The sequence below is a fragment of the Schistocerca serialis genome, chromosome 10 (genome assembly GCF_023864345.2).
Source record: "Schistocerca serialis cubense isolate TAMUIC-IGC-003099 chromosome 10, iqSchSeri2.2, whole genome shotgun sequence".
Classification (NCBI taxonomy): domain Eukaryota; kingdom Metazoa; phylum Arthropoda; class Insecta; order Orthoptera; family Acrididae; genus Schistocerca; species Schistocerca serialis.
The window spans coordinates 224,744,171-224,816,259 of NC_064647.1; positions in this window are offsets into that span (position 1 = coordinate 224,744,171).

A 72,089-nucleotide genomic window follows, 5' to 3' on the forward strand; every position below is an offset into this window, starting at 1 on the left:
GGGCACGGATGTGTGTAATGTCCTTAGGTTAGTTAGGTTTAAGTAGTTCTAAGTTCTAGGGGACTGATGACCTCAGCAGTTAAGTCCCATAGTGCTCACAAGGGAACCTCCCCATCGCAGCCCCCTCAGATTTAGTTATAAGTTGGCACAATGGATAGGCATTGAAAAACTGAACACAGATTAATCGAGAAAACAGGAAGATGTTGTTTGGAACTATAACTATGAAAAAAATAAGCAAAATATACAAACTGAGTAGTCCATGCGCAAGATAGGCAACATCAAGGATAATGTGAGATCAGGAGCGCCGTGGTCCCGTGGTTAGCCTGAGCAGCTGCGGAACGAGAGGTCCTTGGTTCAAGTATTCCCTCGAATGAAAAGTGTAATTTCTTTATTTTCGCAAAAGTTATGATCTGTCCGTTCGTTCACTGTAATAAGTTTAGTGTCTGCGTTTTGCGACCGCACCGCAAAATCCGTGCGATTAGTAGACGAAAGGACGTGCCTCTCCAATGGGAACCGAAAACATTTGATCGCAAGGTCATAGGTCAACCGATTCCTCCACAGGAAAACACGTCTGATACATTCTATACGACACTGGTGACGGCATTTGCGTCACATGACAGGAATATGTTGTCGATCCACCTAACTTGTACACTTGGCGAATGGGTGAAAAGATTCTTCTACCTTGCCCGATTTAGGTTTTCTTGTGGATGTGATAATCACTCCCAAAAAAGTGATGAAAACATAAGAGTTTGTCACATAAACTGCAACAAATGAATGCAACAGTTTCACAGTCGCACAGTATTCCCTGTGCTCTGTCAAAACATATGTTTTCAACGTTTTTAAAATTTTCCGTGTTTAGACCGTCAAATCCTGCATATGTCCAAGCAAATCTGAACATGTCCAGGAATTTTGGAGAGCGAAGTTGATTATGTGTGAGTGCCTGAACTTTGATAATTGACACATGATCACGTAAACAATACTGCTCTGTGTACCTGTGCAGCTTCGCAAAATAATTATCTAAAAATAAAAAATTAAACTTTTCAACAATACTGTTCTGTGTATCTGTGCAGCTCCGCAAAATAATTGTCTGAAAATAAAAAATTACACTTTTCACTCGAGGGAAGACTTGAACCATAGACCTCTCGTTCCGCAGCTGCTCACGCTAACCGCAGGACCACATTATCCTTGATGTTGCCTGTCTTGCGCATGGACTACTCAGTTTGTATACTTTGCTTTTTTTTTTCATAGTTCCACACAACTTCTTCCTGTTTTCTCGAGTGATCTGTGTTCAGTTTTTCAAGGCCTATGCACTGTGCCAACTTATAACTAAATCTGAGGGGGGTGCGATGGGGAGGTTCCCTTGTCAGAGCCATTTCCCCATAGTGCTCACAGCCATTTGAACCATTTTTTGAAATCCCTGGACTAGGAGGACAGAGCGGGTGAGGTCACATTTGTGGAAAGGGGCCAAAATAAGTTGCTGTCAGTTACACTCAACACATAAACTTTATTAGCCGAAACACACCATAACATAAGCAAGAATTAAAAACTCTCAAGGTTTCAACCAAAGAGCTCCTTTGATTTGATTTAAATCGGCTGAAAGCCACATACGAAAATCCAGGGCCCAAGGCCTAAGCAAGGAATTGAGGTCCTGGAGTTTTTCTGGAAGTTTCAGTTCTTTCAAAAAAATTTTTTTTACTTCATAAAAAATAGGTTGAAGGCAACAAAGCAAGAACAGTGCTACGGCTTAAGGCCAAAACAAAGATTTTCAATTATAATTTTAAATGGCTGAAACCCAGCTTGAGGCCGCATATCGACCAAGCAATTAAACGGCTTAAAGCCTAGGAAGAAGGGCTTTCAATTTAACAGTCTGAGGGCCTTAGCTTAAAACATTTCTTGCAAACTCGGCTGAAGGCCTCATACTAAAGAATAACAATTTTATGACTTAAGGGCAAGACAAAAGTTTGAATTTTCAATTTAAGAAAGATTAAACTCGGCTGAAGGCCACATACTAAAGAATGCCAATCTTATGACCTAAGGACAAGACCAAAATTATGATTTTTCAATTTAAGAGAGATTAAACTCGATTGAAGGCCACACACCATGTCAAACAATTTTACGGCTTAAGGCCCAGGAAAAAGAGCTTTCAATTTCAAAAGGTTCAGGGCTTTAGTTTAAAACATTTCATGAAAACGCAGCTGAAAGCCTCATAGCTAAAAAAATAACAATGTTACGACTTAACGGCAAGAGCAAGATTTTAAATTTTCAGTTTAAGAGAGTTTAAAACTCGGCCGAAGTCCACATACCATGGAGAAAACAATTTCACGGCTTAAGGCCTAAAGTGAAAAAAACTTACAATTTTAATAAGCTAAAACTCGGCTGAAGGAAAAAGGAAATCACTATGTAAAACATGAGGAGCGGCGCTCAGAAGGTTCCTAGGATCGGCCTGGGAAGGTAACACTAACGCACGTTTAGGTGACACAGGCAGCCAGACCGAGAACCTCTTAATCGGAAGGCAACACGACCCACCAAATCGGTTCTACTCCACCCGACGAGCAAAACGACAACAAATGGCTCTGAGCACTATGCGACTTAACTTGTGAGGTCATCAGTAGCCTAGAACGTAGAACTAATTAAACCTAACTACCCTAAGGATATCACACACATCCATGCCCGAGGCAGGATTCGAACCTGCGGCCGTAGCGGTCGCTCGGCTCCAGACTGTAGCGCCCAGAGCCGCACGGCCACTCCAGCCGGCAAAACGACAACAAGACGTCAATTGCAAAACGTTGTGGATACTGGTGCCCAATCCAGCCAAGTCAGAATAAACGCCCAAAACTACCAATACACCTCAGCTGTCGAACTACATGCCGTGCTGGACACCAACAGCACGACGAGGAAGATACACTGCCAAAAACTATGTCAACGCCCAGGGCAGGTAACCGGAACGTTAAGGGGAGCCGGAGATGGTCAAATCCAAAAAATTACCATTTTTTTTGCTACCGAAAATTAATTGGAACATTCCTCTTTAATGTAAACTTTGAACTATTGTTCTACTCGCCCTAGAAGTGGAGTTATTACCAATTTCCCCCACGCCTGCAGAGGAAGTAGGCGGCCGCTGAATGCATCTTACACCCTCTCGTGACTTCCTGGCGAACTGCTTGGGATTTTCTCGGCCTGTTACGCATACAGCGCCTTATGTTACACATACAGCGAGTGTGCAAGGGTTGGCTACATTGTTTTCTGTGACAAATATTACCCGTATTTCCTTACAGCTTACTCCTATTTTCCTCAGAATTTCGAACATCTTGCTCCATTTAATATTGTCGTACACTTTTGTTCTGGTTACGATGCCACGTTTTAGTAACCGTGTATAAGAGGAAGAACGTAGGGAAAAGAAAATTAACACTAATACCAAGTTGAGATACTGCAATGAACAAGAGCGCGGAACATCGTCTCTTTGCTGTTTACCGTTTCGAATTAGTTCAGTGTTGCGCCTGTTGTTGGTAGTATTATACTTCTTGTGTAAAGCGGGTAATATGCAGTATGTACAAGAATCAGGAGGGAACAATAAAACAAATTTTTATGACTTAGCACAGCCAGAATTGTTACACAAATGTCTACACGGAAAGACGCAGAATCCTAATGAGAGCGTAAACAATTTGATTTGGAAAGTGATTCCTAAAAGGGTGTTTGTAAGCATAAAAACACTGCACTTTGGCATTTATGATGCAATAGCAACATACAACCAAGGGAACAGTGTGAAGTGTGAAGTTCTGAAGGCATTAGGATTTACAGCTGGATGAACACTGTACGAGCACTAAGAAATATTGACAGAGAAAGGATAAGAGGAGCAGAAAGAAGAGAAAGGCCAGAAAAGAAGACAGAAGAGGAAGCTTTTGGAGAATGAACAAGAAGACCCTGATAATCCATCCTATAGTGCAGGAATCTATTGAGAAACTTTGATAGCCATTTCCCGGAAATTAGAATTTTTCAAATATAAGGAACATTTTCTCAAAATCCACTCAAGCTAGAGAGATGAAATTTTTATACAGCACTCCTAGTGGTCAAACTTACATTGTAACACAGCCATTTGGCAATATGTTCAGTAGTTTCATTTCAGTTTAATTATAAAGCAATTATTTGTAAAAAAAATTTGGGTCATTAATAAAAAAAAATAATTGGAAGGAAAGTAGAAAAGATGCTCCAAAATCCCTCTGTCATAACTGCAATACCAAACCACTCTATATGTAAAAAAAATTCAAATTTTTCTATTTGGTAGTTTATTCATAAATGTTCCTCAAACTTAGTGATTTTAACATGGGCAGCATAGGCACCTCCGGCTCCCCTTAACGGCCACAAGGCAGGAGATACCCCTGGCGCACTTCACTAATGAAGGAGTGAATTAAATTAAGTCAAACCGCATCCAAGAAAACGGCTGCAATTCTAGCCGACTCCACTGCACACGCGTTGTTGCTCGCGGGAATCTCGCAGAAAGCGACAACCAGGATCAAACGAAGAGATGTGATAGCAGTTGGGGCTTGACAGTAGGCTAAGCGAGCACTCAACGTCAGAGTCCGGGATCGGTGGGCGACGAACTTCGTAACCCTCGCAAGCAACGCCTCACAACTGCATCCGCGCGTGCAGGCCGCCAGCGGCTCCGGCCCCACTCACGCAACGGCGACGTCCTCGCTGCTCTGCGCCAACCGACCGACTGCCACACACCGCACACCCGGAAAATATATCCGCCACCCCAAAGATATTGCAGCAGTAGTAATATCGATACACGCTGCTGCTGCCACTCACGGAGAGAAGACAGCAAGGTTATGGCACTAACCGAACAGGAAATAAGATACGACAGGACTGCAACCAATGATAATTTTAAATCCCGGCACGATAACAATAGAGATACTATCGAAGACAGTACTGCCAAAGCAGATTTACTAAACACAGCCTTCCGAAATGCCTTCACAAAAGAAGACGAAGTAAATATTCCAGAATTCGAATCGGAAACAGCTGCCAACATGAGTAAAGTAGAAGTAAATATCCTCGGAGCAGTGAAGCAACTCAAATCACTTAATGAAAGCAAGTCTTCTGGTCCAGACTGTATAACAATTAGGTTCCTTTCAGAGCATCCTGATGCATTAGATCCATACTTAACAATCATATACAACCGTTCGATCGACGAAAGATCTGTACCCAAAGACTGGAAAGTTGCACAGGTCACACCAATATTCAAGAAAGGTAACCAGAGTAATCCACTAAATTACAGGCCCATATCGTTAACGTCGAAATGGACTTCTGCAAGGCTTTTGACACTGTACCACACAAGCGGCTCATAGTAAAATTGCGTGCTTATGGAATATCGTCTCAGTTATGTGACTGGATTTGTGATTTCCTGTCAGAGAGGTCACAGTTCGTAGGAACTGACGGAAAGTCATCGAGTAAAACAGAAGTGATTTCAGGCGTTCTCCAAGGTAGTGTTATAGGCCCTTTGCTGTTTCTCATCTATATAAACGATTTGGGAGACAATCTGAGCAGCCGTCTTCGATTGTTTGTAGATGACGCTGTCGTTTATCGACCAATAAAGTCATCAGAAGATCAAAACAAACTGCAAAACGATTTAGAAAAAAATATCTGAGTGGTGCGAAAAGTGGCAGTTGACCCTAAATAACGAAAAGTGTGAGGTCATCCACATGAGTGCTAAAAGGAACTCGTTAATCTTCGGTTACACGATAAATCAGTCTAATCTAAAAGCCGTAAATTGAACTAAATACCTAGGTATTACAGCTACGAACAACTTAAATTGGAAAGAACTCATAGAAAATGTTGTGGGGAAGGCTAACCAAAGACTTGGTTTTATTGGCAGGACACTTGGAAAATGTAACAGACCTACTAAGGAGACTGCCTACACTACGCTTGTCCGTCCTCTTTTAGAATACTGCTGCATGGTGTGGGATCCTTACGAGATACGACTGATGGAGGACATCGGAAAAGTTCACAGAAAGGCAGCACGTTTTGTATTATCGCGAAATATGGGAGAGAGTGTCACAGGAAATCATTAAAAGAAAGGCGTTTTTCGTTGCGACGCTCACGAAATTCCAATCACCAACTTTCTCCTCCGAATGCGAAAATATTTTGTTGACACCGACCTACATAGGGCGGAAGGATCACCACGATAAAATAAGGGAAATCAGAGCTCGTACGGAAAGATATAGGTATTCATTCTCTCCTCACGCTATACGAGATTGGAAAAATAGAGAATTGTGAAGGTGGTTCGATGAACCCTCTGCCAGGCACTTAAATGTGATTTGCAGAGTATCCATGTAGATGTAGAAAGACATGAAGCTAGCCAGCCATGGCTCAGTATGTTCTGAAGGAATGATTAGCATTTCAGTCATCTCGGTTCAGCATGTGCACTGTTGCCTAGTAGTCACAGGGTCTGCCATTGGCCACGATAACTTGCTCCACGCGTGGTGTCATCGACGCGTATAAGGCGCGAACGGCGTCCTGTGGTACAGTTATCTGTGCTGCATTCACCTGGTTCCAAAATGCATCTGTGGTGGTTGGCTTTGGGTCAGAGTGCTTCACGAGTCGCTTCACCACACCCCACACATTTCCGTTTGGCTGGGGATCTGGTGATATGGCGCGCCAGAACAAAAGGCTGCCATCCTGTGACGCCGCACGTGTGTGCGCCGCAATATGTGGTCCTGCATTGTCTTGCTGAAAAATGGCGTCTGGGGTCTTGTGTAGAAATGGTACGGCTACGGGTGGCAGGATCTCATCCACGTACGTCATCCTGACCACAGTGCCCTGGACGTACACCATCTGTGATCTCCCCACACCATAATGCCTTGAGTTGGCGCTGTATGTCTGCATCACTGTGGTGCCGTTACCTCTGTTTGCGGCGAACCAAAATGGGGCCATCATTTTCAATCAAACAGAATCTGAATTAGTCTGAAAATACTATCTGATGCCTTTCCTGTCCGCAGCGAATTGCCGTCTAGGACTGAAACAGAGGATGACAGACTAAAGGCCGAAATACTAAATGTCTTTTTCCAAAGCTGTTTCACAGAGGAAGACTGCACTGTAGTTCCTTCTCTAGATTGTCGCATAGATGACAAAATGGTAGATATAGAAATAGATGACAAATGGTTCAAATGGCTCCGAGCACTATGGGACTTAACATCTGTGGTCATCAGACCCCTAGAACTCAGAACTACTTAAACCTAACTAACCTACGGACACCACACACATCCATGCCCGAGGTAGGATTCGAACCTGCGACCGTAGCGGTCACGCGGTTCCAGACTGAAGCGCCTAGAACCGCACGGCCACACCCGCCGGCGAAATAGATGACAGAGGGATAGAAAAACAATTAAAATCGCTCAAAAGAGGAAAGACCGCTGGACCTGATGGGATACCAGTTAGATTTTACACAGAGTACGCGAAGGAAGTTGCCCCCCCCCCCCCCCTCCCTTCTTGCAGCGGTGTACCGTAGGTCTCTAGGAGAGCGTAGCGCTCTAAAAGATTGGAAAAAGGCACAGGTCATCCCCGTTTTCAAGAAGGGACGTCGAACAGATGTGCAGAACTATAGACCTATATCTCTAACGTCGATCAGTTGTTGAATTTTGGAACTCGTATTATGTTCGAGTATAATGACTTTTCTGGAGACTTGAATTCTACTCTGTAGGAATCAGCATGGGTTTTGAAAAAGACGATAGTGTGAAATCCAGCTCGCGCTATTCGTCTACGAGACTCAAGAGGGCCATAGACACGGGTTCTCAAGTAGATGCTGTGTTTCTTGACTTCCGCAAGGCGTTCGATACAGTTCCCTACAGTCGTTTAAAGAACAAAGTAAGAGCATATGGACTCTCAGACCAATTGTGTGATTGGATTGAAGAGTACCTAGACAACAGAACGCAGCGTGTCATTCTCAATGGAGTGAAGTCTTCCGAAGCAAGAGTGATTTCAGGTGCGCCGCAGGGGAGTGTCGTAGGACCGTTGCTGTTCACATTATACATAAATGACCTTGTGGATGACATCGGAAGTTCACTGAGGCTTTTGCGGATGATGCTGTAGTATACCGAGAGGTCGCAACAATGGAAAATTGTACTGAAATGCAGGTGGATCTGAACGAATTGATGAATGCTGCAGGGAATGGCAACTGAATCTCAGTGTCGGCAAGTGTAATGTGCTATAAATACATAGAAAGAAAGATCCTTTATCATTTAGCTACAATATAACAGGTCAGCAACTGGAAGCAGTTAATTCCATAAATTATCTGGGAGTAGGCATTAGGATTGATTTAAAATGGAATGACCATATAAAATTAATCGTCGGTAAAACAGATGCCAGACTGAGATTCTTTGGAAGAATCGTAAGGAAATGCAATCCGAAAACAAAGGAAATAGGTTACAGTACACTTGTTCGCCCACTGCTTGAATACTGCTCACCGGTGTGGGATCCGTACCGGATAGGGTTGATAGAAGAGATAGAGAAGATCCATCGGAGAGCAGCGCGCTTCGTTACAGGATCATTTAGTAATCGCGAAAGCGTTACAGAGATGATAGATAAACTCCAGTGGAAGACTCTGCAGGAGAGACGCTCAGTAGCTCGGTACGGCTTTTGTTGAAATTTCGAGACCATACCTTCACCGAGGACTCAGGCAGTATATTGCTCCCTCCTACGTATACCTCGTGAAGAGACCATGAGGATAAAATCAGAGAGATTAGAGCCCACACAGAGGCATACCGACAATCTTTCTTTCCAGGAACAATACGAGACTGGAATAGAAGGGAGAACCGATAGAGGTACTCAGGGTACCCTCCGCCACACACTGTCAGGTGGCTTGCGGAGTATGGATGCAGATGTAGATGTAGAATGTTTCTGCCCATTCGTCAAAGGTAGGCAAAGAAGTGTACCACGCGCACGGTACCCATGCCGTAATAAACGGCGACGGTCACTCCTTACAGTGTACAGTGTGTTACGCTGTTCCAATGTTGCGCCAGAGCCAAAGGGACGCATATCTGCCCTGCAATGCCATATGGTTGAGGTGTTGATCTTCTTGGGAGGTGGTCTGGGTGGTGCGACCTGACACATCTCGTCGTCTTCTACGACCTTTCATGAACCATTCTGCACACACCCGCTGCACTGTCCAAACACTTCGTGCCACATGAGCTGCAATTTCCCGGATGGATGCATCACATTCTCTCACGCCAATAATGCGCCCCCATTCAAACTCAGTGATTTGACGGTACGGTTTGTGCATGCGTCTGCGACGCATCTAGCACTTCTGCTCAAGTCACACTGATCCGTTACGTTCGGTCTACAGTGACAACGAGAATCGCAGGCGATATCGATGCTCTCCTTGAACTAGCGACCCGACATGATTCAGATATTCATCATTTCTGCACAACATACTAACGTACATATCCTGTGAATGTAAACGTTCTAACTCTAGTCGTTCAAGGTGTTCTGTTCTTTCTAAACATGAGTATATTTTCGCTTTGACAGCAAAGACCATACAGCCAACAGTAATGACAAAAGTGTCATATAGAAACTAAGTATTTAATTATTTAACCATTTAAACACTGACCTGCGAAATTTTCCCTGACAATGACATTTCAAACCTAAACTATTCATTTGTTACCCACAGTATAAAAGCCCAACTCAATCTGACTGCTATACAGTGACAACATGACTTCCAATAATTAACACAAAAGTATGGCCCAGAATGTCAAGAAATCCTAACAATACTGGAAGTTCAAAAACTATGAAATGAAAGAAATATCGAACTACTTCCAACTCTGTTGATTGCCTAAACTCATTTCAACCACGAACCCCATTTTTTTATGTCACTTAGCTCAGAAAATAAAAGAAAGTGAACCTATACTACCTCATCAATTTATAGTCATTAAACTACCAATAACCATTCTCATATGAGCAACAGAATGATTAAATTTAGCAACAAGCAAGATTACACAGTAAAAGCAAAGAAAAATTTCAAAAAAATGTCAATTTGTAATTATGACCCATGAAATAATTTTTTTTTTTTTTTTACCACTTGTCCGTCCAATGTCTGTCAGTCCGTCTGTCAACACCAATTTCTCACAGCAACTGCATGACGGATCTAGTTGAAATTTATTCCACGCACTAAGGTCTATGGTCTCTTGGCAGTGTAATAAATGTAAGCTTCTAAATCAATGCAATTTAAAGGTACGGCCATTTATGTCACAACTTTTATTACAGACTGACTCATCAGAATCTGTAGGGTATTTCCCGTTGGCCTAGGATCATGAAATGTAGAAAGAAGCACGGTCTCACAGAGCAAGTACAGGGCAAAAAATCAAAATATCGTTAATTTGTAATTACATCACACGGAAAAAATATTTCTTCTGTTGTTATCAGAGTTCAAGCTTCAAATTAAAACATTCTTGTAAGTCTTTGAATTCCGTGGAGCGATCCTGCCAGTATTACTGTCGATAACACGAAGAAATCGTCAATCTTCCCTATTCCCAGGGTGAATGAAGTGCCTATATACATAGATAAGTTTAAGTTTGTATGGAACTCTCAGTGCACAAGCCCTACCAGCTCCGCCATTTTTTTCAGTGGTCTTTGTTACTGCATTCCAGTGTTTGTATGATTTTTTCAGAGTGCTCCCCTCCTATTGGAATGCATTTTTATTGCGTCTCTGCCAATCCTCGAACCCATTGTTTGTCAGGTCTTTGAGAATCGCCTCACTCTTCTTGATCACTACTACATATTTCTTAAATGAAGTGCCCTGAAGCTCTGCCTCCAGTAATACGAACAAGAAGAAAATCACAGGGTGCAAAAATTATTTTGCTCACATGTTTATTTAACCTGATCAAACTATTTTTAGCAGGCTCTCAAGTACATCATGTGGTATTATCCAAATATTGTGGTGCCACACCAAAGTCAGCAACACTCTTCAATACCACAGATATTAGATTGCTGCAGTCAGCAACGGCGAATGGAGACGCTCCTGGAGACCACACCTCTCTCTCGGCAATATATATATACTCACTTTTTCGTCGATTAAGATATGAATTATATCCCTTTTTCTATTCCTGTCCAAGGCATTTCGCAAGTTAACGAAACACAGTTACCTTGCGCTATTAAACACTGTGGATTACTCCACAGTCTGTCTCAGAGCGAAAATAGAATCTATTGCGATCCTGTTTTTTCTCAATCTTTACCGTTGTTTTGCTATTTCTATATAGTTCTGTATTTTGTCTCTAATTACAGGTATTACCAGTTTTAAGGTGATATCAAGGAGGGTACTTACTCAGTAATTATCTTATACTTGTTTATCTCCTTTTATATACTCTGAAATTTTAAAACTTCCTTTCCATTCTCTTGTCAACGTATGTCTCTTAATACTCTTAAATAAACTACAAAGCTGTTGATAGAATTCTTGCCCGCCCCCCCCCCCTCCATTTCATTACTTCTTTGTATATGACACCTCCCCTATAGTTTTCCTATTTTTAAGTCTTCTTATTCCCGTGTATATTTCTTCCAATATTTCATCAATAGTACTATTGGATAATAAGGTTGCTGAAGGTCACTGAGCACAATGGTCTGAAACGCCACTATTAATTTAATACATCTTTTGTCGAAAGGTATTATTGACATTTGCTTTGTATCCAGGATAAGGTTACTGGAAGGATTATAGCCGGCCGTTGTAGCCGAGCGGTTCCAGGCGCCGCACTGCTGCTACTGTCGCAGGTTCGAATCCTGCCTCGGGCATGGATGTGCGTGATGACCTTAGGTTGGTTAGGTTTAGTTAGTTCTAAGTCTAGGGGACTGATGACCTCAGATGCTAAGTCCCATAGTGCTCAGAGCCATTTTGAGTCATTTTTTTTGAAGGATTATATAAGGGATTTGTACATACGAAGAAAGAAAAACGTCCTAAGTGCCACTTATTTCATAGGACGGGTTTTCAGTGTTGTTGTGTTCTCGGTACTCTGTTCCATTCCTTAGACGCGTTGTAAGTGCCAAATCACGCATAAAATGCTTCAGACATCCGTCAATAGGTTCATGTGACAAGCTGAGCTTCCCTCTCAAGTCCACGTGCCCTGCGCCATCCACTTACTAGGTAGACAGTCGTGTGGTAATCAGAATGCATGTAAGCTCTTGTCATCGGTGAAATATCTTTGTAATGGAAGAAGACAATTCGGATTTCAAAAATAGTATAAAAAGTTGGAGAAGTGAAAAGGCAAATCAACGTGTGTCTCGAAAATCTTATCAAAAGTCATTTCTTGGTCAACAGCACAGGGAGCTCTATAGTATAATTTGCAGCATATGATCCCAAGAACTGTGGCGTGTAAGAAACAGAAGTCAGTACGGTGAGATATATTCAACGTCATTAGTTTTGTTGTTCTCCAGTAAAAATATTAAAAAGATTTGATAAATGCATTTCGACGAATCAACACATTACTAACTTATTTCTCTACATGTATTGTCACAAATAATGCATAGCGTCTCAGTATTAATGACATTTGAAACAAAAATTTCTTATTGGGACTTAGAACCAGCCACTTAGAACTTCGTTAATAAAGTATTTATTTTCTAACTTTGTCTCATTTTTTTCATTCATGATGTGATCAGAACACTTTCTCATTTTTTTGGTGGAAATAAGTTATGTACAAAAAGACATACATTACTTTCGACTGCCGTAACAAACGCGAGAGTTGGTACTTAGAATGTTTGACAGTTCCACTTCACATTTGTATAAAACATGCCGCGCTCTTTTACTACTTTGAAACAGCTTTCATTTATTGAATACACCGAATGCATGCCAACTTACATAACATTAATTTAGCCTCAGTTACATTCAAAATCTCGTGTATCACCCAACTATTTCTACGTGGCCTTGTCTATTTGCTTAACTCTTCATCTGCTGCCTCGTCAACTTCATGCCTCAAAGGTACCCACTCACCTTATATAGCATTTCTTTCGTTTGCTTGAGTCAGTTGTTACTTAATCCATCCTTTGAAATTCCCAACAACCTCCGGTTGTTGCAACTTATCCAGGTCTCATCGGCTCTATCTGCTACCCTTCTGAATTTACTTCAGCTTTAAGTTATAGTTTATAATTAATAAATTACAGTCAGACCATATATCTGCTCCTTGAAATGTTTTGCTGTGCTATAGCTTTTAAATATCTGCACTGCCATTTTATAAACTACTAAAACCTTCCAAAGTCTCCAGAGCTCTTACACACATACGTCCTCCTTTCATGATTCTTAAACCTAGCTTTCGTGACGCTAAAACTGTGCTATGTGCAAAATGCTACCAGGTTGCCATTTCACTCCTTTCCAACGGTCCATGTTTCTCTACTATTAGTCTTTCTCTTTATTTTCTTGCTATCGAGTTCCTTCTTCCCGCTACAACTAAACTTCCGACTTCCTTAACAAACTGACTAATTTCTCTCTGGCCATCTTGCTTTTTTTTTTTTTTTTTTTTTTTTTTTTTTTTTTTTTTTTTGCATCCCCTTAACCATCTGTGAGCAAATATACTTCTTCCACCATAGTGGGTCGTAGATTTGTGTCTACTTGGTTACAATAATTATTTCACAATGCTCTTCTTAGCAGTCCACCAGCATTCTTTCCTATTTTTCATTATTACAGCAACTCGTGCATTAGCTCTATTTGAATTTGTGTTCAATGCTGCTGAGCAGAAATACTGTTCTTCATGCGACGGTATTTCGCTGATTCCGATTGTATCTAACTCTAACCTATCGACATCCGTTTTTGAATTTTGTACCTATCGTCACTGTTAAAGGATCTAACATTCCATCCGTAGAATTTCAGATTTATTTTTCCTAATGACAACATCCTCCTTGTTAGCTTCTGCCCCGAAATCCGACCGCGGGACTGATTTACCTCTGAAACAGGTTGCCCAAGAGGACGCAATCACCATTAAGCCATACAGTAGAGATGCATGTCTACCGTAAATGTTGATACTTAACTGAAAACCTGGATCTGACTAAGGAGAAACAGAAGCCAGGCAAAAGAAAGAAGTGAAAATCCTGATACAAATACTGGGTCCGTTAAAACAGGTCAATGAGTCCAAGAAGGGAAGTAATTGTGATATGAATAATACAGTGAAGCAACTGAATCAGAGCATGAAGTAAAGTAGAATTGTATTTTGTTAATATTAGCTAGATGAATGAAAAAGGGTTACCCAAGAGAATTAAATGGGGGAGAAAATGTCTCCCTATTGGAAACAGAAACAAGAAATCAAAAATTATCTGAAAGCGATGAAGATCGAATAGCATCAATTTCTAAACAGAGATGGATTTCGAAAGAAGATTTCCACTGAAAATCATGATTGATAACAACAAAAATGTGCACTACTCATTCACATGGTCCGCAGGTGGCTTGAATTGGAGACATCTGAAGAAGTCTTTCACAAAATAACTACACCTGCATAAATCCCGTTATCGTTCTCTTTGATTCTACCGGCTGTTAACTGTAGATATTATAGTCAGAAAGGACGGTTACAGACAGATATACTTTATCTGAGAGTCGTGGTAGCGCAATCCCGAGAACAACATGAGTCACGAGTGGGAACTACAGATGCTTGGTCGGTGAAAGAGCTAACTTTCTCTGACCCGCACGAACTGCGTACGCCAATTTCACAACACCCCTCGCCACATCGTACAAGACAGGTTGAGCGTCTGATCTCATCTTCTGGTTCGCTGATATCTGCAGCTAGCAGCTCATGTTTATTCAGAACACCAGCAGGAGCTCTCTCGATAATAAATCCTTGACATACATACCGCGATATGCATCTTCTTCTCGCTATAACGATGTGCCACTTTTTGGGAAGTTGTAGATATCGAATACGTTGGAATTTCGTCCGTAGTGGTTGTTATAACGAGACGACCCTGACGTATAAATGTATACATTTAATTTGTATTATTTGTTATAGGTAATGTTGACTTCGGTGCTTGTGTTGACATGCGACTCATTGCTCTACAGTACTAGCATCAAGCACATCAGTACGTAGCATCAACAGGTTAGTGTTCATCACGAACGTGGTTTTGCAGTCAGTACAATGTTTACAAATGCAGAGTTGGCACATGCCCATTTGATGTATGGATTAGCACGGGGCAATAGCCGTGGCGCGGTACGTTTGTATCGAGACAGATTTCCACAACGAAGGTGTCCCGACAGGAAGACGTTCGAAGCAATTGATCGGCGTCTTAGGGAGCACAGAACATTCCAGCCTATGTCTCGCGACTGGGGAAGACCTAGAACGACGAGGACACCCGCAATGGACGAGGCAATTCTTCGTGCAGTTGACGATAACCCTAATGTCAGCGTCAGAGAAGTTCCAGCTGTACAAGGTAACGTTGACCACGACACTGTATGGAGAGTGCTACGAGAGAACCAGTTGTTTCCGTACCATGTACAGCGTGTGCAGGCACTATCAGCAGCTGATTGGCCTCCACGGGTACACTTCTGCGAATGGTTCATCCGACAATGTGTCAATCCTCATTTCAGTGCAAATGTTCTCTTTACGGATGAGGCTTCATTCCAACGTGATCACATTGTAAATTTTCACATTCAACATGTGTGGGCTGACGAGAATCCGCACGCCATTGTGCAATCACGTCATCAACACAGATTTTCTGTGAACGTTTGGGCAGGCATTGTTGGTGATGTCTTGATTGGGCCCCATGTTCTTCCACCTACGCTCAATGGAGCACGTTATCATGATTTCATACGGGATACTCTACCTGTGCTGCTAGAACATGTGCCTTTACAAGTACGACACAACATGTGGTTCATGCACGATGGAGCTCCTGCACATTTCAGTCGAAGAGTTCATACGCTTCTAAACAACAGATTCGGTGACTGATGGATTGGTAGAGGCGGACCAATTCCATGGCCTCCACGCTCTCCTGACCTCAACCCTCTTGACTTTCATTTATGGGCTGTGATACAATACGCCATTCTCCTGGGCTGCATCAGCGCATCAGGGATTCTATGCGACGGAGGGTAGATGCATGTATCCTCGCTAACGGAGGACATTTTGAACATTTCCTGTAACAAAGTGTTTGAAGTCACCCTGGTACGTTCTGTTGCTGTGTGTTTCCATTCCATGATTAATGTGATTTGAATAGAAGTAATAAAATGAGCTCTAACATGGAAATGAAGCGTTTCCGAACACATGTCCACATAACGTATTTTCTTTCTTTATGTGTGAGGAATGTTTCCCGAAAGTTTGGCCGTACCTTTTTGTAACACCCTGTATACACTGCCTGGCAGAAAAAGAGAATCGCCGAGAAGTGGAGGAGGAGACGAAATGGAACTTCACGGCTTCAGTGGATGTGTGACATTTCATTGAATACAGTATCGAGTCAAATTTATAAAGAATACGGCGGTATGACTAGGACGCAGGCACTGATTCGGGTGGAAAAGCTGGTATAACGCCTTTGTACCCTCTCTTAAGGCATTTTGGCTTACAACGTCTGTGACTGGTCCTTAATATTCTGATTGATGGCAGTGCAATGGAGTTGACGTCCATGCTGGTCCTACACATGAGTGTGTGGAGGAGTATTATCGTGTAATAACGTTGCATGACAGGTAATACGTGGGCCCAAAGAATGTGCGAGATTTACCATTGGGCCATCAGGTACTAGCCGTGACCTGACGTCGCGCCAATTGCCTGCTAGCACCGTGACAGCAGGTACAATACCACTGAGCCTCTACTAAACAATGAAAGCCTGGGACCTCTCCCTATATCGCCGCCAGGGTTGTGCAGAGCCGCGATTCACTGCTGTTGACACCTGGTGGTCGAGGGAAGGCAGGATTCAGTTACGATTGTGGACGGGGAGGTAATCTGTTACTATTGGTTGCCTTTACAGTAACACACATTTATTTTTAAAACAGTAATTTCAGACTCAACAATAAATAAAAAACCACACCTTATTAATGAAGGAATAAACAACTGTGTAAATAATAGTGTTTTCAGTGCGTTACAATTTAGCAAAACGCCTTAAAATACAGATACAGATAATGTTGAAAAAAAAAAAAAAAAAACAAGCCATTGTGATCACGGCTGGAGGCCTTACACGCCAAGAATGGCAATAAATACAGAATGTTTAAGAACTCGCTGCAACTACAACTTAAAGGTATTGAAATATTAGAGTGAGTGGCCACAAACACAGCAGAAGGTGTGGGACACCAGGAATGGCAATAAATAAGGTTTTAAGGCTTACTGCTAAAACACAGGTATCGAATTATTTTTTTTTAAAGCAAATGACCACAATCACGGCTGAAGGCCTTACACAGCGGGAACGGCAGTTATATAAAAAACTTAGAAAGCTGCTGTAAAACAGCAAACATAAGCAAATTAAAGGAAACAAGCAACTGACCACCAAATTGATGAAATAAGATGATGGTAACCTTGTAACACAACTCTTACACTGCTAGATATATTCCAGAAGGCGACCGGAACTATTAACTAAGATATACATAACGTTTAACGTAGGCATTACAAGGTATGGTAATAAATAATACAATAAGAAAACACAAGAACCAGTCACAGACGGTGCTCCATGAATCGACCTCTGAGAAGGTCCGGCAACAAAGATTTTCGCGAGCGATGAGATAGCCAGACAAAAGTTGCATTCACTTCACAAGATGATAACTCACACTAGTGGCAGTCTAATGAATGATTAATGATAATCTTGCTGAAGCTACCTGACGTCCGATAAACCAAATGCAACGATGGAACAATACGCCAAAGCCGGAACCGGCGGTCTGCACTACATCCCCAGAATACTGTGTTTAGAGCGCCCGGAACGAGAAAGGAACCACTACCGAGTCTCCGTCCGATTCCACAGACCCGAAAATCTGAACAAACAAGTCACAGTACAGAACAGCAGACAAACTAACAGTAACTAAAATCCCACTCGATTTGCGTGCGAGGCAAAACCGAAATGTAACCAACTAGAATCGGCAACCACGCGTCATTGCGGAAACAATCGCAAAGCGAGACAAAACCAAGTACCAAATAAGTGACATCAAATTCATTAACAGCACAAATGCACAATGAACACACTGTGACAACTCTGATGTCGGTTGGCAGAATGAAACAATATCTCCACTGCTTTATTAATTCACAGTTGAGTAACCACACCGTCTAATCACTGAGCCAAGTGCTTTTAACACAGTAGCGTCTTCAAGTACTAAGAGGTACACAGATCCACCAAACTACACATGACAGCACGATGATAATCTATCACAACATCACATACATACTACGGGGCCCACACTGATGACTGACACCGGTCTACTTGGATTGAAATGCACTCATCTTAAAGCTTGCTCGACCCTGTTTACGGCGAGGTCGTGCACCCTCGTGGCCACAACCCTTCCATCCGGCAGTCCATGCGTGCCGCCAGCGGTCCCGGCATGTTGTGGCACTGTGCAGACGTGGCTCCCCCTGAGTCCCCAACCGAACTGGTTCACTCACACGACCAGCAAAACAACGACGTCGCCCCAAAGATAGGGCAACAGTACTATATATCGATAACCGCCGCTGCTGCCACTTGCGGACAGGCAACACTTGCGAAACGGTTGGCTGGTTGGTTTTGGGGAAGGAGAGCAGACAGCGTGGTCATCGGTCTCATCGGATTAGGGAAGGATGGGGAAGGAAGTCGGCCGTGCCCTTTCAGAGGAACCATCCCGGCATGTGCCTGGAGAGATTTTAGGGAAATCACGTAAAACCTAAATCAGGATGGCCAGACGCGGGATTGAACCGTCGTCCTCCCGAATGCGAGTCCAGTGTCTAACCACTGCGCCACCTCGCTCGGTCTTGCGAAACGAGTGGCACCAGTCAACACGAGAAGACAACACAATCGCAACCATGCCAACTAAATGATACCGTCTGGCCTGCAACAGAGGGCGGAAACCTACAAACAGAACCAAAGCGAGCAGCAGCACGGTTCACATGACATCGTTCGTCAGCAGTCCATGCTTCCCAGACATGGCTCCACTCCAAACACAGCCGTCTGTGTGGTGGTGCCAGCGCCAGCCTACGCATAGGACAAATGATATGGAATACACAGAATGTTACACGGAGTCCTCTACGTGCTCTCGGTTGGTAGGCTCAGACATGAGTGTACGATACGCTTGGTGCACAGTACGGCAATCGTATCTGGTGGTAGTCAAACGTGCGCGACCAGGAACATGTCTGCCCCACGTTCCCACTACGTCCGACATCAGCCCACTGTCACATCCGAAAGCCGAAAAATCAGGAGAGTGCGCGATCGACCTGCTGGCCAAATGGAGATCAACGATGAGGCTCCTTTCACTCTCCATCAGGTGATGATGACATCGTCTCTCGATGTTCAGGCCCCTTGTATACCCTACCAGTCCTGGCAACAACACTAAACACCATCGTCACTAATGTAACCTGTTGGCCGTTGTACTTTCCACTCGGATCATTTACGTATCCACGCCTGGTGTGTACATTTAGAAAGCTACATTGATGTCTGACCACATTTTTTCTGATCAGCAGTGTGTTTCAGGTTCTGGCCACACATTACTAGTTTGTACTTCTTAGCAAGTCACCATCAGAATATTAACATCTGTTTGGGCTTCAGCTTGAGGAAATTGTGAGCGGGCTAAGGCGCTGCAGTCATGGACTGAGCGGCTGGTCCCGGCGGAGGTTCGAGTCCTCCCTCGGGCGTGGGTGTGTGTGTTTGTCCTTAGGATAATTTAGGTTAAGTAGTGTGTAAGCTTAGGGACTGATGACCTTAGCAGTTAAGTCCCATAAGACTTCACACACATTTGAACATTTCTTGAGGAAATTGTATCCCAAGCACTAACTTACGCAGTTTTCTGAAGTGGTACTCAAATCAAGGCAAATCATCTGGTGATGTCTTACTCAGAATTTGATACCAGTGAAGATAATGTGGGAAAAATGAGGCTGAAACACGTAGGGTGTCCACAAACATTAAAACTATACTACTTAAGGACAACTGGTTTTCAAAGTGTAAGATGATAACTCGTAAGTTTCTCCTCCCCATACATATGCATCAATGTAAGCTCTCCTACTTGTTTGGACAACGTCCTGTTGCTATTTAATTTCTCTCCTTCTCCACAGCGGCATGCTTAAATGCATTGTGAATGAATGAATTCAAGTGTTGCAGGCCTGTACCCTTCTTTCGGTACACTTGATGTATTACAAAACTGTAGAACAAGAATTCTAGTACTGTGAGGCAGCCAGCAAATTAGACCCTCTCATCCAGTTCCTCCATTTAGAAACGATTCACCCAGGAATTAGCGAACATTTAGGAACCATTGAAGTGGTGCCACATCCTATTGGAATGTAATTTCAGGTCGCAGGCGTTCCACATGCAAACATTTGTAACATATCCGGATAAACTTACAGTCGGCAGTAGGCTATATAGGGTGTTACAAAAAGGTACGGCCAAACTTTCAGGAAATATTCTTCACACACAAAGAAAGAAAAGAAGTTATGTGGGCATGTGTGCGGAAACGCTTAATTTCCATGTTAGAGCTCATTTTAGTTTCGTCAGTATGTTACTGTACTTCCTCGATTCACCGCCAGTTGGCCCGATTGAAGGAAGGTAATGTTGACTTCGGTGCTTGTGTTGACATGCGACTCATTGCTCTACAGTACTAGCATCAAGCACATCAGTACGTAGCATCAACAGGTTAGTGTTCATCACGAACGTGGTTTTGCAGTCAGCGCAATGCTTACAAATGCGGAGTTGGCAGATGCCCATTTGATGTATGGATTAGCACGGGGCAATAGCCGTGGCGCGGTACGTTTGTATCGAGACAGATTTCCAGAACGAAGGTGTCCCGACAGGAAGACGTTCGAAGCAATTGATCGGCGTCTTAAGGAGCACGGAACATTCCAGCCTACGACTCGCGACTGGGGAAGACCTAGAACGACGAGGACACCTGCAATGGACGAGGCAATTCTTCGTGCAGTTGACGATAACCCTAATGTCAGCGTCAGAGAAGTTGCTAAGCAAGGTAACGTTGACCACGTCACTGTATGGAGAGTGCTACGGGAGAACCAGTTGTTTCCGTACCATGTACAGATTGTGCAGGCACTATCAGCAGCTGATTGGCCTCCACAGGTACACTTCTGCGAATGGTTCATCCAACAATGTGTCAATCCTCATTTCAGTGCAAATATTCTCTTTACGGATGAGGCTTCATTCCAACGTGATCAAATTGTAAATTTTCACAATCAACACGTCTGGGCTGACGAGAATCCGCACGCAATTGTGTAATCATGTGATCAACACAGATTTTCTGTGAACGTTTGGGCAGGCATTGTTGGTGATGTCTTGATTGGGCCCCATGTTCTTCCACCTACGCTCAATGGAGCACGTTATCACGATTTCATACGGGATACTCTACCTGTGCTGCTAGAACATGTGCCTTTACAAGTACGACACAACATGTGGTTCATGCACGATGGAGCTCCTGCACATTTCAGTCGAAGTGTTCGTACGCTTCTCAACAACAGATTCGGTGACCGATCGCTTGGTAGGGGCTGACCAATTCCATGGCCTCCACGCTCTCCTGACCTCAACCCTCTTGACTTTCATTTATGGGCTGTGATAAAATACGCCATTCTCCTGGGCTGCATCAGCGCAACAGGGATTCCATGCGACGGAGGGTGGATGCATGTATCCTCGCTAACGGAGGACATTTTGAACATTTCCTGTAACAAAGTGTTTGAAGTCACCCTGGTACGTTCTGTTGCTGTGTGTTTCCATTCCATGATTAATGTGATTTGGAGTAATAAAATGTGCTATAACATGGAAAGTAAGCGTTTCCGGACACATGTCCACATAACATATTTTCTTTCGTTGTGTGTGAGGAATGTTTCCTGAAAGTTTGGCCGTATCTTTTTGTTACACCCTGTATACAGTGAATTTTAAATTCGCTGCATTTCGTTCTCCCTGGCCATCCATCCGGTAGTGCTGCTCTGGCGCTAGTGCTCTGCCATCTGGCGCAGTTCGCAGCATTTGTTCCGCAGGTAGCGCCCCTCCGAGGTGAGCTGGGCCAGTGAGAGACTGATAAACTCAATCAGCTGTAGCTGTCAGCATCTACCGGAGGCCAGCGTCATGGTAGTGGTGGAGCAGCCGAGGAAGGCTGCCACGTGTCCACAGCGGTCATCACGGGGTGTGCCAAGGCTGCAGCAATGGCTGAGCTTGCTGGTGCAAGCGGGCAGGGCCTCGCCGTGTTGGACAGCGGGGCACGTGTTGTGATGACTGCGGGAGCTGTGCGCTGCCGGCGGCTGACGAGTCTGGTGGAGGCGCCTGGCCTGCTGTGGGGAGCTGGCCCAGCTGATTTGGCGTGGGCGTGGCAGACCTGAGGCGTTGCAGTGTGTCGAAGCTGGAGCTGCAAGAATGCCTCGATGCAGACGGGAGAGGTGGTTGGGGGCAAGCAGCGAAGGTAGTCAGCTGGGACATGATGTGACGTGAAGTCAGCCAGGCTGAAGAACCAATGGTCGACAAGGGGCGTGACGGTGTAGTTGTGAAGATTAGCGGCAGCAAGGGTGGTCGGTAAGTTAGTGCTTGGGATACAATTTCCTCAAAAAATGTTCAAATGTGTGTGAAGTCTTATGGGACTTAACTGCTAAGGTCATCAGTCCCTAAGCTTACACACTACTTAACCTAAATTATCCTAAGCCTTTTCGTAGTGTCACGACAGGCCGACAACCCCAGAAAGGTACGAAGAAGAAAATTTTTGTGAATACTGTAAATGTGAGCACGGGGGTCTGCTTTAGTGATCTGCAGCTCTTTCTTTTCTACTTGAAAGAAGGCCAAATTCTGATCTATGTGTGGCGACAACTGTGTACGCTGAAGAAGATGGTATATAAGTCTTTAGTGCGATGGTCCATTAGTGTTACTGCATTACACGGTATCCCCCCCACCCCTCGTGAACAATGGACCCCGCTGTTGGTTGGGAGGCTTGCGTGCCTCAGCGATACAGATAGCGATACTGGAGGTGCATCCACAACGGAGGGGTATCTGTTGAGAGGCCAGACAAACGTGTGGTTCCTGAAGAGGGGCAGCAGCCTTTCCAGTAGTTGCAGGGGCAACAGTCTCTATGATTGACTCATCTGGGCTTGTAACATCAACCGAAACGGTCCTACTGTGCTGGACTGTGAATGGGTGAAAACAAGGGGAAACTACAGCCGTAATTTTTCCCGAGCACGTGCAGCTCTACTGTGTGGTCAAATGACTGTGGCACCTTCTTGGCTAAAATATTCCAGATGTAAAATAGTCCCCTATCGGATCTTTGGGCGAGGACTACTGGACGATGTCGCCATGACGAGAAACAAAACTGGCATTCTACAAATTGAAGCATGGAATGGTAGATCCATCAATCGGGTAGGTAGGTTAGAAAATTTTAAAAAAGAAATGGATTGGTTGAAGTTAGATACAGTGGGAATTAGTGAAATTCGGTGGCAGGTGGAAGAAGACTGCTGGTCAGGTGAATACGGGCGTGCAAATACAAAATCTAGTAGACGTAGTTCAGGAGTAGGTTTAATAATGAATAATAGAATAGAAACGCTGATAAGTTACTGTGAACAGCATAGTAAACGCATTATTGTAGCCAGGATAGAAACAAAACCCACCCCCAACACAGTAGTACAAGTTTATATGCCAAGTAGCCCTGCAGGTGATCAAGAGATTGAAGAAATGTATGACAACGTAAAAGAAATTATTCAGATAGTTAAGCGAGATGGAAATTTATTTGGGATGGAGGGCTGCCAATCGATAGTAGCAAAAGGAAGAGACGGAAAAATAACAGGTGAACATGAACTGGAGGACATTAATGAAAGAGAAAGCCGCCTGGTAGAGTTTTGCAGAGAGCAAAATTTAATCAAGGCTAACATTTAGTTTAAGGGTCATAAATGAAGACTGTATACGTGGAAGAGAGGAGACACCGAAGAGTTTCAGATTGATTATATAATGGTAAGACAGAGATTCAGGAACAAGATTTTAAATTGTAAGACATATCCAGGGGCAGATGTGGCCTCTGACCACAATTTATTGGTTATGAATTGTTAATTAAAACGGAGGAGATTGGAAAAGGGTAGGAAAGTAAGGAGAGGGGACCTAGATAAGATGGAAAAACCAGAGGTTGTTGACAGTTTCAGAGGAAGCATTAGGGAACGGTTGATTAGAACAGAGGAAAGGAATACAGTAGAAGACGAATGGGTAGCCTTAAGAGATGAAATAGTGAAGGCAGCAGAGCATAAAATAGGTAAAAAGACAAGGTCTAGTAGAAATCTTTTGATAACAAAAACATACTGAATTTAATTGATGAAAGGAGAAAATATAAAAATGAAGCAAATGAAAATTGCGAAAGGGAAAACAAATGTTTAAAAAATCAAAAAGACAGGAAGTGCAAAATGGCTAAACAGGTATGACTATAGCACAAATGTATGGATTTAGAAGCGTAATTCACTAGGGGCAATGTGGATACCACCGACAGGAAAATTAAAGAGACCTTTGGAGGAAAGAGAACGATTTGTATGACTATCAGAGGTTAGAGCAGAGAAGGGAAAGCTGAAAGGAGGAAGGAGTATAAGGAGGGTCTATATGGAGATGTACTTGAAGGCTATATTATAGAAAGCGATGTGGACATAGATGAGATGAGATGGAAATATGATACGGTGAGAAGAATTTGTCAGCGCTTTGAAAGATCTAAGTCGAACCAAGGCCCCGTGAGTCGACGATATTCTGTCATAACTACTGATAGCCTTAGAAGAGCCAGCTGCGACAAAACTCTTCTATCTGGTGAGCAAGACGTATGACACAGGCGAAATACTCTCAGATATCAAGAAGAATGTAATAATTCCAGTTCCAAAGAAATTAGTTCCTGACCGATATGGAAATTAGCGAACTACAGTTTAACAAGTCATCATTGCCAAATAGTAACACAAATTCATTACAGAAGAACGAAAGAAATGATAGAAGCCGACCTCGGAGATGATCAGTTTGAATTCTGAAGAAATGTAGGAATACACGAAGCTATACTGACCCTACGGCTTATCTTAGAAGATAGATTAAGGATCGACAAACCCGCAACTATTGCTTTTGTAGACTTAGAGAAAGCTTTTGAAGATGTTTACTGGATTACTCTCTTTGAAATTCTGTAGGGAGCAGAGATAAAATACGGGGAGAGAAAAGCTGTTTACAACTTATACGGAAACAATACGGCAGTTGTAAGAGTCGAGGGGCACGAAAGGGAAACAGAGGTTGACAAGGGAGTGAGACAGGGTTGTAGCCTGTCCTCGATGTTATTCAATCTGAATATTGAGCAAGCAGTAAAGGAAACCAAAGAAAAATTTGGACTAGGAATTAAAGTTCAGGAAGAAGAAATAATAACTTCGAGGCTTGCCGAGTTAGAAAACTGCTGCGGAAGCAAAGGGAACTTCACAGCAAACATAAACATAGCCAAAGCCTTGCAGACAAACAAAAATTACGCGAAGCGAAATGTAGTGTGAGGAGGGCTATGAGAGAGGTGTTCAATTATTTCGAAAGTAAAGTTCTATGTCCTGACTTGGCAGAAAATCCTAAGAAATTCTGGTCTTATGTCAAAGCGGTAGGTGGATCAAAACAAAATGTCCAATACTCTGTGACCAAAATGGTACTGAAACAGAGGATAACAGACTAAAGGCCGAAATACTAAATGTCTTTCTCCAAAGCTGTTTCACAGAGGAAGACTGCACTGTAGTTCCTTCTCTAGATTACCGTACAGATGACAAAATGGTAGATATCTAAATAGACGACAGAGGGATAGAGAAACAATTAAAATCGCTCAAAAGAGGAAAGGCCGCTGGACCTGATGGGATACCAGTTCGATTTTACACACAGTACGCGAAGGAACTTGCCCCCCTTCTTGCAACGGTGTACCGTAGGTCTCTAGAAGAGCGTAGCGTTCCAAAGGATTGGAAAAGGGCACATGTCATCCCCGTTTCCAAGAAGGGACGTCGAACAGATGTGCAAAACAATGGACCTATATCTCTAAAGTCGATCAGTTGTAGAATTTTGGAACACGTATTATGTTCGAGTATAATGACTTTTCTGGAGACTAGAAATCTACTATGTAGGAATCACCATGGATTTCGAAAAAGACGGTCGTGTGAAACCCAGCTCGCGCTATTCGTCCACGAGACTCAGAGGGCCATAGACACGGCTTCACAGGTAGATGCCGTGTTTCTTGACTTTCGCAAGGCGTTCGATACAGTTCCCCACAGTCGTTTAATGAACAAAGTAAGAGCATATGGACTATCAGACCAATTGTGTGATTGGATTGAAGAGTTCCTAGACAACAGAACGCAGCATGTCATTCTCAATGGAGTGAAGTCTTCCGAAGTAAGAGTGATTTCAGGTGTGCCGCAGGGGAGTGTCGTAGGACCGTTGCTATTCACAATATACATAAATGACCTTGTGGATGACATCGGAAGATCACTGAGGCTTTTTGCAGATGATGCTGTAGTGTATCGAGAGGTTGTAACAATGGAAAATTGTACTGAAATGGAGGAGGATCTGCAGCGAATTGACGCATAGTGCAGGGAATGGCAATTGAATCTCAATGTAGACAAGTGTAATGTGCTGCGAATACATAGAAAGATAGATCCCTTATCATTTAGCTACAAAATAGCAGGTCAGCAACTGGAAGCAGTTAATTCCATAAATATATCTGGGAGTACGCATTAGGAGTGATTTAAAATGGAATGATCATATAAAGTTGATCGTCGGTAAAGCAGATGCCAGACTGAGATTCATTGGAAGAATCCTAAGGAAACGCAATCCGAAAACAAAGGAAGTAGGTTACAGTACGCTTGTTCGCCCACTGCTTGAATACTGCTCAGCAGTGTGGGATCCGTACCAGATAGGGTTGATAGAAGAGATAGAGAAGATCCAACGGAGAGCAGCGCGCTTCGTTACAGGGTCATTTAGTAATCGCGAAAGCGTTACGGAGATGATAGATAAACTCCAGTGGAAGACTCTGCAGGAGAGACGCTCAGTTGCTCGGTGCGGGCTTTCGTTAAAGTTTCGAGAACATACCTTCACCGAAGAGTCAAGCAGTATATTGCTCCCTCCTACGTATATCTCGCGAAGAGACCATGAGGACAAAATCAGAGAGATTAGAGCCCACACAGAAGCATACCGACAATCCTTCTTTCCACGAACAATTCGAGACTGGAATAGAAGGGAGAACCGATAGCGGTACTGAGGGTACCCTCCGCCACACACCGTCAGGTAGCTTGCGTAGTATGGATGTAGATGTAGATGTAGATGTAATTCTGTCAGAGACAGCAAGGGACTTGGAAGAGCAGTTTAACGGAATGGCCATTGCCTTTAAAGGATGACATAAGATGGACATCAACAAAAGCATAACAAGCCTGGTGGAATGTAGTCGAATTAAATCAGGTGATGCTCGGAGTTTAGGAAACGAGACACATAAGGTAGTAGATGACTTTTGCTATTTGGGCATCTAAATAACGGTCGGTGACCGAAGTAGATACGATGTGAAATGCAGACTGGCAATGGCAAGGAAAGCTTTCCTGAAGAAAAGAAATTTGTTGACATCGAATATAGATTTAAGTGTTAAGAAGTGTTTTCTGGAAATATTTGTCTGTAGTGTATCTATGTATGGAAGTGAAACATGGGGATAAACAGTTTAGACAAGGAGACAATAAAAACTGTTGAAATGCGGTGCTAGAGAAGAATGTTTAAGGTTAGATGGGTAGACCACGTAACTAATGAGGCGGTACTGAAGAGGACTTCAGTACGAGATGCCTTTAATAGGTTCCACAACGAAACATTGTCTCGAAATTTGGTAGAAAATTCGAAGAAATTCTGGTCGTACGTAAAGTACACAAGCGGCAAGACGCAGTCAATACCTTCGCTGCGCAGTGCCGATGGTACTGTTACCGACGACTGTGCCGCTAAAGCGGAGTTATTGAACGTAGATTTCCGAAATTCAATTACCAGGGAAGACGAATGGAATATTCCAGAATCTGAAACACGAACAGCTGCTAGCATGAGTTTCTTAGAAATAGATACCTTAGGGGTTCGAAGCAACTCAAATCGCTTGATACGGGCAAGTCTTCAGGTCCAGATTGTATACCGATTAGGTTCCTTTCAGATTACGCTGATACAATAGCTCCCTACTTAGCAATCATATACAACCGCTCGCTCACCGATAGATCTGTGCCTGCAGACTGGAAAATTGCGCAGGTCGCACCAGTGTTTAAGAAGGGTAGTAGGAGTAATCCATCGAACTACAGACCTATATCATTGACGTCGGTTTGCAGTAGGGTTTTGGAGCATATACTGTATTCAAACATTATGAATCACCTCGAAGGGAACGATCTATTGATACGTAATCAGCATGGTTTCAGAAAACATCGTTCTTGTGCAACGCAGCTAGCTCTTTATTCGCACGAAGTAATGGCCGCTAACGACAGGGGATCTCAAGTTGATTCCGTATTTCTAGATTTCCGGAAAGCTTTTGACACCGTTCCTCACAAGCGACTTTTAATCAAGCTGCGGGCCTATGGGGAATCGTCTTAGTTGTGCGACTGGATTCGTAATTTCCTGTCAGGAAGGTCGCAGTTCGTAGTACTAGACGGCAAATCATCGAGTAAAACTGAAGTGATATCAGGTGTTCCACAGGCAAGCGTCCTGGGTCCTCTGCTGTTCCTGATCTATATGAATGACCTGGGTGACAATCTGAGCAGTTCTCTTAGGTTGTTCGCAGATGATGCTGTAATTTACCGTCTAGTAAGGCCATCCGAAGACCAGTATCAGTTGCAAAGCGATTTAGAAAGGATTTCTGTATGGTGTGGCAGATGGTAGTTGACGCTAAATAACGAAAAGTGTGAGGTAATCCACATGAGTTCCAAAAGAAGTGCGTTGGAATTCGATTACTCGATAAATAGTACAATTCTCAAGGCTGTCAATTCAACTAAATACCTGGGTGTTAAAATTACGAAAAACTTCAGTTGGAAAGACCACATAGATAATATTGTGGGGAAGGCGAGCCAAAGGTTGCGTTTCGTTGGCAGGACACTTAGAAGATGCAACAAGTCCACTAAAGAGACAGCTTACACTACACTCGTTCGTCCTCTGTTAGAATATTGCTGCGCAGTGTGGGATCCTTACCAGGTGGGATTGACGGAGGACATCGAAAGGGTGCAAAAAAGGGCAGCTAGTTTTGTATTATCACGTAATAGGGGAGAGAGTGTGGCAGATATGATACGCGAGTTGGGATGGAAGTCATTAAAGCAAAGACGTTTTTCGTCGCGGCGAGGTCTATTTACGAAATTTCAGTCACCAACTTTCTCTTCCGAATGCGAAAATATTTTGTTGAGCCCAACCTACATAGGTAGGAATGATCATCAAAATAAAATAAGAGAAATCAGAGCTCGAACAGAAAGGTTTAGGTGTTCGTTATTCCCGCGTGCTGTTCGGGTGTGGAATGGTAGAGAGATAGTATGATTGTGGTTCGATGAACCCTCTGCCAAGCACTTAAATGTGAATTGCAGAGTAATCATGTAGATGTAAATGTAGACTGGAGAGACAGTAAATTCGTTGCACAACTTGACGAAAAGAAGGGATCGGTTGATAAGACGCATTCCGATACATCATGGGATCACCACTTTAGTACTGGAGAGATATGTGGGTCGTAAAAATCGTAGGGGGAGACCAGGAGATGAATACAGTAAGCAGATTCAGAAGGATGTAGGCTGCAGTAGGTACTGGGAGATGAAGAAGCTTGCACACGATAGGGTAGCGTGGAGAGCTGCGTCAAACCAGTCTTCGGACTGAAGACTACAACATTATAAGGCGCGGCTGCGAGGGCGGAATTGTTTGTCTTGTATAGCGTTTCCTTATATGCTGCCGGCGTGTGTTCACGACTCTCAAAATGAGAGTTCTGTGAATTATTTGTTTGTTGCGCTGAAGGCATAATCATTATTGACCACAAGTGTTACAGAATTTCCAGTGATGACTCTCGTTCTTCACGTAGGTAGATTCGCAGTCTGGTTGATTGAAGTAGAAGTAGTGAATACTTAGTGAAGGTGCTGGCTAATAGAGCTACGTACTATTCTGATTCAATTGATTTGTTCACCGAGATGTGAATATTTTCCTGTGTGTTTGGTGTCCTGGTTTGGTGCCCACTTTATCTGTCACGGGGGCCGTATCTAAAGTTAAGTTGTTATATGGTATTGTTTAAAGAGTAATTAACTTTTTCTGCGATTATTTGATGCCCAATTTGTACCAGGAATAGCTCTGGACAATACAGAATTGAGCTGTCATTATAGTTTAATGTTCTGCTTTTGTAATTTCTTTGTGCAATGCGTTTGCGTTTTTAAAATTTTTCAGGACATTTACATCTACATGGATACTCTGCAAATCACATAAGTGCCTGGCAGAGGGTTCATCGAACCACCTTCACAATTCTCTATTATTCCAATCTTGTATAGCGCGCTAAAAGAATGAACACCTGTATATTTCCGTACGAGCTCTGGTTTCCCTTATTTTATCTTGGTCATCGTTCCTCCTTATGTAGGGGCGTGTCAACAAAATATTTTCGCATTCGGAGGAGAAAGTTGGTGATTGGAATTTCGTGAGAAGATTCCGTCACAACGAAAAACGCCTTTCTTTTAATGATGTCCAGCCCAAATCCTGTATCATTTCTGTGACACTCTCTCCCATATTTCGCGATAATATAAAACGTGCTGCCTTTCTTTGAACTTTTTCGATGCACTCCATCAGTCGTATCTCGTAAGGATCCCACACCGCGCAGCAGTATTCTAAAACAGGACGCACAAGCGTAGTGCAGGCAGTCTCCTTAGTAGGTCTGTTACATTTTCTAAGTGTCCTGCCAATAAAACGCAGTCTTTGGGTAGCCTTCCCTACAACATTTTCTATGTGTTCCTTCCAATTTAAATTGTTCGTTATTGTAATACCTAGGTATTTAGTTGAATTTACGGCTTTTAGATTAGACTAATTTATCGTGTAACCGAAGATTAACGAGTTCCTTTTAGCACTCGTGAGGATGACCTCACACTTTTCGTTATTTAGGGTCAACTGCCACTTTTCACACCATTCAGATATCTTTTCTAAATCGTTTTGCAGTTTTTTTTTGGTCTTCTGATGACTTTATTAGTCGATAAACGACAGCGTCATCTGCAAACAACCGAAGACAGCTGCTCAGATTGTGTCCCAAATCGTTTATATAGATGAGAAACACCAAAGGGCGTATAACACTACCTTGGAGAACGCCAGAAATCACTTCTGTTTTACTCGATGACTTTCCGTCAGTTACTACGAACTGTAACCTCTCTGACAGGAAATCACAAATCCAGTCACATAACTGAGACGATTTTCCATAAGCACGCAATTTTACTACGAGCCGCTTGTGTGGTACAGTATCAAAAGCCTTCCGGAAATCCATAAATACGGAATCGACGTGAAATCCCTTGTCAGTAGCACTCAACCCCTCATGTGAATAAAGAGATAGTTGTGTTTCACAGGCACAATGTTTTCTAAACCCATGTTGACTGTGTCAATAGACCGTTTTCTTCGAGGTAATTCATAATGTTCGAACACAATATATGTTCTAAAATCTTGCTGGCATATCGACGTTAACGATATGGGCCTGTAATTTAGTGGATTACTCCTACTACCTTTCTTGAATATTGGTGTGACCTGTGCAACTTTCCAGTTTTTCGATACGGATCTTTCGTCGAGCGAACGGTTGTATATGATTGTTAAGTATGGAGCTAATGCATCAGCATACTCGGAAAGGAACCTAATTGGTATACAGTCTGGACCAGAAGACTTGCTTATATTATGTGATTTGAGTTGCTTCACTACTCCTACTCCTACGGAGAAGCAAATTTGCGATTATCGCAAGGACCAATAACTGAAAGTTCTTGAGAAAAGTCCCATGTTTTCTAGTACGTGATATGTTATTATAGTCCCAAAAGGCTGCACATAACTGTTATAGAAACCGAAATAATATGTATAACCCTTGGACATGAGAGTTTCTTGTCAAAAGTGTAGACATGAGAGTTTGTGCATCAAACGAATTGCAACCAATGACGTTTTAGTGAGGTTTATTAATGTATCAATAGCAAAACAGTGTACAGTATGTGCTGCATTATAAATCATGGGCTTTGGGCAAAACGTCCTTTACCTTGTAGCTTGGGTATTTTGTGTTTTTTGGAATCGCTTCCTTTATAATATCACATTTACGTCTACTGTAAACGCCTTTCCTTCTGTTTCTTGGTGGTTGTACATCACTCGTACTAGAAACACTGCAACAGTGCAGAAGTAATAGTTAAGCAGTGTAATAATACAATGAAAACTGAGTATAATGTTAGTTGTATTACAGTCATATAACGTTTATGTATATTATTGACTCAGCTGTTTCGCAGTCAGGTACAACAACCTTTGAAAGCAAAGTAAGCTGCCAAATAGACCAACAACAAATCAAAGACAATAGTATTTCCACTCAGTAACTGTGTTTCTGAAGAAAACAGTAAAATTTACTCGCTCGTAACATGGAAACCATTAAGTGGAGATGAGGCATTTCTAACACAATCAGTGTCGCTACCTTCAAAGATACAAAATACGCTATTATCTCGTTTTGCAAAAAATGTGGACGTGAGGGGTTTCTGATCGTCTACGCAACCTGCCACTGATGATGCCTTGCAGAAAATAAAGGCGAAATGCGTATGGCACTAAAATTGCGTTTCATTCAGTTGCTGTCAGACGAACCATAAAGTAATAATTATCAATATACCGTAAGATTAAAATGTTTTTTATAAGATAAACCCACATCTGAACAGTCCCCAGTCCAAACTGCACTCTGTTTCACAGAGGAAGACCGCACTGCTGTTCCTTCTCTAAATCCTCGCACAAACGAAAAAATGGCTGACATCGAAATAAGTGCCCAAGGAATAGAAAAGCAACTGGAATCACTCAACAGAGGAAAGTCCACTGGACCTGATGGGATACCAATTCGATTCTATACAGAGTACGCGAAAGAACTTGCCCCCCTTCTAACAGCCGTGTACCGTAAGTCTCTAGGAGAACGGAAGGTTCCAAATGATTGGAAAAGAGCACAGGTAGTCCCAGTCTTCAAGAAGGGTCGTCCAGCAGATGCGCAAAACTATAGACCTATACCTCTGATGTCGATCTGTTGTAGAATTTTAGAACATGTTTTTTTGCTCGAGTATCATGTCGTTTTTGGAAACCCAGAATCTACTCTGTAGGAATCAACATGGATTCAGGAAACAGCTATCGTGTGAGACCCAACTCGCTTTATTTGCTCATGAGACCCAGAAAATATTAGATACAGGCTCCCAGGTAGATGCTATTTTTCTTGACTTCCGGAAGGCGTTCGATACAGTTCCGCACTGTCGCCTGATAAACAAAGTAAGAGCCTACGGAATATCAGACCAGCTGTGTGGCTGGATTGAAGAGTTTTTAGCAAACAGAACACAGCATGTTGTTCTCAATGGAGAGACGTCTACAGACGTTAAAGTAACCTCTGGCATGCCACAGGGGAGTGTTGAGAGACCATTGCTTTTCACAATATATATAAATGACACAGTAGATAGTGTCGGAACTACCATGCGGCTTTTCGCGGATGATGCTGTAGTATACAGAGAAGTTGCAGCATTAGAAAATTGTAGCAAAATGCAGGAAGATCTGCAGCGGATAGGCACTTGGTGCAGGGATTGGCAACTGACCCTTAACATAGACAAATGTAATGTATTGCGAATACATAGAAATAAGGATCCTTTATTGTATGATTATATGATAGCGTAACAAAAACTGTTAGCAGTTACTTCTGTAAAATATCTGGGAGTATGCGTGCGGAACGATTTGAAGTGGAATGATCATATAAAATTAATTGTTGGTAAGGCGGGTACCGGGTTGAGATTCATTGGGAGAGTCCTTAGAAAATGTAGTCCATCAACAAAGGAGGTGGCTTACAAAACACTCGTTGGACCTATACTTGAGTACTGCTCATCAGTGTGGGATCCGTACCAGATCGGGTTGACGAAGGAGATAGAGAAGATCCAAAGAAGAGCGGCGCGTTTCGTCACAGGGTTATTTGGTAAGCGTGATAGCGTTACGGAGATGTTTAGCAAACTCAAGTGGCAGACTCTGCAAGAGAGGCGCTCTGCATCGCGGTGTAGCTTGCTCGCCAGGTTTCGAGAGGGTGCGTTTCTGGATGAGGTATCGAATATATTGCTTGCCCCTACTTATACCTCCCGAGGAGATCGCGAATGTAAAATTAGAGAGATTCGAGCGGGGACGAAGGCTTTCAGAGAGTCGTTCTTCCCGCGAACCATACGCGACTGGAACAGGAAAGGGAGGTAATGACAGTGGCCCGTAAAGTGCCCTCCGCCACACACCGTTGGGTGGCTTGCGGAGTATAAATGTAGAGTAGATGTAGATGTACCCGTATCTTGAGTTACAACCTCTAAAAAAGAATGGCTCAGTGGTGTAGCTGTGGGTAATTCCACGCCACACATTGACTCCCCACATTAGCATCAACATACTTTCACATGGTGCATGGAGTAGTGGGTACTCCTAGTCATTCCCTCTCCTGTTGTGGTCGCAGATGCAGCGAGGGAAAAAGCAACCGTCTCTGTCTACCCGTAAGAGACCTAATTCCTTCGTTGTACAGTTGATAGGCATAGCGCTGGCACCTGCTATTCACACCGCAAATATGGCTCTGAGCACTATGGGACTTAACATCTGAGGTCACCAGTCCCCTAGAACTTAGAACTGCTTAAACCTGACTATCCTAAGGACATCACACACATCCATGCCCGAGTCAGGATTAAAACCAGCGACCGTAGCAGTCGCGCGGTTCCGTACTGAAGCGCCTAGAACCGCTCGGCCACACCGGCCGGCTCCGCAAAGATGCTCCTTGCTATAGCAGCATCGCTGACCACACCAATAAGGCGGGAGCAGCAAGAAGACACTCACGCAGAAACTCTCCGCGGCCTGCCTTCAAACAGACAGACTCTACGGACACGAGGTCAGTTCTACGCCAGGCTACTTTCTAGTCACCGCCTAGTCCACAGGAAGCAGCGTGGAGAGGACCGTGTCCCGCGCCGACACAGACAAACTCCTCAGGTTAATCTACATCTACATCTACATTTATACTCCGCAAGCCACCCAACGGTGTGTGGCGGAGGGCACTTTACGTGCCACTGTCATTACCTCCCTTTCCTGTTCCAGTCGCGTATGGTTCGCGGGAAGAACGACTGTCTGAAAGCCTCCGTGCGTGCTCTAATCTCTCTAATTTTACATTCGTGATCTCCTCGGGAGGTATAAGTAGGGTGAAGCAATATATTCGATACCTCATCCAGAAACGCACCCTCTCGAAACCTGGCGAGCAAGCTACACCGCGATGCAGTTCTTCAGCTTTGAACAGTGCTATGGGAAAGTTTCTATTGAACGAACAGAGCTACGAGAACGAATTTCAACTGAATAGTGCTTCTATCACCAAAGACGGTCTATTTCAGCACAAATTATGGTGGCGCAGTGCACTACAAATTGAATAAAGTTCCACTCACCTCATGGTGAATCTCTTATAACACGCACGCCTTCTTGAAGTTACTGACATGCAGTTATCAGCCACGACAAGCTGTAGAAAAAGCAGTCGTACACATCTTAACTACATGTCGTAGTAAAATTGTTTTATCGATGAAAGAAATAATTACATTAAAGTACAGGGCTATTACAAATGATTGAAGCGATTTCATAAATTCACTGTAGCTCCATTCATTGACATATGGTCACGACACACTACAGATACGTAGAAAAACTCATAAAGTTTTGTTCGACTGAAGCTGCACTTCAGGTTTCTGCCGCCAGAGCGTTCGAGAGCGCAGTGAGACAAAATGGCGACAGGAGCCGAGAAAGCGTATGTCGTGCTTGAAATGCACTCACATCAGTCAGTCATAACAGTGCAACGACACTTCCGGACGAAGTTCAACAAAGATCCACCAACTCCTAACTCCATTCGGCGATGGTATGCGCAGTTTAAAGCTTCTGGATGCCTCTGTAAGGGGACATCAACGGGTCGGCCTGCAGTGAGAGAAGAAACGGTTGAACGCGTGCGGGCAAGTTTCACGCGTAGCCCGCGGAAGTCGACGAATAAAGCAAGCAGGGAGCAAAACGTACCACAGCCGACGGTTTGAAAAATCTTACGGAAAAGGTTAAAGCAGAAGCCTTACCGTTTACAATTGCTACAAGCCCTGACACCCGATGACATAGTCAAACGCTTTGAATTTTCGGCGCGGTTGCAACAGCTCATGGAAGAGGATGCGTTCAGTGCGAAACTTGTTTTCACTGATGAAGCAACATTTTTTCTTAATGGTGAAGTGAACAGACACAATGTGCGAATCTGGGCGGTAGAGAATCCTCGCGCATTCGTGCAGTAAATTCGCAATTCACCAAAAGTTAACGTGTTTTGTGCAATCTCACGGTTTAAAGTTTACGACCCCTTTTTCTTCTGCGAAAACAACGTTACAGGACACGTGTATCTGGACATGCTGGAAAATTGGCTCATGCCACAACTGGAGACCGACAGCGCCGACTTCATCTTTCAACAGGATGGTGCTCCACCGCACTTCCATCATGATGTTCGGCATTTCTTAAACAGGAGATTGGAAAACCGATGGATCGGTCGTGGTGGAGATCATGATCAGCAATTCATGTCATGCCCTCCACGCTCTCCCGACTTAACCCCATGCGATTTCTTTCTGTGGGGTTATGTGAAAGATTCAGTGTTTAAACCTCCTCTACCAAGAAACGTGCCAGAACTGCGAGCTCGCATCGATGATGCTTTCGAACTCATTGATGGGGACATGCTGTGCCGAGTGTGGGAGGAACTTGATTATCGGCTTGATGTCTGCCGAATCACTAAAGGGGCACATATCGAACATTTGTGAATGCCTAAAAAAACTTTTTGAGTTTTTGTATGTGTGTGCAAAGCATTGTGAAAATATCTCAAATAATAAAGTTATTGTACAGCTGTGAAATCGCTTCAATCATTTCTAATAACCCTGTATTTATGTCCGTAACACACTGAAGAGCCAAAGAAACTATTACACCTGTCTAATATCGTGTAGGGCCTCCGTGAGCCCGCAGAAGAGCCGCAACAAGACGTGGCATTGACTCGACTAATGTCTGAAGTAGTGCTGGAGGGAATTGACACCATCAACCCTGCTGGACTGGCCATAAATCCGTAACAGTACGAGGAGTGGAGATCTCGATTCAACAGCACATTGCAAGACATCCCAGATATGCTCAATAATGTTCATGTCTGGGGAGTTTCGTGGCCAGCGGAAGTGTTTAAACTCAGAAGTGTGTTCCTGGAGTCACTCTGTAGTGATTGGGGGTGTCGCATTGTCCTTCTGGAATTCCCCAAGTCCGTCGTAATGCACAATGGACATCAATGAATGCAGGCGATCAGACAGGATGCTTACGTATGTGTCACCTGTCAGAGACGTATCTAGACGTATCAGGGGTCCGATATCACTCCAACTGCGCACGCCCCACACCATTGCAGAGCTTCCACCAGCTTGAACAGTGCGCTACAGACATGCAGGGTCCATGGATTGATGAGGTTCTCGTACAAGTCCATCCGCTCGATACAATTTGAAACGAGACTCGTCCGACCACGCAGCATGTTTCCAGTCACCAACAGTCCAAGGTCGGTGTTGATGGGCCCCAGAGAGGCGTTAAGTTTTGTATCGTGCAGTTATCAAGGGTACACGAGTGGGTCTTCGACTCCGAAAGTCGTTGCCGATGATGTCTCGTTGAATGGTTCGCACGCGGACACTTGTTCATGGCCCAGCATTGAAATCTGCTGCAAATTGCTGCCCTTCCGCCGCACTGAACGATTCTCTTCAGTCGCCGTTGGTCCCGTTCTTGCAGGATCTTCTTCCGGCCGCAGTGATGTCGCAGGTTTGATGTTATACTGGACTCCTGATATTCACGGAACAATCGTGAAATGATCGTACTGTAATAGCCCCACTTCATCACTACCTCGGAGATGCTGTGCTCCATCGTTTGTACGCCGACTGTAACACAACGTTCAGACTCACTTTAATCTTGATAACCTGCGTTGTAGCAGCAGTAACCGACCCAACAACTGCGCCAGACACCTGTTGTCTTATACAGGCGTTGCCGACCGCACCGTCGTATTCTGCCTGCTTACATATATGTATTTGAATATGCATGCCTATACCAGTTTCTCTGGCGCTTCAGTGTAATTTTCAGTTTTTATATTTTAAGCGTTTAATAATCACGTTATTTATCACATGTCTAGAACCCAGTCGATTTGCGACAACCCGTCGCAACCCTCTTCTCTTCCTTTCGTGGTCTTTGCGGGAAATGTACGTTGGCACCAATAGAATCGTTCTGTAGTCAGCATGAAACGCCGGCTTTGTAATTTTTCTCAATAGCGTTTCGCGAAAAAAGTCGTCTTCTTCCCTCCATGGATTCCAGTCTGAGTCTACGAAATATCTCCATGCTACTCGCGTGTTGATCCAGCCTAGTGGTAACAAATCTAGCAGTACGTCCGTGAATTGCTTCGACGCCTTCCTTTAATCCTAGCTGCTAGGGGTTCCAAACACTTGAACAGTATTAAAGAATTGGTCGCACAAGTCTTGTACACATCGTCTCCTTCCGGCACGAGCTACAGTGTCCAATAATTCTCCCTACAAACCGAAGTTGACCATTCTCCCTCCCTACCACCAACCTTGACTTTACGTGCTCGTTCATTTCATATCGCTTTGCACCGTTTTCTCTAAATATTTCACCGACTTCTCTGTGTAAAGCTCTCTGCCCGGGAACTGAGTGTTTGTGTTATCCTCATCATTTCATCATCGTCATTCGTGACAGTGGCTCGCTTGGACTGAGCGAAAAATTGGACAGTGTAAAAATTGGTACTTTGCACGGGTGCTAATGACCGTGCGATTGAGCGCTCCACAAAACAAACATCGTCATCATAGCGTAAGGCAGTACACTACTAATAGTGGGTCTTCTGAAAAGCAACGGTTACGAAATTTTTGTGTGATAACGTTAAAGGCTTTTTAAATAAAAGAAACATTATTAATATTCAACTTCATTATTTTTCACATCTACATATTTGCAGCCCTCTGCCGCTACAGGGCTCCGAATTGTAGCGTCTAACATTGCGTTGTGTAACTTAACTATGTCTGTGCGTGTGAAACAGTGTTTTAGTCGAGTTACTATTCGTTCACACATGGAGTACCCTCTCTTTCAGCATGACAATGGCGGATGACGCACGAGTGCTGCGACATCTTCAACAATCGGTCGCCTTGCGTTCACTGTCAGCAATCATCCTCCCTGCAGTCGCGATTTCGGTACATTAGATTTCGATTTGTTTACAAAAGTTAAAGAACACATTCGGCGACTTCACTTTGATAGTGATGAAGCGGTGCAAGCAGTCCTGAGTTTGTGGCTCCGTCAACAAAGTCAGGCACTCCGGAGTCATGATATCAACAAAATGGTCTCTCGTTGGGACGAATGTGTTTGTAGCCAAGGTAACAAAGTCGAGAAAAATAATGTATACATGAATAATACAGATGTAGAATATTAATATCGTTTTTTATTTAAAAAGAAATCTTCGCATGAAGAAATTGAAGGCATTACTTTTCAGCAAGCCATCTTAAAATATTCGAAAATAACATGATTCACTTGGCTGCTCATCTGCAATAAAATATTATTCAACATTAGAGCAAGCTACCCTTCATCACTCCGTACAGAAATTCTGTCCAAGTCATTCTCTATTCTCTTTCAATAACTCAACGACATTTTTCCATACACTACAGTGTAATTGGCAAATTACTGTTCACCATATCAGTCAGATCTTTTAGATACATAGAGAACAGGAGTGGTCCTATCACACTTCCCTGGGGAACTCTAGATGATAACCCTGTCTCTGATGAACACTCGCTATCCAGAACAACAAACTGGATTCTGCTGGTTAAGAAGTGTTCGATTCACTCACGTATCTGGGAACCTTTTCCTTATGCCCGGATCTTTATTAGCAGCCTGCAGTGGAGCACCGTGTCAAATGCTTTCTGGAAATCTAGGAAAATGGAATCTGCCTGCTGTCCTCCTTCCACAGTTCACAGTATATCATGTGAGAAAAGGACAAGTTGAGCTTTGCACGAGTGGTCCTTGCTAAATCCGTGCTACTTCGTGGACAGAAGCTTTACTGGCACAACGAAATATATTATATTCTAACTTAGAATATTTTTAAGAATTCTTCAGCAAATAAATGTTAAAGATATTGAAGTGTAATTTTGTGGATCTGTTCTATTACCCTTCATGGCATATATGCATCATCTGTGTTTCTTTCCAGTTGTGCTGGCGTAAGCTGTCGCCAGCACACCAGGTGGCAAAGAGGTTGCGAGAAGATCGATAGAGGCCAAAGACACACTTGCAAGAAACGCGCCGCCAACGCCCTCCCAGCCGCCAGTATTTAGATCGCCACCACAGACCAGAATGCCCAGTCAGTTCCAGTCTGTCACTCAGTGAGTCACCGAGTCATCAGTCACAGCCCAGCCGCAGCCAGTCGCAGGCAGCACACACGACCACAGTAGTGTACATGTACGTCAGCAGCAGCGAAGCTAACGTGGACGATTGCGGAAGAGCTTGTACCACAACAACTAGCTTAAGTAATTTCTTATTCTTATGAATAAAGAATCCAGTTAACACTTGTGAGCAGTTCTACATCTACATTTATACTCCGCAAGCCACCCAACGGTGTGTGGCGGAGGGCAGTTGTGTTATACAAAGAGGATACCGGCCACCTAACAACATCCTGTTCTTGCTTCCCATGGTACAAGCCTACAGTGGCAACGAGACGACACAAAACCAGTTGCTTGGGACTTCGCACAGGTCGCGTGATTCGCAATAGCCGAAAGCTAAGTAAGGGGCAAATGCCGAGGAGCGTTGTCTGCAAAACTGGACTGAGGTACCACCCGGAACTGGCGACTTACGTGTTTCTGACTCTTTCAGTTGCTTCTCAACGCCATGGGTGCATATTTCTGTGCGTTCATACGAGAATCCGTGAGATAGTAAACCGATAGCATGTCAGTACTATCCTCCTGCGTGAGTGATTTTCCTTGAGTGCGGAATCTGAGGCTTCAGCTTATAATGTTCCCCCAAGTGTTAGCGGATTTCGTGACTGTGTGTTTTCGCACAGTAGCGCTGAGACGATCTTATCGCTGAAAAAAAAAAAGACACTGTGATTACAACGAAAGTAATATTTCTGTAATCACATTATTTATTTAAATTAAGCGAACAAGGACTCGCAACCTTTTTTTCTCTCTCTTCCTGGTCAGCCATTGTTGGTACAGTAAAAAAAATTGTTGGTTGGTCAATGTTATATAGAGATTTTGTTATTTGTGCTCATTTTGCATAATAATATCTATTTAATTTCATTTTGTTTGTTATTACGACTAATCATACCTTTTTTCCTCAGCTTTTTTCATGAATTTGATAATTAAACGTGGCTTACTTTAGGTGGGGATGTCTGTTACTGAATGATCGCGTATTAACGGCACCAATCAGCGTAATACGTTTGGTTTGCTTTCAGAATAGAACCTGCATTAAAAGTTTCACTTTTCACAAAACGAAGTCCGATAGCTTTTAGGCGTAAATCACGTCCCAAAATTATATTCGCTAACAGACAACCCCAGTAGAGGATCCTGGCTAAAAACTATGAATCATGATGGTGGTAATTAAATTCCAATTACAATATTTGAAAAATATTTTACATGATTTTTCAAGTATGTAATTTTTCTTGATTTAATTGAAGATTCTATTAGCCAGAGATCATTATAATATGATTCAGATTTGCGTTTGAGTTCAAACATTTTAAAAGCCAGAAGAATATAAAACTAAATAATAATTTAAAACATAAAAAAATCACCATTAGAAGCTTCCCTTTAGCTGTCTTCTATTGCCACTCCAGACTGGTGGGATTGTCTTTTCCCATTGATTGTGATCTCCAAATAACAACGTTATGACGAGTCATATCGCCAGATACACGAAAAGTTGAGTTGTCGGAGAAAAACTTTCGGCAAAAAATTACTGTTTGAGTCAGTCTTGGCTAGCTTGTCCAACACAAACTTTCCCCGCTGAGCTTTCTCCGTAGTCTATAGAGCCTTAAGCAGCTGCACCCTGCAAGCATAAAGATCCAATCTCGTACGCAAGGCTTTGTGCATTCCCGATCGTGGCATTTCCAATTACCTGGCCGTTGTACATACTGATTGCGTGGGGCTCATCGCAATGGCCTGCCGCAACTTGTTCATGATGATGTCTATGACAGCTGGGCTACACGCCACATGTTTGTGGCAAACACCAGCTGTTTCCATAAATAGCTAATTTATTTAATTATTTATTTAATCGTATGGCTAGGGCCCCCGTCGGGTAGGCCGTTCGCTGGGTGCTGGTATTTCAATTTGACGCCACTTCGGCGACCTGCAGTCGATGAGGATGATAGGATGATTATGAGGACAGCACAACACCCAGTCCTTGGGCGGAGAAAATTCCCCGACCCAGCCGGGAATCGAACCCGGACCCAGAGGATTTACAATCCGTCACGCTAACCATTCAGCTACCGGGGGCGGAGAAATAGCTAATGCCAAGCCTGAATAATTGGTCGGGACATATAGTTGATACGTCGAGCTTGGCAATGGATCCGCCTTCTTCAGTGAGGATGCTAAAATACCTCCGATGTTCTGTGGGAATCTCAGAGTAGCGAACTGCAGGATTGCAGATAGGTGGTGCTCGATGGGAATGTCGATTGGCCGCAGGGGCGATAACTCTGTGTACCGGATGGCACAGTAGTTGATGCACCCGTGTAGTAAACGAGTGATCCCAGATTAGAATTCTGGCCCGGTACACATTTTCGCTCGTCGCCGCCGATACCGCGGAATCTTCCGCTGAAGCTAACAACAGTGATCTCCTTCAGTTTACATACTTGTAGTTTTATTACAGTGAAATACATCTCTTGTGCTATATGGTATCAGTACTTTTCAGAAATATTTAATAAATATTTTTTCTTAATAAATCTTGACTGTTATTAACAAATCTTTATCAGATATCAACGTCACTGAGAAATGTAGATGTAAGGCAGCTGTCTTCCTGTAAAGGCAGATTCTTCATAAGTAGCCGGCATCTCGCCACTGAAGCTACTGTTATTCCTGCAAGTAATCTGGCTCTTTCGCCATGTATAATCCGGCAAAAACGTTCAGAGAAGCGTTCGCAGTTCTAAGAACGAAGCGGAAAATGGGTGTCCGGATTCTGTCGTGGACTTCGGAGTTCGGGCTTGACATTAACAGTGCCTGGCGTGACATTCAAGAAATTTCAGAGACACGCCCGGCAATCTGCAACGCCTTTTCCGCCGGTGAGGCGGTGGGGAGCGGAAAAGGGTTGCCAACGCAACACAACAACAGCAAAATTATGCTCGGCCTTCCGTAGCGACGCGGTTACCGAACAAAGCCCCAGCTTCACGGGTCCCGTTTCACAGCCTTGTCTGAAGCGAGTTATTTTTAGCAGCGCAAGGTCATCCTTCTCTGCACGTACTGCAATTCCAGTACTTTACTTTTGACGTAATTCACGATTAACGTAATTGCGATAGGAAGTCATGGAGGTGGTAAGCGACTGTGGTGAATAATATGTGTAGTGTGCTAAATGCTGAATAGGTCGCTGGGGATAGAGTCATTGAATGGATGTAAGTTGGCCTTATTAGCCGGCCGGTGTGGCCGTGCGGTTCTAGGCGCTTCAGTCTTGAACCGCGTGACCGCTACGGTCGCAGGTTCGAATCCTGCCTCGGGCATGGATGTGTGTGATGTCCTTAGGTTTGTTAGGTTTAAGTAGTTCTAAGTTCTAGGGGACTGATGACCACAGATATTAAGTCCCATAGTGCTCAGAGCCATTTGAATCATTTTTTGACTTTATTATTTCAGTTTAATGCGTTTCGGACATTGCTGTCATGAAATACCGTCGAACATCGTGTTGCACATGGATACAAAAGTTACATGCTGCTGTACAAAACTTACATCTGCTTATGATCGTTAGAACTACAACAGGCAATTCTTGTATCTATGTACAACATGATTCAAAAATGGTTCAAATGGCTCTGAGCACTATGGGACTTAACATCTGTGGTCAGCAGTCCCCTAGAACTTAGAACTACTTAAACCTAAGGACATCACACACATCCATGCCCGAGGCAGGATTCGAACCTGCGACCGTAGTAGTCGCGCGGTTCCGGACTGAGCGCCTAGAACCGCTAGACCACCGCGGCCGGCTACAACATGATCTTCCAAGATATCTGATGATGGCAATGTCCGAAACGTGTAATTAATAAAAAAGACAACTTGAATGCAATCAATGGCTTTATTCGCAGCGACCTATTCAGAGTTTTCCAGACTGCAAATGTGTACACTGGAGCGCCACTGAAACAGGTATAGGCATGCATAATCAAATACAGAGATATCTAAACATGCATAATACGGCACTGCGGTCGTCAACGCCTATGTCAGACAACAAGTGTCTGGCGCAGTAGTTAGATCGGTTACTGCTGCTACAACGGCAGGTTATCAAGATTTAAGTGAGTTTGAACGTGGCGTTATATGCGGTGCGCGACCGATGGGACACAGCATCTCCGAGGTAGCGATGAAGTGGAGATTTTCCCGTACGACCATTTCACGAATGTACCGTGAACATCAGAAATCCGGTGAAACATCAAATCTCCGACATCCCTGCGGCAGGAAAAAGTTCCTGCAAGAACAGGACCAAAGACGACTGAAGAGAATCGATCAATGTGGCAGAAGTGCAAAGCTGCAGATTTCAATGCTGGACCATCAACAAGTGTCAGCGTGCGAACCATCCAACGAAACAATCGATATGGGCTTTCGGATCCCAAGGCCCACTCGTGTGCCGTTGATGACTCCACGACACAAAGCTTTACGCCTCACCTGTGCCCATCAACACCGAAATTGGACTGTTGATGACTGGAAACAAGTTGCCTGGTCGGACGAGTCTCGTTCGAAATTGAATCGAGCAGATAGACTTGTACGGGTATGGAGGCAACCTAATGAATCCATGGACCCTGCATGTAAGCAGGGAACTGTTCAAGCTGGTGGTGGCTCTGTAATGGTGTGGGGCGTGCGCAGCTGGAGTGATATGGGATCCCCGATACGATACGATTCTGACTGTTGACACGTACGTAAGCATCCGGTCTAACCACCTGCATCTATGGATGTCCATTGTGCATTCCGACGGACTTGGGGAATTCCAGCAGGACAACGTGACACCCCACACGACCAGAATTGCTACAGAGTGTCTCCAGGAACACACTTCTGAGTTTAAACACTTCCGCTGGCCACCAAACTGTCCATACATGAACATTATTGATCATATCTGGGATGTCTTGCAACATGCTGTTCAGAAGAGATCTCCACCCCTTCGTACTCTTACGTATTTATGGACAGCCCTCCAGGTTTCATGGTGTCAGTTCCCTCCAGCACTACTTCAGACATTAGTTGAGTCCATGCCACGTCGTGTTGCGGCACTTCGGCGTGCTCACGGAGGCCCTACACAATATCAGCCTTGTGTACCAGTTTCATTGGCTCTTCAGTGTATTTCTGACTGCTGGTTTTTCCAGTGACGAAATCTTCTCGGGTGATCAGCCAAGTAGTGGCGTCATCCTGTCGCAACGTTTCAGAGACTTTCGTCCCCGTCATCTTCAAGCAAAGATGATGGGTAGGAAACTCACTGAAACGTTGCGATTCAGCTGATCATCCGATAAGATTATTTTCATCATTACACGCATGTAATTCACGATATCGGCGTGTCCCGATAAAGGAAAATTACCTAGTTACTTTCAGAGTTGATATAATTTTATTAATCCTCCGCTCTCAACATTCCAAATTCGATAACGGGCACTCTTATCGTCACCTAATGGACTGCTTCCAAGTAAATGCTTTACTTCTTCCCAAACCACATTTTTGTAACAGCAGGGAGCGCGTTGGGGGACTTCAAATGGTTCAAATGGCTCTGAGCACTATGGGACTTAACAGTTGTGGTCTTCAGTTCCCTAGAACTTAGAACTACTTAAACCTAACTAACCTAAGGACAGAACACACATCCATGCCCGAGGCAGGATTCGAACCTGCGACCGCAGCAGTCGCGCGGGTTGGGGGAGTGGGAAGTAGCTGGGCCAGAGAGTAAAAACAATTTTAAACAGACTACACGATCCAGTAAGGGGTAAGAAATACGAATACAGTACACGTAACGAGTAAGACCAAGTAATAATCAGTAGCGCAAATAATTACTTAAAGTCATTTTCTTAAAGACCAGAAAAAACAAGTTACCATACTGTTAACCATCGAATATCGACTTGAGTGGCACTCCAGAGAATGACAACGCAGTTCAACGAACTTTTTAAGCTTCAAATGAATAATCTAAATAAGTGAGAGAAGGCGCCTAGCACTGAAGAACTATTTGTGCCAAATAAGGAATGTGATTACAATTTTTTTGGTTTACAGTCTTGAACTGTATGGTACGAGGGTCACTCCAAAAGAAATGCACACTTTTTTTAAAAAATCCATCTTTTATTCTACATGTTTGAAAGTTTTACAGCGTGTAGATACATCCTTTAGGAACAATATTTTCATTTCTCCACATAATTTCCATCCGTCTCAGCTGCCTTACGCCATCTTGGAACCAGCGCCTGTTTACCCGCACAGTAAAATTCTGGACCAACCTGTTGGGGCCACTGTTTGGCAGCGTGCAAAAGGGAGTCATCATCTTCAAACCTTGTTCCACGAAGAGATTCTTTCAGTTTCCCAAAGAGATGATAGTCACATGGAGCCAGGTCAGGACTGTAAGGCGGGTGTTTCAGTGTTGTCCATTCGAGTTTTGTGATCGCTTCCATGGTTTTTTGACTGACATGTGGCCGTGCATTGTCGTGCAACAGCAAAACATCCTGCTTTTGCCGATGTGGTCGAACACGACTGAGTCGAGCTTGAAGTTTCTTCAGTGTCGTCGCATATGCATCAGAATTTATGGAGGTTCCACTTGGCATGATGTCCACAAGCAAGAGTCCTTCGGGGTCGAAAAACACCGTAGCCGTAACTTTTACAGCAGAAGGTGTGGTTTTGAATTTTTTTTTCCTTGGGTGAATTTGCATGATGCCACTCCAATGATTGCCTCTTGGTCTCTGGTCAAAAATGATGGAGCTATGGTTCATCACCTGTCACAATTCTTCCAAGAAATTCATATCCACCATTCTCGTACTGTTCCAAAAGTTCGCTGCATACCGTTTTTCTCGTTTCTTTGTAAGCCACTGTCAACATCCTGGGAACCCACCTGGCACAAACCTTTTTTAACGCCAAAACTTTCAGTATTCTGCAAACACTTCCTTCCCCTATCCCAACGTAGCGTGACAATTCGTTCACTGTGATGCGTCTGTCAGCAGTCACCAATTCGTTAACTCTCTGCACATTGTCTGGAGTGTGTGCAGTACGAGACCTGCCGCTGCGAGGACAATCCTCAATATTGCCGTGGCCGCTTTCATCACGTAACCTGCTTACCCACCGACTAACTGTACTGCGATCGACAGCAGCATCTCCATACACCTTTTTCAACCTCTTGTGGATGTTTCCCACTGCCTCGTTTTCACAGCACAGGAATTCTATGACAGCACGTTGCTTCTGACGAACGTCAACTGTAGCAGCCATCTTGAAGACATGCTGTGACGGCGCCACTCACGGGAACAGGTTGAGTTAAGTTTGATAACAAGCGGGAAGGTTGTATCTACACACTGTAAAACTTTCACACGTACAGAATGAAAACTGTATTTTTACAAAAGTAGTGTGCATTTCTTTTGGAGTGACTCTAGTACAAGGCTCCAGAAACAACGTGCAAGACGGGATTGAAACGAATAGTTTCTGTTATAGATTATTTGGATGTCCATGTTGCCTATAGTTTCTCATATCACGCGTTTGCATAATTTACGCTTCAAACATCATTAGAAAAATCGATTAAAGCTATCAAAATTAACCATGACCAAAGCCGACTACAAAATGTTTACATCAACAGGGCCCATCTGAAGTAAAGTAGAAGTAAAATGTAGTGTTGCAAAATTACGAAAAAAACTCATGAATAATACAATCCATGAGACACAGATATGACAGATATGGTGAATGCGATACAGTTCGTAATAACTTGTAACCGAGTTACATCGAACTCGCACAGAAGAGCTTCATTTCAGTCAACAACTAAAACTTTAAATCTACAGTTCAGAATATCACACATGGGAAGGCCTAAGCGCTTACACCAAAAACAAACAGAGCGGACAAACACGGCCAATTATGAGCACAGGTACCAACTCAACCAAAATCATTAAAGTTAAACAATTATGTATAATAAGACGTATCATTTTATTCAGTGTGGCAGTTACAGGCTGACAATTAATGAAAAAACGGGTAAATTAGTTACATACGACGGCGTGTACACGCTTTATTCAACATGTAAACGTCACTACAGATATTCGTATTTGGGTTACGACATGTTCCGTATGCCAGCCATCATTGGCGATGATGTAGCGCAGACGAATAGCGAAATTGTGCATGACCCGCTGAAGTGTCGGGACACCGATGCTGTCGATGGCTTTGGGGCTTGCCTTCAATGTAGTCCCACAAAAAGCAGTCGCATGCGTTCAGGTCCGGAGAATATGGCGGCCAATCGAGGCCTGCGCCAGTGGCCTCTGGATACCCCAGAGCCAGAATGCGCTCAATGGGGTCGAGCTCCGTCTTATTGAAATCAGGGTCACTTTGGAAAATGGGGATGAAATCATCTTCGGAAGCATTCAAGTGCGGTTCGGTAGTCACCATGCCATCGAGGAATATAATACCGATTACTCCGTGACTGGACACTGCACACCACACAGACACCCGATGAGTGTGAAGAGAATTCTCGACCGCGAAAAGCCGAATCTCAGCCCCCCAGATGCGTCAGTTTTGCTTATTGACGAACCCGTCCAAATTAAAGTGGAATTCGTCGCTAAACCGACCATGCGTGCGCATACTAATTCCCATAATGCCCCGCGCCCAATCGTGCACTTTGAACGTCCTAATGCTAACTGATCAGAAGTTATGACGATTTTATTTCACGTAGTTCAATAATTGTCACCCTGTACAAAAATCAGTGAACAAATATTCTAACTATCCAGTGCCTGCAAAAACATCAAATGGATCTTGAATACGAATAAGACTAGTACAATCCACTCGCGATAATGATTCTAAGTGTTACTAGCAATATAATAAACTTCATTAATACACTTGCCACTCACATAGGCTTGCATATCACACAACTTAAAAAACCTATACAAAAAGGGGAAAATCAAATGAAGCAGATTTTACTACTGTAACATTGATAAGCACCAGCTATCGACATACGAGGATTGGAACTTTAATAGTGGCAACTATTTATTTATAGCTCGTACAGAATAGATACGTGTTTTAAAGTTTTACTGACCTTCAGAGTAGTCACCAGCATTTTGTATAACCCGTTGCCAGCGATGTGGAAGTCGTAGGATACTCTTAGCAGTGCCAGTTGTGTTGACGGTTCGAGCGGCGCGGTCTGTTGCCCGACGAATTTTTAGCAGTTCTGAAGAGAATGCCGTGAAGTGTTTCCTTCAGTTTAGAAATCGAGTTGAACTCACGAGGTCTTAAGTCAGGGGAGTGCAATAGGTGGTATAACACTTAGCAGCCCCATCAGCCAAACAAATCAGTAACAGCTTGCACTGTACGTACTTGAGCATTGTCCTGCAAAATGATGCTGAGGTCCTGCTGTCTCTAAGGTGGTCATCGGTTGTGTTCCAAAAATGAACAGCATAGAGACTGAAGTGATGACCCTTTCTGCAGGACCTGACCACCATTTTGCAGGACAATGCTCAAGCACGTACAGTGCAAGCTGTTACTGATTTGTTTGACTGATGGAGCTGCTAAGTGCTATACCACCTACTGCTCTCCCCTGACTTAAGACCTCGTGAGTTCACCTCGATTTCTAAACTGAAGGAAACACTTCACGGCATTCTCTTCAGAACTGCTAAAAATTCGTCGGGCAACAGACCGCGCCGCTCGAACTGTCACAACATCTGGCACTGCTAAGAGTATCCTACGACTTCCACATCGCTGGCAACAGGTTATACACAATGGTGGTGACTACTCTGAAGGTCAGTAAAACTTGGAAGCACGTATCTATTTCGTACGAGCTTTAAATAAAAAGTAGCCACTATTGAAGTTCCAACCCTCGTACCTGACACGGGGCGTAACAACTGTTCTGCAGAAGCATTAAACAGCATAAAAGAATATGAATACAACATAACCACGTCCTTCGAACAAATAGCGCGAGTACCACCTGGACGATGCCCCTGAAACGGGAAACGGCAGCTGCACACCAGCGTACTACTGACAGACGTCAAACAAGAAAACAACACACTAAGAGAAATGAGGCCACATGCTATGCATCAAACAACCATAGGTCATAAACATGGATATGATGCAGTTTAACGGAGATTTATACATAGAAATCAGGGGATTACTGAAGAATGGGATACAATCCGTCGGCATTAACCAATGACGTCCGGAGTTACCACAGATGATGTACTGCACAGATTTAACAGAAAATGCGAATGTTAAGAAACATAGAAATGCGGGACAGAAAAAACAGATGGTGGACAAATACCACTTACATTCATATTTCCAACGTAATATTAAGTATATGGCATCTTTGAGTCCTAGTATCCTATTCTTCAAATGATCTACATGTATCAACAGAAGAATGGGATACTAGTCTAAAAAGAAAGAAGGAAAAACAGGGACAGAAATAACGTTAGCATGGTGTACCTATAAGAGTTGTATCTCGAACTTCAGCTGATCTGTATAACTGCAGTAAGGGATACAAATTTAACGTATGTCGACATTTTCGCCTTCGCTAAGAATGGCATCAGGAAGAATCAATACTAAAACAAGTGTGATACGGAAGTACTAAGGAATGGCGAGATACCGTTTAAATTCTCTAAGGCTACAGATACAGCAATAAGGAAAAGCTCAGTAGGCAGTACAGTTGAAGAGAAATAGACATCTGTAAAGAGGTCCAGCATAGAAGTTGGGAAGGAAGACATAGGTACAAAGAAGGTAACTGCGAAGAAACCATGGGTAACAGAAGAAATACTACAATTGATCGATAAAAGGAGGTAAACCGTGATTTTACTTTCAAAACTTTTTCTTAAGAATTTACTTTATTTACTACCGATTCATCATCAAGAACATTAACACATTTAATCACACTACCTGAGCGTGGAAGTAGTTGCCAGGGAGTAACCGGTGAAATCAAAATGAAATTGCTTTTAATAAATGGGAATTTTATTCCTAAAAGCCTTTTTTTAAAGAAACAGATTTGAAATTATAAGCAGAAAGGACCATCTAAATATCAAGTTACATTTTATTCAGAGGCAGAAGGAAACAAATTTTTGAGTGTATGAGCTTTCGGGCTGAGAACCTTGCCGCTCCCTTTTGACACGGCCGTAGTCACGACCACTCACAACAACCTCTGAAAGACTACACAGGTGCAAATCTGCAACACACCACGTTACCTTAAAGTAAAAGTTTTAACAATTCACAGAAGCACACAAACCATGCACCCCGTAGGAGGGATGGAAATAGTACAAAACACTAAAATTAAAAGATTAACTTGCCACCGAAGGTGCAACTTGATTTTAAGTTCTAAGAAAAGTCTTACGGTGGAAGGGTGGCAACTTTATATACTAAAATGACCATTTAAATAAAAGCCCATGAAAGGCAATCTTAGATAAAATTATACAAGGTAGGCCAAACATGCTCTACAGTGCACATATACCGCCTATCAAGATCATAGGCAAGATAAAAACATATTTCAGGAATTAGGCCGTTACACTTCAAGCAATAAATTCGTTATCACACCGAATCCCACAAACATGACAGAGGCAGTTATTAACGTACGGCAGATTGATGGGGAGATTACCGAACAACCCGAACCGCAGGTTGCTCTAACCCGCCCCTACTCCACAAGGGAAAAACGGACCACCAAATTCATAAATAACCACCTTCCCGCGGATGGGCAAACGGAGAAGAATGGTGGGACGACCCCAAAACAAAGCAGCTGGTGACCTCACCCAGAAAACAAGTAGAATTTAACACGTAAATGAAACAACATATCACCAATCACTTAACTTCTAATAAATTGCGATTTCTGGCGAAGACCTGCCGCAGCACCCCCAAATCGCTCTCCCGAACCGTCCGCTGCCAGCCGCTTCAACGGAGACAGGAAGGTGCGCCGATCTCCCGTCTCACGGCGTCGCAGCTCGCACTGGCCAGTTCGAAGTCGTGGGTTGACTCCTGTTGCTCTCGTGTCGGCCGCGAAGCCACTGCCCCTAACAACACGGCGCGGCCCACTGGAATCACGTGGCGACCTCACATGCGCCGACGCTGACGACGTACAAGTCATCTTGTGTCTCAGTGCGCGACCGACCAACCGATCGATCCAACCGCCAATGACCATTGCCTGAGCAAACTCGAGCAGACTGGCGGCCTAGCGCGCAGACTCAGATGCAGGAACTAAGCCCCCGACCGGGCGACCACTCGTTGAGTTCTCTCACTGCGCCACAAATTCGGACGAGAGACAGACGAGCAAACTGGGGACGAGAGACTGACACCAAGCTGACTCCAGACTCACCCAGACTGACCCCAGACTCACCCAGACTGACAAACTGACCGACTGGTGAGCTCATAGCGCCCCTTAAATGCACGTGAACAGGCAACCTTTCCCCTTTCCCGCCTGAGAGAGACACCAAAGCTGCATTTGCCACAGAGGCGCCACCGTCAGAAATGGGCTGCGGCGCGATCTTCAAAACGGCAATTTTTACCACAGCTCGGGAGGAAGTACGAAAATGTTCCGGGAAACTCAGAACAGAGAAATACAACTCGCTGAGGAATGAAATAAATAGGAAGTGCAGGGAAGCTAAGACAAAATGACTGCAGGAAAAATGTGAAGACATGGAAAAAGAAGTGACTGGCGGAAGGACAGACTCAGCATACAGGAAAGTCAAAACAACCTTTGGTGACATTAAAAGCAAGGGTGATAACATTAAGAGCGCAACGGGAATTCCGCTGTTAAATACAGAGGAGAGAGCGAATAGGTGGAAAGAATACATTGAAAGCCTCTATGATGGTGAAGATTTCTCTGCTGTGATAGAAGAAGAAACAGGAGTCGGTTTCGAAGACATAGGGGATCCAGTATTAGAATCGGAATTTAAAAGAGCTTTGGAGGACTTACGGTCAAATAAGGCAGAAGGGATAGATAACATTCCACCAGAATTTCTAAAATCATTGAGGGAAGTGGCAACAAAACGACTATTCACGTTGGTGTGTAGAATATATGAGTCTGGCGATATACCATCTGACTTTCGGAAAAGCATTATCCACACAATTCCGAAGACGGCAAGAGCTGACAAGTGCGAGAATTATCGCACAATCAGCTTAACAGCTCATGCATCGAAGCTGCTTACAAGAATAATATACAGAAGAATGGAAAAGAAAATTGAGAATGCGCTAGGTGACGATCAGTTTGGCTAAAGGAAAAGTAAAGGGACGAGAGAGGCAATTCTGACGGTACGGCTAATAATGGAAGCAAGGCTAAAGAAAAATCAAGACACTTTCATAGGATTTGTCGACCTGGAAAAAGCGTTCGACAATATAAAATGGTGCAAGCTGTTCGAGATTCTGAAAAAAGGAGGGGTAAGCTATAGGGAGAGACGGGTCATATACAATATGTACAACAACCAAGAGGGAATAATAAGAGTGGACGATCAAGAACGAAGTGCTCGTACTGAGAAGGGTGTAAGACAAGGCTGTAGCCTTTCGCCCCTACTCTTCAGTCTGTACATCGCGGAAGCAATGATGGAAATAAAAGAAAGGTTCAGAATTAAAATACAAGGTGAAAGGATATCAATGATACGATTCGCTGATGACATTGCTATCCTGAGTGAAAGTGAAGAAGAATTGAATGATCTGCTGAACGGAATGAACAGTCTAATGAGTACACAGTATGGTTTGAGAGTAAATCGCAAAAAGACGAAGGTAATCAGAAGTAGCAGAAATGAGAACAGCGAGAAACTTAACATCAGGATTGATGGTCACGAAGTCAATGAAGTTAAGGAATTCTGCTACCTTCGCAGTAAAATAACCAATGGCGGACGGAGCAAGGAGGACATCAAAAGCAGACTCGCTATGGCAAAAAAGGCATTTCTGGCCAAGAGAAGTCTACTAATATCAAATACCGGCCTTAATTTGAGGAAGAAATTTCTGAGGATGTGCGTCTGGAGTACAGCATTGTATGGTAGTGAAACGTGGACTGTGGGGAAACCGGAACAGAAGAGAATCGAAGCATTTGAGATGTGGTGCTATAGACGAATGTTGAAAATTAGGTGGACTGATAAGGTAAGGAATGAGGAGGTTCTACGCAGAATCGGAGAGGAAAGGAATATGTGGAAAACACTGATAAGGAGAAGGGACAGGATGATAGGACATCTGTTAAGACATGAGGAATGACTTCCATGGTACTAAAGGCAGCTGTAGAGGGCAAAAACTGTAGAGGAAGACAGAAATTGGAATACGTCAAGCAAATAATTGAGGACGTAGGTTGCAAGTGTTACTCTGAGATGAAGAGGTTGGCACAGGAAAGGAATTCGTGGCGGGCCGCATCAAACCAGTCAGAAGACTAATGCCAAAAAAGAAGAAGAAAAAAGGACTAGTGTCCTATTCTTCAGTCAACCTATGCAGTTCAACTGAAGTACGAGACGCAAATTTTACGGGTGTTAATTTCTTCGCCTCCGCTATTACTAGCATTCTATTGTTTAGTTGATACTAGTGTTAACGAAGGAGGAAAGACCGATATACGTGAAATTTGTACCCCATACTTCAGTTGAGCTACGTATTTAGGACAACTGAAGTATGGGATACCAGTTTTTTCACCTTTGATACTAATAGTGCCGACTGAAATTCATCTTAGTACCTGTAGTACGAGCGACGACAACAATAAAATTTGTATCCCGTATTTTAGCTGACCTATGTAGGTCAACTGAAGAGTAGGATACTAGTGCTAGTGAAGGCGAAAAATAGCGACAACTGTGAAATTTGTATTCTGTACTGCAGTTGGCAAACCCAGCTTCATGTCTTGTACGTTCATAAGAATAAATAAATCCATACATGGAAATGAAAATCAAAAAGCGAAAATTGTCCAGAATGTGTCAGACTCACTAAGAATGACAATAAGTACGGAATGAATTGGAACGAACAAATGATTTAAATTAATACAAATCGTACACAATGTCTAGCTCTGTCTTTTAAAAAAGACATATATTTATTTCAATTTACAACGATGACGCCTCACCACTGAGGATCACCGATATATTATCTATGGCTCGAAAATAAAGATATTAATGGTTCAAATGGCTCTGAGCACTATGGGACTTATCATCTTAGGTCATCAGTCCCCTAGAACTTAGAACTACTCAAACCTAACTAACCTAAAGACATCAGACAATGCATACCCGAGGCAGGATTCGAACCTGCGACCGTAGCTGTCGCGCGGTTCCAGACTGAAGCGCCTAGAACCGCTCGGCCACTCGGGCTGGCAAAAGACATTAATATCTAGGAGTAAATTATGACGTCATTGTTCAACGTCGACGGACTTATCCCATTCTTCAGTTGACCCGAAACCAGATACAAGTTGGTACCGATGGACACACACACACACGCATCAAACAAATGAGCACCAAAAACAAATGACAATAACTAATCGCTCACTACACTTAACCTACATTTAAGTTATTTAAACAGCCACACAACGACACACAATGTGTACGCAGAAGAGTATTTCACAACTTAAACAGGCAGACACTACGACCAGATAGCAATAAGTGCATGTAACCAAGACGGTGGCAATAAACTTTCAGGAACAAATGGTCACATAACACTAGAGCTGACACTTACCATTAACATTTACGCCGTTTCGAGAAAACAAGATAATTGCACGCTGCGGTTACCGCCCCAACGGTGCAAGGTGCTAGACCGGTTGGAACCGGATCGCTGACTGACACAACGAACACGAGACTAGACCCTGACTTCCTCCATACTCAGCTGTGTCCACAGCCAGGGAAACATTCCTGGCCAGTTCGGCTCACCAACACTGCAGAGCGCCTCCAGTCAGTCAGGCAGCACTCAGCCTTAAATCGGAGGCCGACCGTCCACCGGTCCACCACCTCGCGGGACGGCGTGGTCTCGCTCCCTAGCAACGGGCCGAGGCGTCCAAAGCAGGGCCGCAGCTACCGATACTGAGGTGCGTATGAAAGGTTTCTGATGTAAAAATCAAAGTGAACTTCGTCCGAACAGCCTGTGAAGGCCTAACGGTACCGACCGACCGCCGAGTCATCCGCAGCTCTCAAGCATCATTGTATGCAGATATGGAGGGGATATGTGGTCAGCACAACGCCCTCCGGGCCGTTGTCAGTTTTAATGACGAGGGCTGCTACCTCCCCATCAAGTAGCTCCTCAATTGGACCCACAAAGTACGAGTGCACCCCACTTGCCAACAGCGCTCCGCAGACCAGACGGTCACCCATCCAAGTCCTAGCCAAGCCCGACAGCACTTAACTTGGGTGATCTGATAGGAACCGGTGTTACCACTGCGGCAAGGCCGTTGCTTTCTTATATAAAAAAACACTCTCTGTAGTAACCTCCACAGTCGGGGAGCTGCTGTGAAATGATTCGCAGAGAGCGTTTTTAAACTGAACGAAGTATCAAGGGTTCTTCCTGTGCAATTTGCGTACGAAGTGTGTAAAGAATGACTCCTTAAATACAGCTGTATGCACTGCAATCAGTACTGTATTGAGGATCTGTCGACACCGTGCTGAACATGTGGAGCGTACCTTGGCAAGGGAAATTTTATGATATGGTACGTAGAATATTCAAAATGAAATCCATATATTCACCATAAATCCATATTTGTGATGGGTGTTGGGAAACTTTTGACCTGTTTTGCAAAATTTTGTCATAATCAAAATGGCTCAAATGGCTCTGAGGACTATGGGACTTGACTTCTAAGGTCATCAGTCCCCTAGAACTTAGAACTACTTAAACCTGACTAACCTAAGGACATCACACAAATCCATGTCCGAGGCAGGAATCGAACCTGCGACCCTAGCGGTCGCGCGGTTCCAGACTGAACCGCCTAGAACCGTTCGGCCTGCCCGACCGACTTGTCATAATCAACTTAGTGTAAGCCCTCCACTATGTTTTTCTGTACAAAATTAGCTGCCACTCCATAGAAATTATACGTGTTACGAAATCTACGTACCCACTAACTGTCATCCATCTTAAAACCGGACGATAACCTTTGACTAAACAGAACCTAATTTTAATTAGGGTAACTGATCCAAACACAACTTTCTTTACATTAAATTCACAACTGAAGCAACACAGTTATCTGGCCTTAATCAAACTTCCCACTTACCTCACGTCTTGACAAGATTGTTGCAGATTTCTCGAAAGCACAACACCAAACAACAGGCAGGCAGCGGCCAAGCTAGATATATATTTTGTTAAAAAAATTCCAAACAGTATTCAAACTATTGCATACCATATGGTGCAATGAGGTAATGCGTAATGATAAAACCTTTTTTAAACAGTGAGATTGTGAGAGTAACTACGCCTATTAAATTATATTCTAACACAACGATCTTAGAATTATGTATGTATTCAAAACGACAGGATAAAACTTAGTGTGAAGTTCACACGTAAAATTGGTCTGAACAGTACTATGCTTAACACAATGAACAATGATTTGAAAAAAAGGTACAATGTTGACAGAGGATTCCTATGAAAACCAAACAGCTTAATCAGTTGATATGTTAATGCTTGACTCAGGGAAGTGGGGTGGTTTTTCTCTTAGTTCTGAGCGAGTTAACTATCTGACAATAATCATTCCGACAATCTAGCTGCGCAGTCTTACTTCAAACTTCTTCTCTTGAAAAATTGTAACATATTCAGAATTTACATTCTTTCTGCACCTCCAACATATACATCATATTCATCCTTGCTGTCCTTAACAACAAATCTTTCTGCATCTGAACAGATACAACCGCAAGTCAACGCAGCACTACTGATTACGTCACTCTCCTACCTCATTTCAAGACTGCGTAGAGCAAAGACTGTACCACAACAAGACCAAAGATTGTTTAACAATAACATAACCTGCTCTCTCGCTCTCTCTCTGGCGTGTATATCGACAACCTACAAAAATCAAAATGACATGCCCACGTTATAAAGGTTCTAACCTTATGTTAAGCGTTTTACAAAGTAGCACAAGCGTAACAATTATAAACTGAGTATATCTCTTGAAGAGCATAACTCACCGTGTACAAATACCCATACTACACTGATCCAATATTTGAGAATTACATTACTTAGCGACTTCAAGGAAACTTAACATATTATTTCAAACTTTGAAAAACCTTTTTCTCACTGATACCTCCGCAAAATGACGAAATGTGAAAAGTTTACCGCTTGCTACGTTTTCCTTGTTGATACAAAAAAATTTCAGTGTCACACATAACGTTTTTAGTTTATTACTATTTACTGCTAACTCTATTAGCGACGCATTAAGCAGTCACTATCCACATATACCACTGAATGTACCTGCAAGATATATCATTGTACGACGTAGAGTTCGGGAGATAGGCTAGGTGGAGCTAAAGCCACGTGTGGAGTAAAAATCTTCATCGCGTTTTTTAATTGACTGCCATTGTTCCAGGAGCTGACGATCATGTGCCGCGTTTGTCTTACTATGTCTTGTTGTTCCATGAAATTTCGTCCTGGCAGGTTGCTCCAGAGGTGAGAATATGAGGTTCGTCCGTTTTTACTACTTACAGACAACTTTTCTGGTCTTTTACTTGAACATTGTACAATAAATGGTTTAAAAGGAAAAATCAACAAATTACTCATGTATACTACTGCATTTAAGCTTCACTTTCGCGTGGAAATAATTGTTCTGTTTCCCAAAATCGACAATGACGCATTTGTCACAAAATGGCGAAATGGTGCAATTGTTCAGCTCCCCAGCTCCAACAGCGTGACTACAATTCTTCATAATAACACCCACAAAAGATGACATTCAACAAACATTCCGTGAGATTATCTCAACCTGAAGATAGATTTCCGCTGTTTGAAATGAAGATGTAGGGAAAACTGTACCGCAAAGCACTGAAATCTGTGCTTCTAAGGTCGACACCCAACAAAGAACGAATGGAAGAATAATGCATGGGAAAACAAAAGCTTCCTACAGAGAAGGAAAGGGATTCCAAAGAAAGAAAGACTGTACCATAGAAACAAAACGACATACGCTAGATTTCATTACATCAATGCCAAAAAACAAGCAAGCATCTCAGACACCAGTAGATTTTTCTTGAAAATCAGATTCAGTCTTCCCATACCACAACAATAGGTCAGATATAGGTATTTACTTACTCTTTTACGAAGAAGTGTCCGAAGAAGAAGAAGAAGAAGAAGAAGAAGAAAAAGAACCTGGCAATTAAAGTGAGGATCAGAGGGCGTAACAAAGTCAATCCCAAGTGCATATTTTTGTGCAGTGAGCAGCTTCACCAAAAGTAAAGCTGTACCAAAATACGAGTCTTCATGATGTCACCGAATGAATGATTAAAAAGTGAAATAAAAGCCTACTGTTGTGAACAGCATATTAGGAGCAGCTCGCACACACCCAAATTACTTAGTAACCGTACTTGGCTTGCTTCAAATGGCTCTGAGCACTATAGGACTTAACTGCTGAGGTCATCAGTCCCCTAGAACTTAGAACTACTTAAACCTAACTAACCTAAGAACGTCACATAATCCATGCCCGAGGCAGGATTCGAACCTGTGACCGTAGCGGTCGCGTGGTTCCAGACTGTAGCGCCTAGAACCGCTCGGCCACTCCGGCCGGCTCAGTAACCGTACTCTTTCGTGTTACCCTAATAAGCCTTCTTTCGTGAAGAAGAAAGTAATGTTTATTTATAAATATTTTAAGCATTACTGTCAGATTCACGCGACATTTCAAATCAATATTATGTTGGGTATTTTGGCTACAATACAACAATGTTACAAAGAGTTATTTCAAGTGTTTTTATTACGTAGTCATCCATTTTTATCCTTGTTTGTCTCACATGCGGCATAGACCCCGCACTGCTGGGCTTTTCCCCATTTTGTGGGATAAAACACCGCAATTTGTGTTTTAGATTAATTGTTAATTTTTCTGTAATTAATAATCAGACAGAGCTGGAATTGAGACGGGTTCAGGTAATAAGCCAACCTGTGACTTCAATTTGAAATCGTGGGAAAATCTACCCCTCACTGACCCAAATTAGAAAAACTGAAAATTGCAAAAGTTTGAGATGCGTCAGAACTCGCTTTTGCTTAAAACTAAGTGCAAATTATCTACATTATACTCGCTTACATGCAAAACTTCAAATATTTAACACATTAACTCAACTGTAAAATAATCAGAAGTTTAAAACTGTTGTGTACATGCGAGTTTGATTCTTTTAAGAATTGAGGAATTACTGGTTACGGTTGCTTAAACACTTTGATCCAGGAGGCTAGAGAGTGTAAACCACATTCAGTCCATAGTAGGCCTACACTTTTTTGTGCAATGAGTATCTTGACGAAATGTAAAACTGCACAAAAATAAGAGTCTTCATGGCTTCACCGAATGAATGATTACAAAATTAAATGAAAATTTAGTATTGTGAGCAATACATTCAAAAACCGCTCGCACACATCCGCCAATACTGCTGGTGGGTTCGACTAATCTCGGAACTCAGCGCACGGCAAAAACACATCGCCGAAGTGTGTGCACGAAGCACTCTTATGCAATTTCCGAGAACTCACTCACCTTGAAACTCGGCATTTCATGGCTGTCACGCCTCGTAACTCTAGCACGATGATTGCCAGCCATTCTGAGACCATTACTCCCGAATGCCTCAGATATCAATCTAAACGCCCACCCCTCTCCATGGTGCCATCAACATTAGTGTCCCATTAAGCTATAGAAAAAAAATTATGTTCTTTGACTTCTGTTATTTTTAATAAAATGAGAGATAGATGATGTTTAATTCTTGCAGCTGTTTCATTAAACAACGAACTAATGAGTCAATCATACAATTCGTACTGCTCATTTCTAACAACCACATTGAGGTGACAGAAGTCATGGAATAGCGATATGTACGAGGGTTGGAACTTTAATTTAGTTCAGTTTTAGCTTAGTTTTAGCTATGTCATGTTCCGTGCATCATTTTCACGATTATTTTATCGGTATGATGCGGATTAAGTCAGATTACAAGATATACACACACATGAATAGTGCTAATATTAATATTACTGAAATTTTTAGTTCTACACATGCAACTACATTTAGAGGCACAAATAGCGGCAACTATTTATTTACAGATCGTACAAAATAGATACGTGTTTCGAAGTTTCACTCTCCTTCAAAGTAGTCACCAGCATTGTGTATAGCCTGTTGCCAGCGATGTGGAAGTCGTAGGATACTCTTAGCAGTGCCAGTTGTGTTGACAGTACGAGCGGCGCGGTTTATTTCCCGACGAATTTGTAGCAGTTCTGAAGCGAATGCCGTGAAGTGTTTCCTTCAGTTTAGAAATCGAGTTGAACTTACGAGGGCTTAAGTCAGGGGAGTGCAGTAGGTGGTATAGCACTTAGCAGCCCCATCAGCCAAACAAATCAATAACAGCTTGCAGTGTACGTGCTTGAGTATTGTCCTGCAAAAGGATGGTCAGGTCGTGCAGAAAGTGGTATCACTTCTGTCTCTGTGCTGTTCATTTTTGGAACACAACCTACGACCAGCTTTCCTTAAGGAAACATAACGTTCGACCGATTTTCAGACCAACTAAGAAAATAGACCAAGCACTTCGTTCCATTAAGGATAAACGTCCCCCTCTGTCTGCAAGTGGTGTCTGTAAGATTCTGAGCACACGTGATAGAGTCTACATTGGAACTACAAAGAGAAGTGTGAATACACGTTTGAAGGCACATAAAAGTCTTTGCCGACTAAGGAAAACAGACAACTCAGCCATGGCGGAACATGCTCTTTAGTCGGGTGATGACGTAGCGAAATTTTCGGAAACTGAAGTTTTATGTACTATGACGAACTATTATCCATGGCTATATAGAGAAGCCATCGAAATATATAAACATGGGGATAATTTTAACAGAAAAGAAGAAGCCCTGAAAGTCAGCGATATATGTACAGTGGCGCTACAGAATCGATGAGAAGTTTTTATCTTTGACGTACTATGATCGATAATAATAATATATCCTTGACAAGGTTTATCTCTGCTATCACGTGAATTTCCAGACCACGCCCACTTTCCACGGTATTTAGGCCGTTCTTCGACGTCCGACTCTTCAGTCAGCAAGACTCAGCACAACCAGGAGCACCTCTGAAGATGTCCACCGTAGCCTTGGACGAAACGTCAGGGATAGAAGAGCTCCATGGACCACGGCCATACAACCTGGAATAATTCTCGCAGCTGAAACATCGGGTCGTGAAAGCCTTCATTGTACGATCACTGTATTTTATACGTCAAATTTATTTTCTGTATGAACCGTGATTAAGATGGACATGTCATTTTGATTTTTGTAAATTATCAATGTGCACATCATAGAGAGAGCAAGTTATGTTACTGTTAACTAATCGTTGGTCTTGCTGTGGCACAGTCTTTGACTGTGCTCAGGCTGTTACACTCTTAGTTCACATGTGGTAGGTGATGGACATATTTATTAGTGCTGTGTAACTTGTGACTGTATGTGTTAGATGAAAAACGATTTATTGTAACATGATATATATATATAGGAAAGCGAGAAGAATATAAATTTTGAATAATATTATTATTTTTTGAAGAGATGAACTTTGAGAAAAGACTGCAGCACTGCGCAATTAGTTTGTCGGAGCGATTATTGTCAGCTACTTAACTCGCTCAGAGCTGAGAGAAAGACCACCCCACTTCTATGAATCATGCATTAAGATATCAACTGATTTAGTTGTTTGGTTTTTATAGAAATTCCCCGTTAACATCATCCCCTATTTAAATCATTGTTGACTTTGTTATGTAAAGTATTATTCAGACCAAAGTTATGTGTCAAGATCACGCGAAATTTTACTCTGTCTTTTTGAATACATACTTCATTCTAAAATCTTGGAATACCATTTCATAGGAGTAGTTACTCTCGCAATCCCACTAGTTAAAGAAGATTTATCATCACGCGTTGCCACATTGCACCATGTGGTAAGCGACAGTCTGAACACTGTTGCTAAATTTTATTTAAAAATAGAAATCTGGTTTAGTCGCTGCCTACTTGCTGTTTCCTGTTGTGCTTTTGACATATCTGCAACAATGTTATCCAGACGCGAGGTAAGTTGAAATTTTATTAGCGCCAGATAACTGCTTTATTTCACTTATGCATTTAATACAAAGACAAGTTGTATTCACACCATTTACAACACAGTTCAAATTAGGTTGTCTTTAGTCAAAGGTTAGCTTTCGAGTTTAAGTTCGATATCAGTTTGTGGGTAAACAGTTTTGGCAGTACGTAGACCTTTTAATGGAGTGGGAAGTTAATTTGGGCTAAATTTCATACATATAAAGTGGGCAGTTTGCACACGCATAAAACCAAAAGTGTGAAGTATTAGGTTTGTTAAGGAACACTGCACTCAAGCAGCAATGAACTACATTCTACTGTATTTCTACTAATAAATTTACAACCATAGGTTTATTCTTCATCTAAAGCTAAAACTCCATGTATTGCATGTGTCAAATGCTCAATCACTATATAATCTGTACAACACCAGGAGTGTATGTATCTAAGGAACAACACAAAATAAACCACAACTACCAACAATTAGACAAACAAACAAGTACTGAATATCATGTAGCCTCCAGGCAAGGAACTCTTCAAGTAATATATCAGTACACACAAACACAACAAACCTACACAAACACACACCGTTTCAGGCGAGGATCTATCGAGAAATAAGTGGAAACACACTATTATCAACCAACAAGATACTTAGACTATATGGCACATCCAAATATACACACATCAAAAAATGTTTTGCATCACCCCGGTTCTCAGAACTCCAGAAGATAAACGTTGACTGTGAATATTGTATCACAGACACAGTCCCTTTGACTGTTTAGAGATGTCACTAAATCCACCCAAAGATGTAAACAACCATCCATGAGTAGCGCCTATTAGACGGCTTTCCTTCGGGACAGTCTCCACACGTTCCAATTTGACTATGTAAGCAAAGAGCAGATGTGGCTTCAATTCAAATGAATAATACCGACGGCAGCTGATAAAAAAATATAATATATAACAAACTAATAAGAGAAGGCACACCAACCGGCCGCGTTGGCTGAGCGGTTCTAGGCGCTTCAGTCCGGAACCGCGCGACTACTACGGTCGCAGGTTCGAATCCTGCCTCGGGAATGGATGTGTGTGATGTCCTTAGGTTAGATTAGGTTTAAGTAGTTCTAAGTTCTAGGGGACTGATGACCTCAGATGTTAAGTCCCAAAGAGCTCAGAGCCATTTGAACCATTTTTAAAGGCACACCAAATAAGGCAGAACACTGGCGTGAAAGAAACGAACAAAGCATGCCAAATGTAAAGGAATGCAAAATGTCCGGGATTGTCGATGTTTTACTAAAGCTAGAAATTTAGAGTGAACGTCAATGCAAGAGGCCCTTAATAGTTTCCACCGCAAAACTTGATCTCTCAACCCGGCAGAAAATCCAAAGAAATTCTGTTCACATGTTAAGTACACCAGTTGCAACGCACAATCAATAACTTCGCTGAACGACAGCGATGGTAGTGTTATCAACGGCAATTTCACGAAAGCAGATTTACAAAACACGGTTTTCCAAAATTCCTTCACCAAAGAAGAATTAAACGTTCCGGAATTTGAATGAGAAACCGCTTCCAAGGCGAATAACTTAGAAATGTACATCCTTAGTGTAGTAAAGCACCTTAAATCACTTAATAAAGGCAAGCCCTCCAGTCCATAGTGTATACAAACAACGTTCCATTCACAGTATGCTGAATCAATGGCTGCATACTTAGCAATCATATACAACCGCTTGACGAAAACACTGAATCAAAAGATTGTAACGGTGCATAGGTTACACCAGTAGTCAAGAAAAGAAATATTAGAAACTCATCGACTAATGTCGATTTACAGTAGGAATTTAGAGCATTACCATGTGCGAATATCTCGACTTACCTAGAATAAAACGATTTATTGACATATAGCACGTACTTAGTTAGTATCGCTCGAGTGAAACGCAACAAGTATGTCTTTCTTTACATAAAGCAGTGGATGCTATAGATAGGGGATCTGCAATTGACTGTATATTTCTAACTTCCCAGAAGTCTTTTGCTGTCGTTGCTCACAAGCGTCAATGAAATTATGTGACTGGATTAGCGATTTACTGTCAGGAAGTTCGTAGTAACTGACGGAAAACCATCGAGAGACACAAAAGTGGCATCTGACGTCCACGGAAGTATTACAGGCCCTCTCCTCTTCAGAATATATGTAAAATACATTACTGGCCATTAAAATTGCTACACCACGAAGATGACATGCTACACACGCGAAATTTAACCGACAGGAAGAGGATGCTGTGATATGCAAATGATTAGCTTTTCAGAGCATTCACACAAGGTTGGCGCCGGTGGCGACACCTACAACGTGCTGACATGAGGAACGTTTCCAACCGACTTCTCATACACAAACAGCAGTTGACCGGCGTTGCCTGGTGGAATGTTGAAGTGATGCCTAGTGTAAGGAGGAGAAATGCGTACCATCACGTTTCCGAGTCTGATGAAGGTCGGATTGTAGCCTATCGCGATTGCGGTTTATCGTATCGCGACATTGCTGCTCGCGTTGGTCGACATCCAATGATTGTTAGCAGAATATGGAATCGGTGGGTTCAGGAGGGTAATACGGAACGCCGTGCTGGATCCCAACGGCGTCGTATCTCTAGCAGTCGAGATGACAGGCATCTTATACGCATGGCTGTAACGGATCGTGCAGCCACGTTTCGGTCCCTGAGTCAACAGATGGAAACCTTTGCAAGACAACAACCATCTGCACGAACAGTGCGACGACGTTTGCAGCAGCATGGACTATCAGCTCGGAGATGATGGCTGCGGTTGCCCTTGACGCTGCATCACAGACAGGAGCGCCCACGATGGTGTACTCAACGACGAACCTGGGTGCACGAATGGCAAAACGTCATTTTTTCGGATGAATCCAGGTTCTGTTTACAGCATCATGATGGTTGATTCCGTGTTTGGTGACAACGCGGTGAACGCACATTGGAAGTGTGTATTCGTCATCGCCATACTGGCGTATCAGCCTGCGTGATGGTATGGGGTGCCATTGGTTACACGTTTCGGTCACCACTTGTTCGCATTGACAGCACTTTGAACAGTGGACGTTACATTTCAGATGTGTTACGACCTGTGGCTCTACCCTTCATTCGATCCCTGCGAATCCCTACATTTCAGCTGGATAATGCACGACCGCATGTTGCAGGTCCTGTACGGGCCTTTCTGTATACAGAAAATGTGGACTGCTGCCCTGGCCAGCACATTCTCCAAATCTCTCACCAACTGAAAACGTTTGGTCAATGGTGGCCGAGCAACTGGCTCGTCACAATATTCCAGTCACTACTCTTGATGAACTGTGGTATCGTGTTGAAGTTGCATGGGCAGCTGTACCTGTCCACGCCATCCAAGCTATCAAGGCCGTTATTACGGCCAGAGGTGGTTGTTCTGGGTACTGATTTCTCAGGGTGTATGCACCCAAATTGCGTGAAAATGTAATCACATGTCATTTCTAGTATAATATATTTGTCCAATGAATACCCGTTTATCATCTGCATTTCTTCTTGGTGTAGCAATTTTAATGGCCAGTAGTGTATTTATGAAATAGTAGTTTGTTCGCAAATGATGCTGTGATTTACCGTCTAGCAAAGGCATCAGAAGATAGAAAACTATTGCAAAATGATTTAGACAAAGTGTCTATGTGGTGCGAAAAGTGGGGGTTGGCTGTAAATAAGGAAAAGTTTGAAGTCATCCACGTGATTACTAAAAGGTATCCGTTAAATACATACGAAAAACAATTTAAAAAAACTTAAATTCGAATGATCGCATACATAACGTTGTGGGGAAAGCGAACCAAGGACTGAAATTTATTGCCAGAACTCTTAGAATATAGGAAAAGTCTACTAAAGAGACTGCCTACACCACGCATGTCCGACCTCTGCTAGAATGTTGCTATGCGTTATGGGATCCTTACCAGATAGGATTGACGATGTACATCGAAAAGAAAGTTCAACTTCAATTTTGTATTATCGTTAGATGGGGGAGAGTGTGTCACGGATATGGCAATCATTAAAACAAAAGCGTTTCTCGTTGCAACAGGACCTTTTCAGGAGATATCACTCGCATACATTTTGCTCCGAATGTGCAAATCTTTTGTTGGCGCCCATCTACATAGGGAGGAATGATCATCACAGCGAAATGAGGAAAATCATAGCTCCTACAGAAAGATTTAAGTGTTAGTTTCTGGTGCACGCTGTTTGAGAGTGGAACAGCAGAGAAAAAGCTTGAAGGCGGTTCGATGAACCCTCTGCCAGCCACTTAATTCTGAAATCCACACTGCTCATGTAGATGTAGGCGTAGATTAACTGTGGCTGGTTCCTGTTCTCTCCTTCAGAAGACTCAGCTTCTATTTTGTACATAGTCACGGTCTGAAAATGCGAATTTCGACAAAATGGCAATAAATAAGATTTCTTTCCTCCTTGTCCTTTCTGTTATTACTACACTCATGCTCATAAATTACGGATAATGCTGATACATGGTGAACCATCGCTCTGGTGGGCGGTTTGCGGGCTTAAATCACATCGGAGTATGGCCATGCGGTGCATTTGACCTGCAGTCGTCGCATGATGGCGCTGGCAGCTGTCCACATACGCAGAGGTGTGATGGTCCTTGTCAGAGCACGGTGAAGCGAGTAAGTGTGTTGAAAATGGCTCAGAGAACACATATTGATGACGTTATGAGGGGTAGAATAATAGTGCGACTGGAGGGGGTTGGGTTATTTGGGGAAGGAGACCAGACAGCGAGGTCATCAGTCTGAGCGACTGGAGGCTGGTAAACACAGCAGGTTGTAGCACGGGTCCTCCGTGTGCCACGAAGTATGATCTCAAGATTATGGCAACGATTCCAGCAGACAGGAAACGTGTCCAGGCGCTACAGTACGGGACGTCCACAGTGTACAACACCACAAGAAGACCGTTATCTCACCATCAGAGCCCGCAGACGGCCAAGGATTACTGCAGGTAGCCTTGCTCGGGACCTTACTGCAGCCATTGGAACAGTTGTCTCCAGACACACAGTCTACAGACGACTGAACAGACATGGTTTATTCGCCCAGAGACCTGCAAGGTGCACTCCACTGACCCCTGGTGTTGTGTTGGCAGAAGAGCCAACACCGTGTTACTAGTGGAGGCCGAAATGTACTCGTTTTAGCTCACGCAGGCTGGCGTGAGGAGGGAAAAACTATACTGACGTGAGGTCTGGAACATGACAAAGAATTAGAATTCAGAAAGCGGACGTAATTAGTTTGATACTTAACTTTAATCCTTTAATGATGAACGTCGCTCTTGACGGTACATGAGTCACGATATTATCTGTTCAGGATACATTCATAGAAACTGAATATGGTGCCTTGCTAGGTCGTAGCAAATGACGTAGCTAAAGGCTATGCTAAACTGTCGTCTCTGCAAATGAGAGCGTATGTAATCAGTGAACCATCGCTAGCAAAGTCGGCTGTACAACTGGGGCGAGTGCTGGGGAGTCTCTCTAGACTAGACCTGCCGTGTGGCGGCGCTCGGTCTGCAATCACTGATAGTGACGACACGCGGGTCCGACGTATACTAACGGACCGCGGCCGATTTAAAGGCTACCACCTAGCAAGTGTGGTGTCTGGCGGTGACATCACACCTGGTCACAGGAGAATCTGTAAATCCTGGTGTCAAGAACACAGTACCTGGTCACTGCAACAGTGGCCCCGGGTTATGTTCACGGTCGAGTCCAGGTATAGTCTGAACAGTGATTCTCGCCGGGTTTTCAACTGGCGTGAACCAGCAACCAGATACAAACCCCTTAATGTCCTTGAAAGGGACCTGTATGGAGGTCATGGTTTGACGGTGTGGGGTGGGACTATGATTGGTGTACGTACACCCCTGCATGTCTTTGACAGAGGAACTGTAACAGGTCAGGTGTTTGGGGACGCCATCTTGCATGAGTATGTCCGCCTTTTCAAGGGTGCAGTGGGTTCCACCTTCCTCCTGATGGATGATAATGCACGGCCCCACCGAGCTGCCATCGTGGAGGAGTACCTTCAAACAGAAGATATCAGGCGAATGGAGTGGCTTGCCTGTTCTCCAGACCTAAACCCCATCGAGCACGTCTGGGATGCTCTCGGTCGACGTATCGCTGCACGTCTTCAAACCCCTATGACAGGCACTGGTGCAAGAATGGGAGGCTATACCCCAGCAGCTGCTCGACCACCTGGTCCAGAGTATGCCAACCCGTTGTGCGGTCTGTGTACGTGTGCATGGTGATCATATCCCATATTTATGTCGGGGTACATGCGCAGGAAACAGTGGCGTTTTGTGGCACATCTGTTTCGGGACGGTTTTCTCAACTTATCACCAATACCGTGGACTTACAGATCTGTGTCGTGTGTGTTGCCTATGTGCCTATGCTATTAGCGCCAGCTTTGTGTAGTGCCACGTGTTGTGGCACCACATTCTGCAGTTATCCTTAATTTATGAGCATGAGTGTATTTTAATGGCTACCAGTAGTGAAGAACCTACTTGTTGCTCTGTGTGCGGGTACAAATTCCTTAAGCCGTCGTCACACGAGCCGTGCGTTCTAACGTTGAGAGTTGAGCGTGTTTCTGCCATCATAGCGTGGGAAGAGCACGTTGAGGAGCCTTTCCGAACGTGCAGAGCAATATCTAACTTGTCAGATACACTGAACGTGCGTTTCAACGCTGACCAATGAGATCGAAGAACGCCACGTACATCACATGCACTCTCTTCACTACAGAATCGTGGGACGCTGGCAACATGAGGACCATTTGTATACACTATACAAAGTGTTTCCATAAGAGCGTGCAAAAATGTAAAAGAACATAGAGAATGCTCCACAGAACAATTTGAGGCAGGGAATCTGGGGTCGGAGAAACAGTCTTAAGGAGATGTGGAAGTAAACTTGTCTACCGCTTTGTCTAGCATTACTGTTTTCAAAATGGTGCAAATGGTTCTCAGCACTATGGGACTCAACATCTGTGGTCATCAGTCCCCTACAACTTACAACTACTTAAACCTAACTAACCTAAGGACATCACACACATCCATGCCCGAGGCAGGAATCGAACCTGCGACCGTAGCAGTCGCGCGGTTCCGGACTGCGCGCCTAGAACCGCTAGACCACCGCGGCCGGCATTACTGTTTTCCAGCTTATTTAAATGCTTACAAGTTTACACGTTCTGCGCTGTTCATTTACATGTAGATTCTTTATTTCCTGCAAGGAAACAAAGAGGGCGAGCCTAATTACTAGGAAGTCACGATGCATGTTTTGTTCGCTTTACTTGTCCATAAGGTGGCTCTGTTATATTTACATTGTCCCATGACAGAATGTGCTATGAATCAACGACAGACCCATTCATTACTCAGTGCTATTCAGAGACGTACAGTGCAGTACGATAGGGTGGTACCGAACAGTTTCACAGAACTCACTGAAATGCACCTTGTGTATGGGGAAGTGTGTTGGTATGCTCTCGCTGCTGAAAGGCTGTATATGGAACTATTTCCTAAGAGCCATCATTCATCACGACGCGTGGTAATTTCTCTCGGTCGACGAATGTGGTAAACTGGTTCATTGGAAAGAAGAAACGAGGGAGCTGGCAACATGAGGAACACTGGTATACGCCGGCCGAGGTGGCCGAGCGGTTCTAGGCGCTACAGTCTGGAACCGCGCGACCGCTACGGTCGCAGGTTCGAATCCTGCCTCGGGCATGGATGTGTGTGATGTCCTTAGGTTAGTTGGGTTTAAGTAGTTCTAAGTTCTAGGGGACTGATGACCTCAGCAGTTAAGTCCCATAGTGCTCAGAGCCATTTGAACCATTTTGAACCCTGGTATACACTATTATCTCCTTGAGCTGGCTTCACAGAACGTAGGTTCCCTACCTCAAACTGTTCATTAGAGCATCCTCTATGACTTGTTAAATTTTTTCACGCTCTTACGGGAACACCTTGTATGTATATATATCATTTCTAAGCATCTACAAACTGAGGATTGCCGGCCGAGGTGGCCGAGCGGTTCTAGGCGCTACAGTCTGGAACCGCGCGACCGCTATGATCGCAGGTTCGAATCCTGTCTCGGGCATTGATGTGTGTGATGTCCTTAGGTTAGTTAGGTTTAAGTAGTTCTAAGTTCTAGGGGACTGATAACCTCAGAAGTTAAGTTCCATAGTGCTCAGAGCCATTTGAAACATTTAGAAACTGAGGATTTCTCGAAAATCCGTTGTTAATTGCATGATTTTTTTGTAATAAAATGAATAGAAACCTCATATAGGCGGTTAGAGTATTATTGTAACTTGTGTACTATGAGGCAGCACACGGAGAATCCACA